Source organism: Physella acuta, unplaced genomic scaffold, assembly GCF_028476545.2.
Source record: "Physella acuta isolate Inbredline_101_S28 unplaced genomic scaffold, ASM2847654v3 ptg000502l, whole genome shotgun sequence".
NCBI classification, from domain to species: domain Eukaryota; kingdom Metazoa; phylum Mollusca; class Gastropoda; family Physidae; genus Physella; species Physella acuta.
This window is the reverse complement of record NW_026732021.1, coordinates 2,243-74,331: the sequence shown is the minus strand read 5'-3', so window position 1 is coordinate 74,331 and position 72,089 is coordinate 2,243. Positions and strand designations below refer to the sequence as shown.

The 72,089-nt window shown below is 41.2% G+C and overlaps 2 protein-coding genes across 4 annotated transcripts; both read left to right on the top strand.

Moving 5' to 3' along the window:
* The first annotated feature begins 19,596 nt into the window (after nucleotides 1-19,596).
* LOC131944664 (uncharacterized) lies at nucleotides 19,597-42,894 on the top strand. 3 transcript variants are annotated; one of them, XM_059305434.1, is made up of 6 exons: nucleotides 19,597-19,740; nucleotides 28,163-28,566; nucleotides 39,696-39,797; nucleotides 40,126-40,223; nucleotides 41,153-41,215; nucleotides 41,412-42,894. In XM_059305434.1, the coding sequence occupies exons 2-6, from the start codon at nucleotides 28,488-28,490 to the stop codon at nucleotides 41,550-41,552; spliced, it is 483 nt and encodes a 160-aa protein (XP_059161417.1). In that variant the 5' UTR covers nucleotides 19,597-19,740; nucleotides 28,163-28,487; the 3' UTR covers nucleotides 41,553-42,894. The 3 variants fall into 3 exon arrangements, with proteins under 3 accessions (XP_059161417.1, XP_059161419.1, XP_059161418.1); XM_059305436.1 differs by having other exon boundaries at nucleotides 19,598-19,740; nucleotides 39,696-39,785; XM_059305435.1 differs by lacking the exon at nucleotides 19,597-19,740 and adding an exon at nucleotides 27,965-28,046.
* A 2,414-nt stretch (nucleotides 42,895-45,308) lies between these two features.
* On the top strand, nucleotides 45,309-55,237 carry LOC131944685 (stress response protein NhaX). Its single transcript, XM_059305473.1, has 4 exons — nucleotides 45,309-45,474; nucleotides 52,591-52,677; nucleotides 53,004-53,101; nucleotides 54,362-55,237. The coding sequence occupies exons 1-4, from the start codon at nucleotides 45,417-45,419 to the stop codon at nucleotides 54,563-54,565; spliced, it is 447 nt and encodes a 148-aa protein (XP_059161456.1). The 5' UTR covers nucleotides 45,309-45,416; the 3' UTR covers nucleotides 54,566-55,237.
* Nucleotides 55,238-72,089: the final 16,852 nt, after the last annotated feature.

The following is a 72,089-nucleotide window of genomic DNA, read 5'->3' as shown; positions in this document are numbered from 1 at the left end:
CTTCGTGTATTTTTTATCAACATATAGCCCCCCCCCCCAGTGTTTTCGGGGGGGGGGGGCGGTAGACTTTCTTTTCAATATAAATTTCATTTCGTTCGGGGGGAGGGGGCGGTAGATGCCTGGAAGAAACTCTGCCCCCCCCCCACACACACACAAATAAATATAAATAAGCAAGTAAATAAATTTAAAAAAATAAAATAAATAAAATAAGAACCGCCTTCACAACCTTCCTTGTCTCTCATCCATCTGCGTCACTAGCACCAAAGCGTCTCATCAAGATTTCTTGCCCCTGACACCAATGTGTTAGGGTATCATCTAGATTTCTCTCCCCTTATCCTCGTACTGAGATAACCAGTAAACATTTGTGTAAACCAAGACCCTGGCCGCTAAATCTGTTGGATCAGCTGATTCAAGCGCGTACTTTGTTTGTTTCTTCAGTGTCCCTGGCTAGTGGTTGTATGAGGTCCCTTCAGGCTAGTGGTTGTATGTGGTCCTTACAGTGTCCCTGGCTAGTGGTTGTATGTGGTCCTTACAGTGTCCCTGGCTAGTGGTTGTATGTGGTCCTTACAGTGTCCCTGGCTAGTGGTTGTATGTGGTCCTTACAGTGTCCCTGGCTAGTGGTTGTATGTGGTCCCTTCAGGCTAGTGGTTGTATGTGGTCCTTACAGTGTCCCTGGCTAGTGGTTGTATGTGGTCCCTTCAGGCTAGTGGTTGTATGTGGTCCCTTCAGGCTAGTGGTTGTATGTGGTCCTTACAGTGTCCCCGGCTAGTGGTTGTATGTGGTCCCTTCAGGCTAGTGGTTGTATGTGGTCCTTACAGTGTCCCTGGCTAGTGGTTGTATGTGGTCCCTTCAGGCTAGTGGTTGTATGTGGTCCTTACAGTGTCCCCGGCTAGTGGTTGTATGTGGTCCCTTCAGGCTAGTGGTTGTATGTGGTCCTTACAGTGTCCCTGGCTAGGAGTTGCATGGTCCCTTCTGCGTCATGGCTAGGAATTGAATAAGTAACGTATATTTTACAATATTTTAATACTTAGACTTAACTCTTCTTTATTTGACATCAGACGTCAATGCTCATAACTTCCCCTATACTATCATGGTCTTTACTTCAGTAGAAGTTTATACCAGATGAAAAAATAAATACTAAACACACCAAAGATACCGAAAATTGGTAAAACAATCGTACGGTTTGTCTATATTGCATACTTTTCAAAGCTTATCTTCAATGCTTGTTCGCTTGTGTCAGCCCCCCCCCCCCCCCCCCACCCTCGCATTTATGTTCACCCCCAGAAAAGCAAGGTGCTAAATTTCAAAGGTATTTCATTCGTTTTGAAATTTTTTTTTTTTTTTTGCTTTTGAGCAATCTGTTAAATCTTCGGCTTCTTATAAAGCCAGTGGTTTAAAAAAAAAAGGTGATTTTAAAATAAATCGATTTCCGGGGGAGAGCGTTGTTGCCCCAGGGACGATGAACTTCAGTCACAGGGACAGGAAACTCAGATCTTTGGGGCGGAATCTTAAACATTTGAGGGCGGGAAACTCAAATCTTTGGGGCGGAATCTTAAACATTTGAGGGCTGGATACTCATATTGATAGGCGTTAAACTATGAATAATGTTTAAGACGATGAACTTAAACTTTTTGGGTGTCGACGTACACAGTAAGGAACTTCACACTTTATTCTTTCATGGGTCATACTACACATTTAAAGAAGTTATTCTAGAAACAAATTACAATCGTCGCAGTTAAACCACAATTGTGTGCTTTAAATCACAATTATGCGTGCGTCTAATTAGAATCAAGGGACGTCACAAATTGTCGGGCGTCTGACTACAATATTAGGGGCTTATAACTACAGTCGCCCAATGACCGTAAAATAAAATCTGGGCGACCGTAAATTCTGCTTTACAAACCGTAAACCTCCATTACGATACATGGAATAAGTGTCCACCGGCTGGGTATTAAAAAATCGGAACTTACAACTCTCGGAACCAGCGTAATACTCGATCTATGCTCTGATGTGTATTCATACATTAACTGGGAATGCTGGGTAGATTTCTGAGAAAACCTGGCATTTCCTGTTTGACAGTCTAGAAAAAGGGGGATATAACTCTCTTTTTTTTCTTCTTGTTTTGAAACTGGCATGTTAATGTCCATGACGTGAACGACGATTTGATCTGGGCACTGTAGAACTGGCTGAAATTATTCATGAGGCCGTGGGGAGGGGACGGGGAGGGGGGCGGGCGGAGGTTGTAATTTGGTGGCATTTGGAGGTTTTGAGACGAGCTGGAAGAGGAGATGAGGATTTATAAAACTGAAAAAAAAAAGCTGTAGGCCAATCCATAACTGCTTTATTATTAATATAAGCAGTGAATGATAACAACGACACAATGTAACACCGTCTATTTATACCCCTTGCGAATGTGAAGCTGATTCTCATTATTTTAATAGATTGGGTTGTCTAGATATCGCTTACAGTTTTATTTTATTTTAGCATAGCTTACCTTTGAAAAAGTAAAGCTATAAAATAGGCTAACAATTTTTATTGCCGTGCGTAGGCTTAGAAATTGATTAGGTGTACTGGGAAATGTCTTCTATTCTTATATCTATACAGAAGTGTTGTGTTCTATTGTTATAGCTAACCAGAAGTGTTGTGTTCTATTCTTATATCTAGACAGAAGTGTTGTGTTCTATTCTTATATCTAGACGAAAGTGTTGTGTTCTATTCTTATATCTAGACAGAAGTGTTGATTTATATTCTTATAGCTGCACTTAAGTGTTGAGTTCTATTCTTATAGCTAACCAAAAGGGTTGAGTTCTATTTTTATAGCTAACCAAAAGGGTTGAGTTCTATTCTCATAGCTAACCTGAAGGGTTGAGTTCTATTCTTATAGCTAGACAGAAGTGTTGAGTTCTATTCTTAATGGCTAGACGGAAGTGTTTGAGTTCTATTCTTATAGAAGTGTTGATTACATCAAAGGCGACATTTTTTTTCCAGCTTTTAAAAATGTTTGTTTCCCCCTTAAGTATAAGGTTGTTGAGTAGCAGGAGCATACGTCAGGTTCTAGAAGTTTCGTGTACTCTCCATGTTTACATCAGGCTTCTGGGCACTAAATAAAGAGTAAAAATAACTCTTCGAACCCAGCGGTCAGTAGTGTAGTTAAAGAACAGTTCATCTTTGACCTCGGCATATCGTGGGATAGTGTGGTCAGCACCTAACCCAGCAGCCTTTATTTCTCTATCATGAGTGACGTAACCATCAGAGCTGGAGGGCTCAGAGATTCGATCACGAGACTTTCGGGTTAGTAGTCATGTGCTCTACTGCCCCACCATGTCGTACCACCTAGGCATATCTATCTCAAGCCTAAAGGTTGTATAACATAGAAACATCCGCGCTTCATAAAATATCTTGAATCTTGACTTTAAGCTTTTGTTTTTGGTGTAAGACTACACCGTATAGATCTAGTTAATGTAAGTAAATTTACAGTTGGTTAAATCGGTAGCAGGCACAAGATATTGAATGTAAGTCGTCTTGTAGTTATTGAACGCAGGTTAGGTCCCGATGTTATTGAACGCAGGCTAGGTCCCGATGATATTGAATACAGGTTAGGTCCTGATGATATTGAATGCCAGCTAGGTCTTGTAGTTATTGAACGCAGGCTAGGTCCCGATGACAATGAATGCAGGTTAGGTCCCGATGTTATTGAACGCAGGCAAGGTCCCGATGATATTGAATACAGGTTAGGTCCCGATATTATTGAATGCAGGTTAGGTCCGGATGTTATTGAATGAAGGTTAGGTCCGGATGTTATTGAATGCAGGTTAGGTCCCGATGTTATTGAATACAAACCTCAGCATTGTCAGACCGATTGATTGTTTTGGCCTGAACATCGCACGGATGTCTAGACAGGTGTCTAGACTCAAGACACATTTCACACAACTTCCGCCCAGCAAGTGATACATCATCTTAATGAGAATATCTGCTCGCTCAAATCTACAAGGGGAATACACCAAAAAACTGCATCAACATGGTAACAGAGATACCAACAGCTCTAGTAAAACAGATCCGTCTTTATCTCAGTCATGTTCCTTGTGGTAGTGACGTTTAGAAGACTTGACCTAACTGAAGGTCAAGGCAAATCGCTCGTGTCGTTTGCTAATTGAATAATTAATGATGTCAACACTGGTGATGCCTGAAGGTCGGGTGGTGGGAGGCCACAAGCTGTCAGTAGAGAGATGAAACGTCACCCCGGGGCGGGGGGGGGAGGTTGAAGACTTCTGGAATTGTTCGATTTTGCACCGTAAATGTCTAGGGTCACTGATATAACGGACTAGTCATTGAGTTATGTAATTTAATGTCATTTAGTCATAGAGTTATGTACTGTAATTGTCATTTAAGCCATTGAGTTATCTATATATATAATTCTCTTCATGGAGACCATAGAAAACACCAAGCTGTAAGCGCGCCTAGCAGCCCTCTCTTTTCCTCTATAGGCATATCCCTACCACCCCCACCCCACATGGTCTGGTAAGCTGTGGTTCACGCTAAATGTTTACAATCGTAGAGCCGGGTTTAGTGACGGCTATTAGGGGCAGATAATTTAGTTTCAAACGATTTTAAACTTAGGTAACTAAGAAGAGGCTGCTTTCACTGGAGGGGGGGGGGGGGGGTGTAGGGTAGAGTAGGGGTTGGGGGGAAAGGAGGGTGGGGGTAGTATCGTCCTTAACGACCTACTGATAGTTTTTTAAAGCAAATATTTTCAGTGGCAGCATTGGTAATGTCGAATTCACAAATTATGAATAACTGAAAAGTAAAAAATAAAACAATTAAATAGCGGCGTATGATACGCCGCGGGTCGGCTCGTGTAATATAACTGTCATCTGGTCATTGAGTTATGTAATGTAACTGTTATCTAGTCATTAAGTTATTAAATGTTTACTGTCATTTAGTCATTGAGTTGTGTAATATAACTGTCATTTAGTCATATTGTTATGAAATGTAACTGTCACTGCAGCTCAATCAAACAAACCGCCAGTATCTGTCCATTGCCATGGGCTCATGCAGCCGTTCTCTACCAGGTCAATTAGTTAATTGCAGATCAATTAGTTAATTACAGATCAATTAGTCGATTGGTGGGAAGCCAGCACCAGAGCAAAGATTAACACGCTACAATAGCTTTTTGATGGGGTAGGTCAACAATTGATTCATCGGTCAAATGAGTGCATCAGTCACCTGAGTACATCACTCACCTGAGTACATCAGTCATCTGAGTACATCAGTCACCTGAGTACATCAGTCATCTGAGTACACACCTTAGTACATCAGTCATCTGAGTACACACCTTAGTACATCAGTCACCTGAGTACATCAGTCACCTGAGTACACACCTGAGTACATCAGTCACCTGAGTACACACCTGAGTACATCAGTCACCTGAGTACATCAGTCACCTGAGTACATCAGTCACCTGAGTACATCAGTCACCTGAGTACATCAGTCACCTGAGTACATTAGTCACCCGAGTACATCAGTCACCTGAGTACATCAGTCACCTGTGTACATCAGTCACCAGAGTACATCAGTCATCTGAGTACACACCTGAGTACATCAGTCACCTGAGTACATCAGTCACCTGAGTACATCAGTCACCTGAGTACATCAGTCACCTGTGTACATCAGTCACCAGAGTACATCAGTCATCTGAGTACACACCTTAGTACATCAGTCACCTGAGTACATCAGTCACCTGAGTACACACCTGAGTACATCAGTCACCTGAGTACACACCTGAGTACATCAGTCACCTGCGTACATCAGTCACCTGTGTACATCAGTCACAAGAGTACATCAGTCATCTGAGTACATCAGTCACCTGTGTACATCAGTCACCAGAGTACATCAGTCATCTGAGTACACACCTGAGTACATCAGTCACCTGAGTACACACCTTAGTACATCAGTCACCTGAGTACACACCTGAGTAGATCAGTCACCTGAGTACACACCTGAGTACATCAGTCATCTGAGTACATCAGTCACCTGAGTACACACCTGAGTACATCAGTCACCCGAGTACATCAGTCACCTGAGTACATCAGTCACCTGTGTACATCAGTCACCAGAGTACATCAGTCATCTGAGTACACACCTGAGTACATCAGTCACCTGAGTACATCAGTCACCTTAGTACATCAGTCACCTGAGTACATCAGTCACCTGAGTACATAGTCACCTGAGTACATCAGTCACCAGAGTACATCAGTCATCTGAGTACACACCTTAGTACATCAGTCACCTGAGTACACACCTGAGTACATCAGTCACCTGAGTACACACCTGAGTACATCAGTCACCTGAGTACACACCTGAGTAGATCAGTCACCTGAGTACATCAGTCACCTGAGTACACACCTGAGTACACACCTGAGTACATCAGTCATCTAAGTACATCAGTCACATGAGTACATCAGTCACCTGAGTACATCAGTCACCTGAGTACATCAGTCACCTGAGTACATCAGTCACCTCAGTTCATCAGTCACCTGAGTACACACATGAGTACATCAGTCACCTGAGTACACACCTGAGTACATCAGTCACCTGAGTACATCAGTCACCTGAGTACATCAGTCACCTGAGTACATCAGTCACCTGAGTACATCAGTCACCTGAGTACATCAGTCACCTGAGTACATCAGTCACCTGAGTACATCAGTCACCTGAGTACATAGTCACCTGAGTACACACCTGAATACATAAGTCACCTGAGTACATCAGTCACCTGAGTACACACCTGAATACATAAGTCACCTGAGTACATCAGTCACCTGAGTACATAAGTCACCTGAGTACACCAGTCACCTGAGTACACACCTGAATACATAAGTCACCTGAGTACATCAGTCACCTGACTACACACCTGAATACATAAGTCACCTGAGTACATCAGTCACCTGAGTACACACCTGAGTACATCAGTCACCTGAGTACATCAGTCACCTGAGTACATCAGTCACCTGAGTACACACCTGAGTACATCAGTCACCTGAGTACATCAGTCACCTGAGTACATCAGTCACCTGAGTACATCAGTCACCTGAGTACACACCTGAGTACACACCTGAGTACACACCTGAGTACATCAGTCATCTAAGTACATCAGTCACATGAGTACATCAGTCACCTGAGTACATCAGTCACCTGAGTACATCAGTCACCTGAGTACACACCCGAGTACATCAGTCACCTGAGTACATCAGTCACCTGAGTTCATCAGTCACCTGAGTTTATCAGTCACCTAAGTACATCAGTTACCTGAGTACACACCTGAGTACATCAGTCACCTGAGTACACCATCAGTCACCTGAGTACACAATCTGTCACCTGAGTACATCAGTCACCTGAGTACATCAATCACCTGAGTACACCATTCAGTACACCAATCTTAAAAATTCAATTTAGGGAAAGTTGATTCAAACACTATCACAAAACTTAAATTTACCAACAAAAACGTTGTAAGTGAAGAGATGTAGAAATATAAAGTTAAAGTATATATATATATATATATATATATATATATATATATATATATATATATATATATATATATATATATATATATATATATATAATATATATATATATATATATATATATATATATATGAAGTAGCTTTTTAAAATGCTTAAAAAAATTGACTGGTTTTAAAATTGATTTCATGATTTCATTAAATGGTTTATGAATCGATGAATGTAAGAAAGTTGAAACAAGATTAAAGTATATACAAAGAGTTTTAAGAGTAATTAGCATTAAACAATCTTCGGAAACCTATAAGTAGTAAAGCTAGGTATGTCAATAATAACTAAAGTAAATGGCCTGTTGTATCATTTGGCCTGGTGATGTAGCATTGTACCTGGCCACTACGTCACTCTGAAGCTCTATCTGTCTGACTGACGATTTAGGACTAACTTTAGTGGGTCAAGATGGTGGACTCCAGACGTGAGGGAAATGGAAACAAACGATTTAGATGAAGATGGAGGGCAATTAAACTCGTGGCATTTTTTCCTCTTTAGCTCTATCTCTGTCGTGTAGAGTTCCTCTTACAGTGAACTAGGGGTGTACATTTGTAAACTACACATGAATCTTGGGTCAGGGGTTATGAAGTGATTCTAGTCCTAGTGAGTTATGATGTGATGATCGAATATGGCAAGGCTTTTAGCGGCGAATTGGCTGCTTGTAATGACATTGTGTTTTCGTTGTAAGGGGAGGGTTGGGGGATAAAAGGAACTGACCATCTGGTTTCGTTTTTCATATTTATTCGTATCTCGAGACAAGTCTTTTCTGTTTATTCGAATATCGAGAAACATCTTTCCAATCTTTTTATTATTATTTGTAATGGTATGATACTTAACTTCTAAAAGTCACACATATTTTAATTAGACTTGAGATTATTTGAGTACCTCACAGATACCTAAATTTAGCTTCAGTTGTTTTAAATAAACAAATGTTGATATTTGAATAAAAAAGGGGTGTGATGAGTGTGTGGATGTTATATTTAGAGTCCATGCCCCTCCTGCCCCCTTTCCGCATTGTCAGGATAGTTGTGTGGGTGCTATAATTAGGAATCCATCACTGCCCCCCCCCCCCCCACTGTTGTATTGATCACTTCTAGATCACGTCTACTATAGGACCCGGGGCTCACCTCGCTGTCACGATCGCTGCAACTCAGATACACTGTGAGTGTTTGTGTGAGAATGTGTGTGTATGTGTGCCTGTCTATCGGGAAAAATGCCAGTTAATTTGATGAAGAAAAAAGGCACAATGAAAATTTCAATCTAGAGTTGGGGACCCTTTTGAAAATTTCCCGGGCCACACCTGTATGTGTTTTTTGTGACAGTGTTTATATTGTTTATGAGAGGTTTACACAGATTTCTGGTTTTCTTTGTCGTGTTTGTTATTGGATGCTAGTTATGTTTGAAATGTTTTAAATTAAATGGGTGCTTGTCTTTGTATTGGAGTCTCACATTTTACAATCGATCAACTGGTAGTTTAATCTCCCGTGCTTTTTACTTTTTGCTGTTTTATTTACATGTGGTAATAGACGTATGTATTTTTTTTTCATTTTTCTGAAATTCAGGAGTGGTCTCCCCTATAAAGTTTTATATAGCGGGCAAACTAGTAGCCAGGAGTGATCTCCCCTATAAAGTTTTATATAGCGGGCAAACTAGTAGCCAGGAGTGATCTCTCCTATAAAGTTTTATATAGCGGGCAAGCTAGTAGCCAGGAGTGATCTCCCCTATAAAGTTTTATATAGCGGGCAAAACCAGCAGTGATCTCCCCTATAAAGTTTTATATAGCGGGCAAGCTAGTAGCCAGGAGTGATCTCCCCTACAAAACTAATACAGCCAACAAAAGAAAATCTGTTGCGTGCTAGCTAGTTTAGCTGCTATCGTGGTGTGATATATTATTCAGAAATATTTAAAGAAGGCAATCGTTGGGAGAATCAAGTCTGTCGCCGACTATTCAAAACGAATTACCAGAGAAGTGGAGAAGTGTCAGGTCTAAGACGACGCAGACAGCCACAACAAAAAGTCATTTTCTCCGCTACCGAGCAACTCTCCTGATATTTCCTTGGAGAGTTTTAAAACATCTAGGATTTACACTGAGGTACAATCGATGTAGGGGGGTAGCTCTTTGCTAGATTTCACTTCTGTTCCCAAAAAAAAAAACACGGAAATTATGGGATATGTTGCCTATTTTGTTTTATTGATCTGAGCTTCATTGGGTTTTTTTTTATCCCGATTGCAGTAAAAAAAACAAAGCCCAGTCAAGACACTGCTTTGACAATACTTTTGGAAAAATTAAATTAATTAATTAATAATTAATTAAAGATGTAAAAGCTTTCTGCAAAGGTTTGAACATAATACAAATGGTGAGAGAGATTCGCGAGCTAAGCAAGAAAAAAAGAATAGAGTTTTAGAGCTATTTTAGTCCTTGTGTAGAGATGAAAGCACAGGCCCCGCGGCCAATTCCACGTTAATGGCCGCCACTCAATATACAGCCGCCATTATGCTGAGAGAAACCGGAATTATAGGTCACCCAGGGCGCGACATTGTTTGGGGTTCAATATCTCGATGTCAAGGCCGTTTCCATGGGACCGCAGACGAGAGGCTGTCAAATAAAAATAAGTTTTCAATTTATTAGTTGATTATTTCGGCGGAAACGGGCTATTTATAAAACCGATGGGAAAAACCATTCAATATCAGATTTGATGTGAGTTTAGTGAAGCACAAGGACGAGGAAAGCTGATTTTAATTAGAAGAAAAAAAAAAGGTTCAAACACAAGTTTGATTATTTAAAGGCAGATACATTTATAAAAAAAAATTCTATTTCTAAATCTTTTGGTTATCGAAAATGATGAAATGCGAGTCGGGTGGTGTGTGAGTAGATGTGGGGAGGGGGGGGGGGCTTAAATAATTACAGCTCACAGATCTAGCAACACATTAATTATGCACCAGCTTAAGCTCCCATCACCACTTGTTATATAACATCTAATATCATTAAATCTTACTATAAAACTAACGCCTAGTCCTTTATCTGCTATTTTTAGAGTCCACTCATCAATAATGCACGAGCAGCACATTATTCATTCCTCACCCTCATCCGTCTACCCCTCCCCCTCCACTCCACTCCCGTCACCCCACCCCTCACTTAATCCAACCCTACACCTCCCCTCCTTTAACCCTATTGACCTGGAGGGTCAAGCTAGTCATTTCTTGACATCCACAGCTCACTCACGCTTCAGCTGCTGTTTGTACACGTGCATGACCTCACGTGCATGAATTCACGCGCCTGATCTCTCGGTGACAAACCTTTATATATGTATATATATATAAATATATGTGTATATATATATATATATATATATATATATATATATATATATATATATATATATATATATATATATATATATATATATATATATATATATATACACACTCGTACAGAACACAATTAAACACAGAAACACCCGAAGCGAACTATCAACTTTTGCCCCCCCCCCCTCCGCTCACACACACACACATTTGTATAGTAATTCGCATTGATAAAAAAAAAGCGCTCACTCCCCTTAGAAAGTTGGCGGGCGCTTTTTATTATTCAGTGTCATTACCAGCTTGTATGTTGATGTCACAGAATTGATGAAGAAAACAGTTAAATAAGCCCATAAAACAATGTAACAGTCTATTTCTAACTTCAATTGTGTATAATTTTGTAATTCATCTCAAAATAAGCTTTTTAGTTGTTTTTTTTTTCTACCCCGTTTGGCGCCCCCTTTGGGTCGGCGCCCGAGACGGCCGCCCGACCAACCCTCCCCTAGCTACGCCTCTGATTATACCCCACTCTTCCGTGTTGTTGTACTTAGCCTACAACAAGTGTGCTCATCTTCGGCGATAATCGAATTCAGGCAAAACGTAATCGAATATTAAAATAAAAACTATTTTAGCTACTATTGACGCAGATTCCAAACAAATATCCAAATATATCCCCCCCCCCCCCAAGATTTCACACAGACTTTGAAAGCTACACTCGCGACAGATTTTGACCCCAACTGACCCCTACCAAAGGTCGACTTGATATCGCATTAGTTCAGGCAAGGAAGCTCTCCCTACGTCTGTCTGCCTTGATTAATTACTGCATTTAATGGGTGACCTTTGACCTTGCCAGATTTCCTTATTCGTCTGCATAGCCAACACATTTTCTTGTTTATAATTCCATGGGCGCTGTTGGGATTATTGTTGTATGGTTGGCAGGGGCGGAACTACAGTGCCGCCAGACCCCGCAATGCGGGGGGGCCCAGACCAATTGGGGGCCCAAAAATCCTGGTTAAATTATTTTAAATTTTTTTTTTTTAAAATTAGGTGGAGGTCGAGTTATCTTTCTTCTACAGTTACAAACAAACACGATAGTCGGCAAACGTCTTTGAGAAAAATGCACAGACTATAGCTCGAGAGACCGCCATGCAGACATATAGACAACTTCAAAGACGAAGCATCTGAAATTTGACTGTGCCGGTACGCTTTGAAATCGGGCTGGGGAAATGTTGCGGCGAGGCGACTATCCTGGTCTTCTAGACGATCGGAAAAAGTCGGCACTATTGATGTAGATGTTTATCGGCGCTTTCTTGTCCCCTTCCCTTCCCAACTCTCCCCCCCCCCTCCCCCCTACCCCTCACTTCTACCCCTCACCACACCCTTACTCTTACAATAAGATGTAATGCATAGATTAACGAACCGTCTATGAACTGTAAACTGACCACTTCTGCACATTTTGTTAAAGACACTAGTCAGTAGTTGTTCATTTACCTGATGAACAAGGGCGGAACTACAGTCCCGCCAGACCCCGCAATGCGGGGGGGGGGGGGGGGGGGGCAAGCCGTTTAGGGGCCCACGGCTGACCAAAATTAATTTTTTTTTAAAATTTTGAATTTAATTTTTTTTAAGATTTGGGTTTGTAAAAGAAAAACACTGTAACTGCGGTACGATTATCTTTATTTTACAGTCACTATACTACGCTCTTCCGCAAAAGATAAAATCCATATATATATATATATATATATATATATATATATATATATATATATATATATTTATATTTATATATATATATATATATATATATTTATATATATATATATATATTTATATATATATATATATAAATATATATATATATATATATATATATATATATATATATATATATATATATATATATATATATATATATATATATATATATATATATATATATATATATATATATATATATATTTAGGGGCCCAAAAAAAATTCTGCGGGGGGGGGGGGGGCTTTTTTTCTAGTTCCGCCACTGATACACATGACATGTTGTGATTAGATTTAATTGAATTTTTTTTTTAAAAAACCCGATCAGGCCAGAAATGAGTATCCTATGTTCGTATTGTGTTTATATAAATATATATATATATATATATATATATATATATATATATATATATATATATATATATATATATATATATATATATATATATATATATATATATATATATATATATATATATATGGGGGGCCCAAAAAATTTTTTTGCGGGGTGGCCCATTTTTTCTAGTTCCGCCACTGATGGTTGGCCGAGTGGGTCAGAAAATGTATTTTTAAACTAAAGGATCTCTGATTAACTTACCATCCTATTCACACCAGGTAAGGTGAAATTTTTTTTTACATGTTTTTCTGATTTAAATAATTAAAAGCTAATTACTCTCATGACTAATTATCATAACGAGATTTATTGAGCAGGTAATCTGTCACATGATTACACGCTACATTAAGCAGCCGGTCATTACCTACACACTTAACATGGCAGCCATGTTTTCTCGAGGTCACGTGACTAAAATCTGTTGGTTAGTCTAAAAATAGCACGCATCTCAGATTGGCTTTTTCGTAACAATTTGTGGCTACAAATCTACACAAAGCCCTACAGTATATTGTCATTGCCACGCAGTATAACATCACTACCACACAGTATAATATAACTCCCACACAGTATAATGTCACTCCCACACACTATAACATCACTCCCACACAGTATAATGTCACTCCCACACAGTATAACATCACTCCCACACAGTATAATATAACTCCCACACAGTATAATGTCACTCCCACACAGTATAACATCACTCCCACACAGTATAAAATCACTACCACACAGTATAACATCACTCCCACACAGTATAACATCACTCTCACACAGTATAACATCACTCCCACACGGTATAACATTAATACCATACAATATAACATCACTCCCACGCAGTATAACATCACTCCCACACATTATAACATCACTCCCACACGGTAAAACATCACTCTCACACGGTATAACATCACTCCCACACATTATAACATTACTCCCACACAATATAATGTCACTCCTACACAGTATAACATCACTCCCACACAGTATAACATCACTCTCACACAGTATAACAACACTCCCACACAGTATAACATCACTCTCACACAGTATAACATCACTCCCACACATTATAACATTACTCCCACACAGTATAACATCACTCCCACACAGTATAACATCACTCCCACACAGTATAACATCACTCCCACACAATGTAACACCACTCCCACACATTATAACATTACTCCCACACAGTATAATATCACTCCCACACAGAATCATGTCACCACATGTTGTGATGCATCAAATTTAACTAAAGATGTTGTCACTCCCCTAGCGACCCTACAAAAAATGATTTATATCTATGCTCCAGCTGACTCTATATAATGATCGGTGTTTAACATCTAACTAATTACTTAACCAGATTTAATTACATTTCCGCATTGTTAATTCGGACTTGTGGGATGGCGTGGCCTAGCAGTAGAGCGTTAGACTGCTAGCCTGAAAGTTCGAATCCGGGTTCAAGTCAGTAGAACTTCCCTGAGTCCACCAGCTCTGATGGGTACCTAACACATGTTAGTGATAGTAAAGGCGGCGGGGCATAGTTCTAACCACATTATCTATTCCCATGCCGAGGTCAAGAAACATATGAACTCTACTACATCTGCCCAATGGATCGCTAGGTCTAAAGATGAATCTTTACTTACTTTTAATTATGACTTGACCTAAAATGTCAGCAGTCTTATTCTCTTTAGTTAATCAAACACAGGCGACGATCAAACAATAGACATCATGTAGGACTTTACTACAGAATGGCGTAACTTTCTGTAGCAGGCGATGTTCAAACAATAAACACGTCATGTAGGACTTTACAGAATAGTTGAACTTTTTGCTAAACACAAGAACTAGGTTTTATCAATCCCTTGTCAAAAGTTAAGACAATGACGAAACACAAGATGTAGGTTTTATCAATCCCTTGTCAAAGATTACAGTGTTAAGACAACGCAAAGACACAAGATGTAGGTTTCATCAATCCCTTGTCAAAGGTTACTATGTGAAGACAATGACAAGACACAAGATGTAGGTTTCATCAATCCCTTGTCAAAGGTTACTATGTGAAGACAATGCCAAGACACAAGATGTAGGTTTTATCAATCCCTTGTCAAAAGTTAAGACAAAGTCGAAACACAAGAAGTAGGTTTTATCAATCCCGTGTCAAAGGTTACAGTGTTAAGATTATTTCCTACTGGTTAAAACAAGTTGTGTTTCTCTAAGGGTTTCTAAGACTGTTCTTAATTGCATCTATTTTCTTAATTAATACCATCGAATGTGGACTGGTTTCTATTGTGACTTGTAGAAGATGTTGCAGATAGTAAGACGTAGGCTATACCAAATATTAATATTTAAGTTAAATAAATATGAAATGCCGCACAACTTCATGATATACAAGCAGTCATTAATGTGAGATATTGTCTAAACTACAATATAGAAAAACAAATCTGTTATGGTGAGTGTATTTAGGCAAATACTTTTTAATAATACAACTAGAATATATAAATAATCCATAGTCACGTAGCTTTTTAATATTAATTTAGTGTGTGTTTTGGTGAGAAAAAAATTAGTTCAAAATCATTATTTTTAAACCTATTCGCTCAACTATTTTTAAAAGAAAGTCTAGCATGAGGGGAAATAACCAGCTAAAACATATCTTTAAAAAACTATTTTCTTACTTCCCTTAGTATTGTTATTGGAAGGAACCTATCTAAAGTGTAGGCTTATTTAAAGTTAACATTAATGTACACAAAACAAACCAACACGTTTTTTTGTAAATAATTTTTAAACGGTTAGTTAGCTCAACATAACCGTTTTAGTTGTGTTAATATTTTAAAAAGCCCCCTGCTCTTTAACATTGGCTATGTGATCTATTTTTTTCCATTAACAATTTGGTTGAATGCGTGGTAGTGATGTCTTCGTTAGGTAAACAATTTGGTTGAATGCGTGGTAGTGTTGTCTTTGTTAGGTAAACAATTTGGTTGAATGCGTGGTAGTGTTATGTCTTCGTTAGGGACACAAAAATCTCAGGTGATCACGTGACACATTTAGCATGTATTATGTGTCGACCAGTGCGTGTAGACTCTTCGGTTTTATGTAAACTAGGTCACTCTATTTCAAGGCGTTTACCTACGTGTGTGAGTGGGGCTACGATATGGGGACTGTTTGTAGGACCAGGACATGGGGACTGTTTGTATGACTAGGACATAGGGTTGTAGGACTAGGACACTGGGACTGTTTGTAGGACTAGGACATAGGGACTGTAGGACTAGGACATTGGGACTGTTAGTAGGACTGGGACATAGGGACTGTAGGACTAGGACATAGGGACTGTAGGACTAGGACATTGGGACTGTTTGTAAAACTAGGACATAGGGACTGTAGGACTAGGACATGGGGACTGTAGGACTATGACATAGGGACTGTTTGTATGACTAGGACATAGGGACTGTAGGACTAGGACATAGGGACTGTTAGTAGGACTAGGGCATGGGGACTGTAGGACTATGACATAGGGACTGTTTGTATGACTAGGACATAGGGACTGTTTGTATGACTAGGACATAGGGACTGTTTGTATGACTAGGACATAGGGACTGTAGGACTAGGACATAAGGACTGTTAGTAGGACTAGGGCATGGGGACTGTAGGACTATGACATAGGGACTGTTTGTATGACTAGGACATAGGGACTGTTAGTTGGACTAGGACATGGGGACTGTAGGACTATGACATAGGGACTGTTTGTATGACTAGGACATAGGGACTGTTAGTTGGACTAGGACATGGGGACTGTAGGACTAGGACGTGGGGACTACTAGTTGGACTAGGACATGAGGACTGTGAGTAGGACAGTGGGTCATATGCAGGACAGCACTGTAGACCAATTTTCCCTGTTAATATAAGCTTTGGTTGTGATTTGATTTCGTTGTTCCCTCCCCCCCCCCCCCCCCCCACTTCAACAGCTGATTGCCCATCTCAGGCCGGCTGACAGTTAGTTCATGTCAATCATTTAGTTTGGTTGTCAGTTGATTCGTGTCAATCATTTAGTTTGGTTGTCAGTTGATTCGTGTCAATCATTTAGTTTGGTTGTCAGTTGATTCGTGTCAATCATTTAGTTTGGTTGTCAGTTGATTCGTATCAATCATTTAGTTTGGTTGTCAGTTGATTCATGTCAATCATTTAGTTTGGTTGTCAGTTGATTCGTGTCAATCATTTAGTTTGGTTGTCAGTTGATTCGTGTCAATCATTTAGTTTGGTTGTCAGTTGATTCGTGTCAATCATTTAGTTTGGTTGTGAGTTGATTCGTGTCAATCATTTAGTTTGGTTGTCAGTTGATTCGTGTCAATCATTTAGTTTGGTTGTCAGTTGATTCGTGTCAATCATTTAGTTTGGTTGTCAGTTGATTCGTGTCAATCATTTAGTTTGGTTGTCAGTTGATTCGTGTCAATCATTTAGTTTGGTTGTCAGTTGATTCGTGTCAATCATTTAGTTTGGTTGTCAGTTGATTCGTGTCAATCATTTAGTTTGGTTGTCAGTTGATTCATGTCAATCATTTAGTTTGGTTCATGTGAAGAACGCTGACTGTTATATAAACAACATCCACGGCCTGGAGATCATGTATACCACAATTATGCAGACCACTATGGTTCTGATCAGCGACAACCACAATAATCACACAGACATCACACCACATACAACAATCACACAGACATCACACCACACACAATAATCACACAGACATCACACCACACACATCAATCACACAACCACATACACCCCACTCAAACACACAGACATCACATTCACGCACAAATAATCGATCACAAATTTGATATCAGTACCTCAATTCTCCGACATCTCCGTGGCTTTCTGTTAGTTTGTTTCCATCATAAAAAGCGCGCTACGCTTTCTCACGATGCAATGCCTTACAGCACACAGAAACGATTTACAGGTAAATTATTTATCATAGAATCCCACCATTACATTTTTTTTTGTTTTGTTATTTTTAGCTCTTCGATATTTTAAAATTCATCGCTTTACTTTTTCCCCAAAAGTTACGTAAAAATAAGCTGTGATTAAAATTAATTAAAGAAATTAATTAAAGAAATTAATTAAACAATTTAATGAGATGATATGGCCTAAGGGCATCCAAAGGTAAACTGTGTACTGTGGGTGTGTGGGGGTGTGTGGAGGTGTGTGGGGGTGTTAAAACCAAGTGTGTATTTTTTTTTACCACTAGAGAACAAAATTAACGACAACACAAGTTGTCCTGCTCTGGTATTACTAGTAAAAGATTTGACATTTCTCTCGGTTGTTTTTTTTTTTTCAATTTTTTTTTTAATTAGGTCTATTTCATTGGCAGCTGACAATATTTTCCTATTACATTTTTTTTAATTAACTCCTGCCCTAACGTAAAACTGAAAGCTATATTGTTATGATAAAAATGTGTCGGTCTTTAGGCTAGGCCTACAGCATGAGGAAAGATTGCTTCGGCTCATAACATCACAACGCAAAGATCACGGTGGAGGTAAATACAGGTGTATAATCAGCGGCACCAGGTGATACAGCTGCACGTGACACTGTCAGGTAAATCACGTGCACGTGCCACTAACCTGCACACAGCTACACACGTCCCTAGAGCTCACCTGACACGCTCGGTGGAACATTTTCACCTGACTGTATCACACCTACACCTGACTTACTGAACATTTTCACCTGACTGTATCCAACCTACGCCTGACTTTACTGAACATTTTCACCTGACTGTATCCCACCTACACTTGACTTTACTGAACATTTTCACCTGACTGTATCCCACCTACGCCTGACTTTACTGAACATTTTCACCTGACTGTATCACACCTACACTTGACTTACTGAACATTTTCACCTGACTGTATCTCACCTACGCCTGACTTTACTGAACATTTTCACCTGTCTGTATCACACCTACACTTGACTTACTGAACATTTTCACCTGATTGTATTCAACCTACGCCTGAATTTACTGAACATTTTCACCTGACTGTATCCAACCTACGCCTGAATTTACTGAACATTTTCACCTGACTGTATCACACCTGCGCTTGACTTTACTGAACATTTTCACCTGACTGTATCCAACTTACACCTGAATTTACTGAACATTTTCACCTGACTGTATCACACCTACACTTGACTTACTGAACATTTTCACCTGACTGTATCCAACCTACGCCTGAATTTACTGAACATTTTACTTAAATATACATTTTCATCCGTTAATATGTATCAATGTCTACCTTTGGCATTAAAATAAAACATTTTTTCGATCTTGCTACATCTGACCCAAGTAGACCTTTACTTTTTCACCTAACCTTGGTATAGATCTACATTTCGGCCAGGAAATTGATATACATTTTCACCTGACTTCAGTATATACTTTCACCTGACTCTGTTATAGGCCTCTACTTTTATCTACCTGTAGTGTACATTTTCACCTTACTAAAATACACTTTCACCTGTGCTACGGTTTCACCTGGAATCTGGCAACAGGTGTGGGGAGGGCCGGATGTGGAGTCTGGTACCTACACACACAAAAAAAACGGCGATAAAAAATATCAATATAGGTCAGTGAGCCCCGTGTCGTACCAGTGTGTAGCGCGGTTGGGGCCTGACTGGTCGCATTAAATGGTACCGTTCTCTGTGGTCTGAGGATTACTGGCTAAGTAGCTGACACGTTTCTCTCCCCGTTTGGTAAGTTATTTACAATGGTTATTTTTAGGGAAACGGAAGTCAGAATGGCATTTTTATTTTGATAATCCACAACTAAGTGAACTAAGTTTGACAGCCTTGAGTTGAGTTTAAAGATATTTAGCCTTGACCTTTTTAGCATATATAGGCGGAACAAATAACTACCATACAGTTGGAATACACAATACAACCGTGAAATGCGAGGCTAGGCCTATATGTTATTGATTATGGTGAATTTTACGAGCAACAATTATTTGTGCTATTTTTAGAATGTACTACTTGAGTGAGCGTAAACAGCAACCACGTGACATTGTTTACATTTTTTTAAAACTGGGAAATTGCGTGCTATGACCTCGTAGTTTCTCGCCCGAATGAAAACAATTTCTGTTTTCACTCCTCTGTGTGATAATCGTAATCTGTGTCACGTGATTTTGTCGTTGAAATTGTCAGATGCTAATGTGATGTGTGTTTGTAATGTGTATGTGATTTTATGGTGTGTTTTTGTGATGTGGTATGTGATAGTGTGAGTGAGTCGATGTGGAGTGTGTGATCGTTTGGTGTGTGTAGAATGATGTGGTGTGTTGTGGTGTGTGTGAGATAATGTGGTGTGTGATGGTAGGGCCAGTCTGCGAGCTCTTGACCATCTCACACAGCACTATGATTCTACTCCATCTGCCGCCATACGGCCTTGTGGATTAGACACATCCTCGATCTGACACGTTAGGTCAGCACACTGGTCAGCACACGTCTACACACAGCTTTAGTGCACAACACACAACCAACACGTCTTTACACGCTGCCCTAGTCCCCAACTCATTTCAACTATCTGAACACACCACACACAAGCCTCATGCACAGCTCTGCTAATCAATAAGGAAACTATTTGTGGATATGCTCTAGTTAACACACGTTCGTTTTGCCTTTCGTTGGGAACTGGTTGGTAAACTGCTGACAAAATCCTGGGGCAATTAACCGTGTGAACCACTTCAACACAGTAAACCCTTGTGTCACACATATGAGACAACACACCAGTACAGTAAACCCTTGTGTCACACATGACAACACATCAGTACAGTAAACCCTTGTGTCACACATGACAACACACCAGTACAGTAAACCCTTGTGTCACACATGTGAGACAACACACCAGTACAGTAAACCCTTGTGTCACACATGTTAGACAACACATCAGTACAGTAAACCCTTGTGTCACACATGACAACACACCAGTACAGTAAACCCTTGTGTCACACATGACAACACCAGTACAGTAAACCCTTGTGTCACACATGTGAGACAACACACCAGTACAGTAAACCCTTGTGACACACATGACAACACACCAGTACAGTAAACCCTTGTGTCACACATGTGAGACAACACACCAGTACAGTAAACCCTTGTGTCACACATGTTAGACAACACACCAGTACAGTAAACCCTTGTGTCACACATGACAACACACCAGTACAGTAAACCCTTGTGTCACACATGTGAGACAACACACCAGTACAGTAAACCCTTGTGTCACACATGACAACACACCAGTACAGTAAACCCTTGTGTCACACATGACAACACACCAGTACAGTAAACCCTTGTGTCACACATGACAACACACCAGTACAGTAAACCTTTGTGTCACACATGTGAGACAACACACCAGTACAGTAAACCCTTGTGTCACATTTGACAACACACCAGTACAGTAAACCCTTGTGTCACACATGACAACACACCAGTACAGTAAACCCTTGTGTCACACATGACAACACACCAGTACAGTAAACCCTTGTGTCACACATGTGAGACAACACACCAGTACAGTAAACCCTTGTGTCACACATATGAGACAACACACCAGTACAGTAAACCCTTGTGTCACACATGACAACACACCAGTACAGTAAACCCTTGTGTCACACATGACAACACACCAGTACAGTAAACCCTTGTGTCACACATGACAACACACCAGTACAGTAAACCCTTGTGTCACACATGACAACACACCAGTACAGTAAACCCTTGTGTCACATTTGACAACACACCAGTACAGTAAACCCTTGTGTCACACATGACAACACACCAGTACAGTAAACCCTTGTGTCACACATGACAACACACCAGTACAGTAAACCTTTGTGTCACACATATGAGACAACACACCAGTACAGTAAACCCTTGTGTCACGCATGACAACACACCAGTACAGTAAACCCTTGTGTCACACATGTGAGACAACACACCAGTACAGTAAACCCTTGTGTCACACATGACAACACACCAGTACAGTAAACCCTTGTGTCACACATGACAACACACCAGTACAGTAAACCCTTGTGTCACACATGACAACACACCAGTACAGTAAACCCATGTGTCACACATGACAACACACCAGTACAGTAAACCCTTGTGTCACACATGTGAGACAACACACCAGTACAGTAAACCCTTGTGTCACACATGACAACACACCAGTACAGTAAACCCTTGTGTCACACATGTGAGACAACACACCAGTACAGTAAACCCTTGTGTCACACATGTGAGACAACACACCAGTACAGTAAACCCTTGTGTCACATATGACAACACACCAGTACAGTAAACCCTTGTGTCACACATGTGAGACAACACACCAGTACAGTAAACCCTTGTGTCACACATGACAACACACCAGTACAGTAAACTCTTGTGTCACACATGACAACACACCAGTACAGTAAACCCTTGTGTCACACATGACAACACACCAGTACAGTAAACCCTTGTGTCACACATGTGAGACAACACACCAGTACAGTAAACCCTTGTGTCACACATGACAACACCAGTACAGTAAACCCTTGTGTCACACATGACAACACACCAGTACAGTAAACCCTTGTGTCACACATGACAACACACCAGTACAGTAAACCTTTGTGTCACACATGACAACACACCAGTACAGTAAACCCTTGTGACACACATGACAACACACCAGTACAGTAAACCCTTGTGTCACACATGACAACACACCAGTATAGTAAACCCTTGTGACACACATGACAACACACCAGTACAGTAAACCCTTGTGTCACACATATGAGACAACACACCAGTACAGTAAACCCTTGTGTCACACATGACAACACACCAGTACAGTAAACCCTTGTGTCACACATGTGAGACAACACACCAGTACAGTAAACCCTTGTGTCACACATGTGAGACAACACACCAGTACAGTAAACCCTTGTGTCACATATGACAACACACCAGTACAGTAAACCCTTGTGTCACAAATGACAACACACCAGTACAGTAAACCCTTGTGTCACACATGTGAGACACACCTATTACAGTGACAGATGTAATACTCCACTTAGCTTTACTCTAGCCGTTAGGATTATACAAAACGTGAAACGTAAAAATCTGCATAAAAAACGCAAAAACAGGAAACATTAATCTGGATTGTAATTTAAATTTCAAGATAAGTGGTAAACGCTAGTTTTACATATTAGTACGTGAAGTCGCTTATTGTTGTGTGTTGATTAGGAAAGGTTACTATTATCTATGTCCAATAACTAGACTATCAAACGTCACCGCCCACACTAAAATATGTCAAAATGTGACATCTGCAATATTCTGAAGACCCGTTAATTCACGGGACAAAATTTTACAATAAAATTCCTTGATAACTCCAGCCCGTTCAAATACATATTGTAGACCCTACTCAAAACTAGACAACTTGAATAAGCAATGGCGGTTGGGCATAGTGCTGACCACACTATCCCATCATATACCGAGGTCACACAAACAGGTGAACTCTAGTTTACTTGTTCCATGGACCGTCAGTTTCGAAAAGAGAACTTTCCTTTATTAATCTCCCCCCCCCCTCCCCCCCACTATTTTTAACTGATGAAAACATTGTTTTGACAGTACATTTAACGATTTTTTTAAATCGCTTTGTTGAGCTACTGTGTGCAAATACCAGATGTTTACGGTAAACCGTGAACATACAAACTTCCTGTATGTTTTTCACTGGTTTCACGACCAGAATTCTAATAGCCGTCACTAGAGTTACACACCAATTACTTGGTGAAAAAAAACATCAGCTTACGCATGTATTTGTTGGCCAAAGATTCTGTACGTAATTATCGATGGATGGTGCTCAGCTGAGGATTGAGGGAGAATTTGCGGTGCTGATAATAGAGGGAGAAATTGTGTTTAAGGGTTGTCCAGAAATGACGTCACACCCTAGTGCAAGCGGGTTTAGGGCTTTTGTGACATCAGTCAAAAAGGGTCAAAATAAGGGTTGGCACTACTGACATATGAGGGTTGGCACTACTGACATACGAGGGTTGGCACTACTGACATACGAGGGTTGGCACTACTGACATATGAGGGTTGGCACTACTGACATACGAGGGTTGGCACTACTGACATATGAGGGTTGGCACTACTGACATATGAGGGTTGGCACTACTGACATATGAGGGTTGGCACTACTGACATACGAGGGTTGGCACTACTGACATATGAGGGTTGGCACTACTGACATATGAGGGTTGGCACTACTGACATATGAGGGTTGGCAGTACTGAAACATGAGGGTTGGCACTACTGACATATGAGGGTTGGCACTACTGACATATGAGGGTTGGCACTACTGACACATGAGGGTTGGCACTACTGACATATGAGGGTTGGCACTACTGACATATGAGGGTTGGCACTACTGACATATGAGGGTTGGCACTACTGACATACGAGGGTTGGCACTACTGACATATGAGGGTTGGCACTACTGGCATATGAGGGTTGGCACTACTGACATATGAGGGTTGGCACTACTGACATATGAGGGTTGGCACTACTGACATATGAGGGTTGGCAGTACTGAAACATGAGGGTTGGCACTACTGACATATGAGGGTTGGCACTACTGACATATGAGGGTTGGCACTACTGACATATGAGGGTTGGCACTACTGACATACGAGGGTTGGCACTACTGACATATGAGGGTTGGCACTACTGGCATATGAGGGTTGGCACTACTGACATATGAGGGTTGGCACTACTGACATATGAGGGTTGGCACTACTGACACATGAGGGTTGGCACTACTGACACATGAGGGTTGGCACTACTGACACATGAGGGTTGGCACTACTGACACATGAGGGTTGGCACTACTGACATATGAGGGTTGGCACTACTGACATATGAGGGTTGGCACTACTGACATATGAGGGTTGGCAGTACTGACATATGAGGGTTGGCACTACTGACATATGAGGGTTGGCAGTACTGAAACATGAGGGTTGGCACTACTGACATATGAGGGTTGGCACTACTGACATATGAGGGTTGGCACTACTGACATATGAGGTAAAGACTACTAATACTTCATTCCGCTTACCACTGACATATGTAAGACTATCACTAAAACAACAAACGCTGACAGCAAACTGACCAGAGTTTCTTCCGGAACCCCCCCCCCCCCCGAACGTATATAGAAAATATACTTTTATCAGTGTCCGCCCCCACCCCCCGGAAAATTTAGTCCCCCCACGCCACCGGAGAAAAAATTCTGAAAGAAACACGGTGACACCGCCCACCATGAACAATACACTGCCGGACGTTTGACCACTCAGGTTAATTTTATAAACAGCCGTGCCAGTCGGATGCCAGACAGGTAATTAAATCTCGCAGGCATCGAGATCCAGGTCGGCGTTACGTGGTGTAATCGATTACTGCTAAGACAGGTGTTTGACGTTAGATAATAGAATATAATCGACTACTGCCATGACAGGGATATTCGACGTTAGATAATTGGATGTAATCGATTACAACTATGACAGGTGTATTTGACGTTAGATAATAGAATGTAATCGACTACTCTGGCACGAATATTTGTGTCGTGTTAGATGATAGAATGTAATCGACAACAACAATGACAGGAAGAACATTTGCCAGGTATCGATTCTGTCTGCGAAACATCCTGTCTTGTTTATATTGTGGTTGTGATAGAAAAGTGCTTCCCCTGGGGGTAGGGGTTGGAGGAGGGGGGGGGGGAGTGCAAATACGTCCTCTTTGGGGTTTGAGGGTGGGGGGAGGGGTAGAAGGGAGCTATGGAGAGATTATTATTTCATAACATTGGCCTATTTCCTGACAATGGAAACATCTCGTAGCAGAAGCCACACACATACACACATACACACACACACACACACGATGCAGACAGAAACCCCTGGCAGCCACCGATAAGTGAAAACAGACAATTCTAAGACAGCCACACTGGCCAACAGACAACCCTAAAAGACAGCCACACTGGCCAACAGACAACCCTAAAAGACAGCCACACTGGCCAACAGACAACCCTAAAAGACAGCCACACTGGCCAACAGACAACCCTAAAAGACAGCCACACTTGCCAACCGACAACTCTAAAAGACAGCCACACTGGCCAACAGACAACTCTAAAAGACAGCCACACTGGCCAACAGACAACCCTAAAAGACAGCCACACTGGCCAACAGACAACCCTAAAAGACAGCCACACTGGCCAACAGACAATCCTAAAAGACAGCCACACTGGCCAACAGACAACCCTAAAAGACAGCCACACTGGCCAACAGACAACCCTAAAAGACAGCCACACTGGCCAACAGACAACCCTAAAAGACAGCCACACTGGCCAACAGACAACCCTAAAAGACAGCCACACTGGCCAACAGACAACCCTAAAAGACAGCCACACTGGCCAACAGACAACCCTAAAAGACAGCCACACTGGCCAACAGACAACCCTAAAAGACAGCCACACTGGCCAACAGACAACCCTAAAACAAGACAGCCACACTGGCAACAGACAACCCTAAAAGACAGCCACACTGGCCAACAGACAACCCTAAACCAAGACAGCCACACTGGCAACAGACAACCCTGACAGACACTTCTGGCCAACAGACCAGTCCGGCCACACTGGCCAACTGACCAGCCCGGACTGACCTGGTTTGATCGTATCACAACAAATGTCGCGAGTACATGAGCTGAAATCACACAGGGACTGAACTCGTGTTCACTGAATCTCCCCATATCACTCACAACACGGCTGAGCTCTGCTCAAGTCAGTAGTTGTTTTCTCTGTCATTGGTGATACAACGTGTCTATAACGTGTAGGACTCAAAGCGTGCTACAGACAGGTGTTCAATTAGCCTACTAGATAAACACCTGTCACCACATTTTGTGCCACTATATATGTAGATGTATTATACTAAGGGGAAAACGAATGAGAACATGGGTAGGGGAATTCAGTGTGATGATTTTTACCTAGTATGCACAGAGATGATGTACAGAAAGTGACCCCCTGGACAGAATGACCCTCTTCTACGTTATGTCCGCCCGGGACATAATGACCCAGAGGCGTAGCTACCCCTCCCGGCGCCCGGGGATACTTTCAATTTTGCGCCCCCCCCCCCTATATTTTTCTTATATTTGTAATTTAAAAAAAAAACCCAGCTAAAATGAGCTTATTTTGGCACCCCTAGGGTCGACGCCCGGGGACATATGTACCCCCCCGTCGCTACGCCTCTGTAATGACCCCTGGATAACGACCCCAGGACAGGAAGTCTACCTATGCTTGATGACCCCTGGAAGGAATGAACCTATTGCATAATCGCCCCCCCCCTCCCCCTCATTGTAAAATGAACCATGCAAGTAGAACGTCCCATCCTTTTCTGATGGGTACCTGACTCTAGTAGGGGATAGTAAAGGCGGCTTCAGATCAACTCTACCTCCTCTGTCCATACACCGTCTGGTCTGAAAAGTCGCTACATCTGACCCCATGTTCTCTCTGAGCTGCGCGGTTGCGCGGCCGCGCAGTAGTTCTGAACCCGCGCAGTCATTTTGTAAAATACAAATACCCTTGTATAAACCTTTTAGAACATCGCGCACACACAAATACACGTTGCACACTAGCTTTTCCCCCTTAGAGGAGCTGTTGCATCTGACCCCCTGAAGACGTGCTAACGCTCGGACTGTCCAGTTGACTAGTCAGGCCCCAGCTACCTGTCTTAGTACTTAAATCTCCTTGACCTTGACTTACTCACGTACTGCTCCCACCGCTATCAGCCAGTCACGTGACTACAGCACCCTGACACGTCAGCCCATGGCCTAACACGTACCGGACACGTCAAGTGCCACTAGACAGGCTGGACTCTGACCACTGCTGTGTTACCGTCCACAATCTGCTGTCCCCGTTTATCACAGTCGGCTTTAATCAAACGGGCACTGTTTACTCTTTAACCCAGGTTATGATGTTTTGCGTAATTTTAATTTCATGTTATCTTAGTGACCCCCTCCCCCTACCCCCCTCATTTTTTTTTTCATCGCCCTAATCATTTCATATTTCTATTGAACATTTCAGGCCGTGGCCAGGATTTCTCTGACGTTAGCGAAAATTATTTTTCTGTCCTGGCCTGTTTTGCAACCTGGCACATCCACTAGCGAAGGAGGGGGCGCGGGCTCCTGTCGGCCCGCCACTCCCGCCCCACGCACAGCTGACTGGCCCCAGTGCTATCGAATTGAGCGAGTGTGAGAGCGACGAGGGAAATCGGTTACCTGCCTCTTGTCTCGCCAACGGAAGTAGCAAAACTAACAACAACCGAATCGAAGCAGACGACCGCTTGGAGAGTAACTCACACACTATACCAGGCGTGGAGCACGTATTTTTCGAGAAGGAGTTAGAAAAAATGGAGCACCAGAGCCCGCAGACTCACATAGTGGTACTAGCCGTTGATAACAGTGTGCCCAGTGATCTTGCTTTCCAGTGTGAGTACACGTTTATTTGTTTAATGGCGGACTTTCTAAATTCTCCTTTCTAAAATAAATTTAAATTGATTTAATAATAAATTTTCGGAAAATGTTTGTCAGTTTGTCAGCTTGCTTAGTATGTAATAATATGTAATGTGGTAATATTAGTTTGTTAGTCAGTGTGTATGAACATAGATCTACAATAATTTAGATAACTAGTTGTATACAGTATACACTAAGACTAGATTTATACTAAACTTGTGTAGTGTACTCTTGATATTGTAGGCCCTATTCACTATTCCGATTCTAAATGCTACATCTAGATCTAGAATCCATATTTTTATCGATAAACTTTAAAAAAAAAAGCATGTAAAACACCCACACAGTTCTTAGTATGATTAGTCACATCATCGCCCAATTTAACTACAATATTATTTACACACGCAAATACACTGACACGGTCTGAGTGTTACGTGAGTGGCCTTGAACTTTGAACTTCCGGTAAACAGCGTGTGTTATTAAATTATTCAGTGTGAAAGTTTGCAGCCCCCGCCTTTTGCTTTTTTTCTCTATCGATTGCATGAGTTCTGTCACAACTTGCTCCCGACACGGTGTCTGATGCTGGAGGAGGGGGGGGGGGGGGTAAAGGGGTGGGAGGAATGTTGCACGCGATCGCTAGAAACCCGAACTGGGGAGCAGTCAGCCACAATAACACATCGATAGCTGGGTGTGTTCGTGTCGTTCTGCCTACACGTCTGTAGCCCACTACACGGGGTAGCTTCTTTACACTTCCTTAGCGTCCGCGTTAAACTGGTTACTTCTGTTTCACGACTTTTTAAAAAGTGTAGACGCCTTTCTAAGTGTTGTCTTGTGTGAAATCCGCTAATCAATATCACCAAGTGAGGTCACTCACCCGCGCTGACGGCTATACAAGTGTCAGGGTTTAACTGACGGGTTGGCGATCTGTGACTGACTGGGGTTGGCAGTCTGTGACTGACTGGTTATCAGGATTTACTTGGTCTCTTAAAGTGGTTTAGCAAGTTTACCTACCTGCCATTGAATACGTTGTACCATCAACTGTTTGCAACTTCCGAAAAGATTTCTGCGCCAAAGTTAGCTATGTCACCACGGTGATTTTATACAGGTCAATATTTGCCTCATTTGTCATGAATGTCATGGTCATAAGGGGCCGCGTCAACAAATGGTCCGCGTAGTTCTGATGAAGCGAGGGTATTGAACGTCTGGCCCGAGGGTATTAAACGTTAGCCCCGAGGGTATTGAACGTTAGCCCCGAGGGTATTGAACGTCAGCCCCGAGGGTATTGAACGTCAGCCCCGAGGGTATTGAACGTCAGGCCCGAGGGTATTGAACGTCTGCCCCGAGGGTACTTATTGAACGTCAGGCCCGAGGGTATTGAACGTCAGCCCCGAGGGTACTTATTGAACGTCAGCCCGAGGGTACTTATTGAACGTCAGGCCCGAGGGTATTGAACGTCTGCCCCGAGGGTATTGAACGTCAGGCCCGAGGGTATTGAACGTCTGCCCCGAGGGTATTGAACGTCTGCCCCGAGGGTATTGAACGTTAGCCCCGAGGGTATTGCATTCCATGTCAGGCCGTTACCATAGACGTGGAACTGCTCACCCGCACAACACAGCAATAGACCCGTGCTGATAGGTGAAACGCATTACCTGTGTATACCAGTGTAACATCGGGTAACGGGGAGAGGTGTCAATACAAATATAATGGACAATTGTAATCGTGTTAAAGCTCCTTGGGTATAAAAGGGAGGGGGGGGGAGATACCAGTTCCATTAAAAAAACATTGAATGGTACTTGCCAGGCTAACATTCTTGCATGAATTTCATAAGCTCCTTATCAAAGTACGTTTTAAGGTTTTCGTTAGGCTGAAAGCCGTTTTAGTTTTAGAACATGGTAAACCACTGTATAGTGATATTACTCTCTAGATAATGTTATAATAACTCCCAGTGAATAAGGATTCAAACTACGCATAGGAAAGTAATGTAGACATATTCGCGTAAAGAATCTGGATCTTGCTTAAAACAAACAGTGCTTTGTTGTCATTATCTACCTTTGCTTCTGAGGTTGTTAACATGTGTACAGCTCGATGTTTGTGGGATAACGGGACATTTATGTGAAGTGTTATGTGTGGGGGAGGTGTGGGCAGTGTTGTGTGGTGGGAGGTGTGGGCAGTGTTGTGTGGTGGGAGGTGTGGGCAGTGTGGTGTGGTGGGAGGTGTGTGTGTGAAATGTTGGATGTTCTGTAGCTTGCGTGGATCAGTTGTAGAACATCCAGAGCCTGCTGAGACCGGAGATGTTCCATAGAACAGATGAAAGATATACACGTCAGCTTATTGTCAGCTTACACGGGATGATGGAGGGCTCAGAGCTAGACTCACGCTGGTCGTCTATCTAGACTTTCTGCTGCGGTCATTTGTGGTCTAAGTTTATATGTTCTGCTGTGGTCATTTGTGGTAGTGTAAGTTTATACGTTCTGCTGCGGTCATTTGTGGTCTAAGTTTATATGTTCTGCTGTGGTCATTTGTGGTAGTGTAAGTTTATACGTTCTGCTGCGGTCATTTGTGGTAGTGTAGGTTTATACGTTCTGCTGCGGTCATTTGTTTGTGGTAGTGTAGGTTTATACGTTCTGCTGCGGTCATTTGTGGTAGTGTAAGTTTATACGTTCTGCTGCGGTCATTTGTTTGTGGTAGTGTAGGTTTATAATGTCTGCTGCGGTCATTTGTGTTAGTGTAAGTTTATACGTTCTGCTGCGGTCATTTGTTTGTGGTAGTGTAGGTTTATAATGACTGCTGCGGTCATTTGTGGTAGTGTAGGTTAATACGTTCTGCTGCGGTCATTTGTTTGTGGTAGTGTAGGTTTATACGCTCTGCTGCGGTCATTTGTGGTAGTGTAGGTTAATACGTTCTGCTGCGGTCATTTGTTTGTGGTAGTGTAGGTTTATACGTTCTGCTGTGGTCATTTGTGTGTGTAGGTTTATACGTTCTGCTGCGGTCATTTGTGGTAGTGTAGGTTTATACTTTCTGCTGCGGTCATTTGTGGTTGTGTAGGTTTATACGTTCTGCTGCGGTCATTTGTGGTAGTGTAGGTTTATACGTTCTGCTGTGGTCATTTGTGTGTGTAGGTTTATACGTTCTGCTGCGGTCATTTGTGGTAGTGTAGGTTTATACGTTCTGCTGCGGTCATTTGTGGTAGTGTAGGTTTATACGTTCTGCTGTGGTCATTTGTGTGTGTAGGTTTATACGTTCTGCTGCGGTCATTTGTGGTAGTGTAGGTTTATACTTTCTGCTGCGGTCATTTGTGGTAGTGTAGGTTTATACGTTCTGCTGCGGTCATTTGTGGTAGTGTAGGTTTATACGTTCTGCTGTGGTCATTTGTGTGTTTAGGTTTATGCGTTCTGCTGTGGTCATTTGTTTGTGGTAGTGTAGGTTTATACGTTCTGCTGTGGTCATTTGTGTGTATAGGTTTATACGTTCTGCTGCGGTCATTTGTGGTAGTGTAGGTTTATACGTTCTGCTGTGGTCATTTGTGTGTGTAGGTTTATGCGTTCTGCTGTGGTCATTTGTTTGTGGTAGTGTAGGTTTATACGTTCTGCTGTGGTCATTTGTGTGTGTAGGTTTATACGTTCTGCTGTGGTCATTTGTGTGTGTAGGTTTATACGTTCTGCTGCGGTCATTTGTGGTAGTATAGGTTTATACTTTCTGCTGCGGTCATTTGTGGTAATGTAGGTTTATACGTTCTGCTGCGGTCATTTGTGGTAGTGTAGGTTTATGCTTTTGCTGCGGTCATTTGTTGTAGTGCAAGTCTATACTTGTGCTGTCATTTGTGATAAAGTTGATACTTTCTGCTGCGGTTATATATGTGGTAGTTCAGCTTTGGTTTCTTACACTCGATACTGTCATCTGGTCTGAATGTTTTGTAACATGGCCACGGCTCAGCTAGGCTTCTGATATTATCGAGGGCGTGTAAAAAAAATGAAACCTTGCTAGTAACGTTAAGAAGCACGGGTACAAGGGGAGGGGAGGCGCTGAGTTTTGATTGACACATCTAGACCAGACGAGGGAAGTTGACATTTTTTTTCTCTGAACATTTTTGTTGTTGCCATGCTGGAAAACTAAACGGTGTGAACGGTTGCCATGGAAACCGTGTAAAATGGGCAGGTAATGACAGGCCAGAGTGCCGGTTGTTGAGAAATGTCGCTGATATTAGGATCGTTATAATGGGTGGGGGGGGGGGGGGGTGCAGAGGTTTTTGTATTGATTAAAATGTGCCGTGTATAGCTCGAGGTGTAAGCTTAGATCACATTTAGATTAACGGCTCAAGATTTAGGTGAACGTCTGCCAATGCCCCTAGGTCTCGTCTGCCGATATTTACATTGAAACTTTACATTAACACCGGCAAATAACCTAGAAATAAAAAATGTGGCCATTCTGTGTTACCAATTGGGGGAAAAAGTCTCGCTATAAAAAGTACTTATTCAAGAACTAAAATTCTACAGACCAGACGAAGTAGAGTCGATGTGTTTCTTGACCTCGGCATATGGTGTGGTCAGCACTTCACACAGCCGCCTTTCGCTTCCCTAACATGTAACATCACAGGTAGAGCTGGGTGGACTCAGCGACATCCTTACAGTCTCGAGTCTGTACCGAGATCCGAACTCTAGCCCTTCTGACTAGTGGTAAGACTACGAGGATGTCGGTAAATGGATGTGGTTGATGGGTACCCATCCCCGCCCCTACCGACACACCCACAGCAGTGGAATGTACCATGGACAACAGACATTTATGTACTGAAGTGCACTAGATGATGTATATAACACTAGATGTGTATAACAATTGAGTGCACTATATGTGTATAACAATTTAGTGTACTATATGTGTATAACAATTAAGTGCACTAGTTGTGTATAAGAATTTAGTGCAAGTCAGTGGTGTTAAACACCCTACACCCACGCATCAATAAATGGTGAAATATTCCGCAGAAATGAAAATAAATGTGTCCGTTCTAAAAACATTTTCTTACTACTGCAGCACGATATACATGCCATTGCAAATGGTGCGGTTATCAATGGTTTCATTCATCCAACAAAACTCATTTGGAGGTAGTTGGGTGGGGTGGGTGTGGGGGTGATCCCAACATCGATTTTATACAGCTGGACTGTGTTTATCTGATCCTGGGGAGTAGGGGAGTTTCTGTACTACACAGGGACTTATTGTTTGTGACACATGTTTGTGAAAGGCGAAAATCGTCGAAGAGTTATCTCCACATGATGTATAGGACTCTTTATTGTTGGGGGAGAATCGAACCCGCTGTTGCAAAGGTCGGCAAACTTTATTTTTAGTAACAGCTATTCTGCTGATATAGAATATTTGTTGTTTGATGAAATAAGCGCTGTTAAATGTTAGCATATAGCCAATTAGAAACCGTGGTGCTATTTTTAAAAAAAAACCCATTTTTACGAGATCTTCAGCTGTCTGTGTACTTGTAAGTTCGGCTGATGTGGTTAGACAAGATTCCACGAGTACTGAAAGTATCGGCAGCTTGCCGTGTGCTTGTTTACAATAGTTTTCTCTCTTGTGCGACTCGTTCACAAGTAGATAGCTTCGGTGTTGTAGGTGTGCCCTTCCTGCGGGAACTGGTGTGGTGTGTATTTGGTGTGCAGACTTTGATGTCGTGTAAATATGTAATTTTAGGGGAAGCGTCGTGCAGGCTTAAGTGTTGGTAGTGTTAGTGTGTACGAGATGAGTTCAGTGTATTAGGTGTGAAGTTTATGACTGCTGGTGATGTGCCCATATGTGTATTGGCAGCGTGCGTGTGTAGCATGTGTGTGCTGTGATACTAGAGTTGAGATGGGATATGAAAATGTAAACAGAAGTTTGTCGTCATTGTTGTCCATGTTCACCGCTGTAACGTCATAGTAATGGACAAATGTTGTCATAGAGTGGCGCATGGACTGTTCGTAAAGTGGCCAATAGCTACGTATACTACATATTGTATTGCTGACCACTTGACCAGTCCATATTGATATTGTATTGTTGACCAGTTGACCAGTCCATATTGATATTGTATTGTTGACCACTTGACCAGGACCAGTCCATATTGGTATTGTATTGTTGACCACTTGACCAGGACCAGTCCATATTGGTATTGTATTGTTGACCACTTGACCAGGACCAGTCCATATTGGTATTGTATTGTTGACCACTTGACCAGGACCAGTCCATATTGGTATTGTATTGCTGACCACTTGACCAGTCCATATTGATATTATATTGATGACTACTTGACCAGGACCAGTCCATATTGATATTGTATTGCTGACATATTGATATTGTATTGCTGACATATTGATATTGTATTGCTGACATATTGATATTGTATTGCTGACATATTGATATTGTATTGCTGACATATTGATATTGTATTGCTGACATATTGATATTGTATTGCTGACATATTGATATTGTATTGCTGACATATTGATATTGTATTGCTGACATATTGATATTGTATTGCTGACCACTTGACCAGCTCATATTGATATTGTATTGTTGACCACTTGACCAGTCCATATTGATATTGTATTGCTGACCACTTGACCAGTCCATTGGTATTGTATTGATAACTTGACCAGGCCCAGTTCTTGTTGATATTGTATTGTTGAATACTTGACAAAAGGTTGAAACTATTATTGCGCCTGTGGCTAACATTTTTTCAGACGCATAAGATCAATCAATAACAAAGGCTGAAGTAAACACGTGCTGTAGTAATTAAACCATAATCAATATGGCCAAAGAGCGGGTAACTGAAGTTTGAACAGAGTTACGGTCCCTAGATAATGGTTTACTTAACCTGAAGGACAGCATCCACCAGACCTTGTCTCATTAGTGATACATTGTCGTTTATAGCGAGGAACTGACTTGTTCAGGGACATAGCAAATTGACGTTTAGGTGAAGCCTGGTATTTTACTGTAGTGTGAACGGCTTGTTCGTAGTGTTGGCCCACTCTAGGCAGTGTAGGCCCACTGTAGGCAGTGTAGGCCCACTGTAGGTAGTGTAGGCCCACTGTAGGTACTGTAGGCCCACTGTAGGTAGTGTAGGCCCACTGTAGGTAGTGTAGGCCCACTGTAGGTAGTGTAGGCCCACTGTAGGTAGTGTAGGCCCACTGTAGGTAGTGTAGGCCCACTGTAGGTAGTGTAGGCCCACTGTAGGTAGTGTAGGCCCACTGTAGGTACTGTAGGCCCACTGTAGGTAGTGTAGGCCCACTGTAGGTACTGTAGGCCCACTGTAGGTACTGTAGGCCCACTGTAGGTAGTGTAGGCCCACTGTAGGTTGTGTAGGCCCACTGTTCACCAGATAGTTGGCTAATGCAAGGATCAACCCCCGCCCCCCCCCCCCCTATGGACCCCTAAAAATCCTACCTACGCAACTGAAGCTTATAATGATATAATCCACTTAGTAAGCCGCAGTATAAGCTAGATGAATCTTTTTTATAAGGCATTATTTTAAAACTATTGTCAAGTATTGTTGCTACTGAAATATTTTAAAATTACTTGAAATGAAATACGAATTAGGTTTTTTTTTTCGGCTGAAACATACCTTGTGTAAAACTGCTTGCTGCTATTTATATCTAGATCTATTTCTTGTATTTACTTATGTCTGCCTAAGATTATGAATTTCGATTTGAAGAGGAAATGTGTTGAAAGTTTGACATGTTTACATTAACCGAACAAGATAAGACGTAATATCTTCCATGTGAGCCAAGATGGCAAGCGGGTAGACGTGGGCACACTGGTCCAAGTCTAAATAAAGTTTACACACAAAATTTCAATTGAAAGAAAATTAGGATTATTATTTCTAATCTAATTTTATTTTTATCTTTAAATATTTCGGTTACTATTTCTTATCTAATTTTTCAATTAAATTTAACCTAAATAAATATCCGCAAGTTGATTAAAACATAGTTTTAAAATCTCAAACATTGATTTTTAGAAAATTCAAATGCACTACCCTTTAAAAGTCTGATCACGTCTTTAAAAGCTCTTTAAAAAAATTCGCAAGACCGTTAGATCCTGAGAAACCATCGATAAAAATGATAGCAATCAAAATGTAATGTAAACATCTGTGGTTAACTCCCCTCCCCACTAGCTGGATCTACTAGAGCCGCCCTGATGGAATTTTTTTTTTCAGTGTAACGATCCTCAGCTACCCGATGAGGTATTGACCCTATCCCACTGACACATTATCTTGACCATGACCCGTTGCTCGACCCCATCCAACGGGCCCATTACCTTGACCCTACCCAACTGACCCGTTATCTTGACCCCATCCAACGGGCCCATTACCTTGACCCTACCCAACTGACCCGTTATCTTGACCCCATCCAACGGGCCCATTACCTTGACCCTACCCAACTGACCCGTTATCTTGACCCCATCCAACGGGCCCATTACCTTGACCCTACCCAACTGACCCGTTATCTTGACCCCATCCAACGGGCCCATTACCTTGACCCTACCCAACTGACCCGTTATCTTGACCCCATCCAACGGGCCCATTACCTTGACCCTACCCAACTGACCCGTTATCTTGACCCCATCCAACGGGCCCATTACCTTGACCCTACCCAACTGACCCGTTATCTTGACCCCATCCAACGGGCCCATTACCTTGACCCTACCCAACTGACCCGTTATCTTGACCCCATCCAACGGACCCATTACCTTGACCCTACCCAACTGACCCGTTATCTTGACCCCATCCAACGGGCCCATTACCTTGACCCTACCCAACTGACCCGTTATCTTGACCCCATCCAACGGGCCCATTACCTTGACCCTACCCAACTGACCCGTTATCTTGACCCCATCCAACGGGCCCATTACCTTGACCCTACCCAACTGACCCGTTATCTTGACCCCATCCAACGGGCCCATTACCTTGACCCTACCCAACTGACCCGTTATCTTGACCCCATCCAACGGGCCCATTACCTTGACCCTAAGCCACTCGCCCACTGTATCCTGACCGGAGCTACTGCCCTTTATTCCCATCCCACCCAAGGCAGGTAACTCCTGCCACGAAGACCCCTCGAGTATTGATACGGCGTCCTGGTTGGTGTGTCACTGTGACCTATGTGGTCCTAGACGATGCCGGGTTGTCAGTTTGTTCAGACAACGCGATCTCGCGAGGTTTGCTTGGCCCGGGATAAAGAGTGAGATACGTGACGTAGCTTGCGTGATCGCGGATATTTTCAGAACTCATTAAAAACGTTAACTGCTGGAACAGTCACATTTGCTAATTTTAATGGATGTGCCGCTTTGTTACTAGATCTAAATACAAGAGCAAACCTTTTTAAAAACAATTTGCGGCAGGAAGATACAAGAGCTTGTTCTTTGCCAAATGTTAAAAATAACTTGTTATTAGTTGCATCTTCTGCTTATTACAGCTGGGTTTTGTATCATGGGTTTATCCCCTGACGTTTTTCTCCCGGGTGGGGGGGGGGGGGGGGGGTCGGACGGGTCGGACGCTAGTTGAGTATATTTTTTTTTAGCCCGAGGAGGTAAACGTGCTCCGGGGGAGGGGAAGCACTCCTACCCCCCTTCCCCCACCCCGATGAATTGCCTGAAAGAAACTGGCACTAGATCGTAGAGCGACCAGTGTTATGGGCATGATCTGTTTCAGACATTTAGGCCCGTCTATTTGCGACTCGTTGATTCATCATATCAAAATACAACAGGACGATTTACACTCTTGATCTGTGGGGTTGACTTGTTTTTATCAGTTCAAATTAATTAGATTCTGCTGACATTCACAGCTGCGCTTATTGCTAACTTTCACAGCTATGCTTACAGTGGATTGTGACATTCACAGCTATAGCTCCACCAGATATAAAGCACAGCCGACAGCTATAGATGTAACTGATATAGTAACTGACACCTTTTTGTAGATCTTCTGTGTATGTAGCTGGCTATGTGGTTGAGTGTTTGTATGTGTGTGTAGCTGTGTGTGTAGCTGTGTGTGTAGCTGTGTGTGTGTAGCTGTGTGTGTGTAGCTGTGTGTGTGTAGCTGTGTGTGTGTAGCTGTGTGTGTGTAGCTGTGTGTGTAGCTGTGTGTGTGTAGCTGTGTGTGTGTAGCTGTGTGTGTGTAGCTGTGTGTGTGTAGCTGTGTGTGTGTAGCTGTGTGTGTGTAGCTGTGTGTGTGTAGCTGTGTGTGTAGCTGTGTGTGTAGCTGTGTGTGTAGCTGTGTGTGTGTGTGTAGCTGTGTGTGTGTGTAGCTGTGTGTGTGTGTGTAGCTGTGTGTGTGTGTGTGTAGCTGTGTGTGTGTGTGTAGCTGTGTGTGTAGCTGTGTGTGTAGCTGTGTGTGTGTGTGTAGCTGTGTGTGTGTGTGTAGCTGTGTGTGTGTAGCTGTGTGTGTGTGTGTAGCTGTGTGTGTGTGTGTAGCTGTGTGTGTAGCTGTGTGTGTGTAGCTGTGTGTGTGTAGCTGTGTGTGTGTAGCTGTGTGTGTAGCTGTGTGTGTGTAGCTGTGTGTGTGTAGCTGTGTGTGTGTGTGTAGCTGTGTGTGTGTAGCTGTGTGTGTGTAGCTGTGTGTGTGTAGGTGTGTGTGTAGCTGTGTGTGTGTAGCTGTGTGTGTGTAGCTGTGTGTGTGTAGCTGTGTGTGTGTAGCTGTGTGTGTGTAGCTGTGTGTGTGTAGCTGTGTGTGTGTAGCTGTGTGTGTAGCTGTGTGTGTGTAGCTGTGTGTGTGTAGCTGTGTGTGTGTAGCTGTGTGTGTGTAGCTGACGATGCTTGAATATTTGCAACTTTAGCTGTCCATTACCTTTTATGCAAGCAGATCTACATACATCTAAATGCATGCGTGGCTTTCAGGAGAAAATCCTACATTTACATTTCTATCTTTAAACTAGTTATAAGAAGCGAACAAGATATTAAGCAAAAGGTTAACTTTGCATATCATGTTTTTCAAGAGTGTTTTTATTTTTAAAATTTAGAGGATAATTTTTTTTCTTTTTAACAAATTCTAACAGTGCTGCAGTAGGGATATCAGGGCATTATGTTGGCAGAAGTGAATTTTGTGTTAAAAGTCTGTGATTCTAGTTTGTGAATTCTATCCCCAGTCTATGTGGACAACGTGAGCAGACCTGGCTACCAACTCCACCTGGTTCACCACTCCAACTACTGGGGAAATTTTGAGCCTATGGATGGTGGTAAGTCCTCAGGTGATACGGTGTGCTTTGTATGTCTTGCATGTGGCTTTTATACATATTTATGCTTGCTTGTAACTGAATAATTATTTTCTTCAAATTGTGAGTTTTTTTGCCTAAATACTTACATTTATAAGAGATTTTCATGCTTAAAATTTAAGTTAAATTTATACAATCTTGAGTTCAATTTTGCTTCGATTAAAAAATCTGTACTGTAGCTCTATAGTAAAACTTTAATGTTATCTTTAGACCAGCTAAAATTTATATCAATATTGTGTTCCTATAGTAAAACTTAAGATCATTAATTGGAAGTCTATAATCAGACAAAAATCTGTTTTTCCAGGTCCCAGCCCTAAACATTGCCAGGAACTGATGGCTAAAGAAGAAAGTAAAGTCAAAGAAATAGAACAGAAATACAGAAAATTGATGACAGATAACAATGTAAGATTTAATCTGCTACCCTTGATGCCATCTTTTTGTTTGTCTAAACTAAATCATTTGGGTTCAGGTAATTGTAGTTTACCTGAGAGATCAGTCTTTACTGTGAAACCTGTAAACTTTAAAGTAACTGTCAACCACTTATTGCACATAACTAAAGGTGATATTACATTCGGTGGGAGAGGCTTCATTTGTAGATTTTAAACCAAGGGAAGTAAAATGGAAATAGTTTTATCAGGGGATATAACTCGTGAAATTGAAAGCTGTATTTTAATGCTTGGCTCATTTTGATACACATTTTAAATTAGTAATTTCTAAAGTGAAGTAATGAAACAAAAATGACTATAATTGTGTTTGTTGTTATCAATTCTTTATTTTTTTTTCATTTGCAAAATTTGTTCTATTTTTATTTCATAAATGTAGCTATTTGTTTTTTCTTTTTGCATTGAAGCTTTCAGTATGCTTGATTCATGTTCTGTCCTGTCTTTGTCTATGAAAAATGAAAATTAAAAAAATAAATGTTTAAAAATGTCTGTTTACATCATCAGTCATGGGTTGAAACTTGCCAGTAAAATATCAATTACTTACTGATTTATTTCAAATTTGAAATGTAATCCAAGTCTTATGATATAAACTTTGACTTGTTTAATTAGGTATTTAATACACTAAGAAGAAAATAAAATGATTTTTTAATGTTTAGTAATGCACCACTATTTAAATAACAAAAAGAAAAGCATGGGCATATATAATTATGGTTATTAAAATTGTTAGGAATCCACTTTTTATTTTTATTTAAGTAGTGGTGCATTATTGTTCTGAAAGAAAATCTTATTTTTTTCTTTTTAGTGCATATTCATTGTAAGATTGCTCATTTTAAAAAGATAATGTCATATATTAGTTTATTTCTATATTAAAATCTAACTTCTTTACAGATTGATGGTGATTTTATTATTTTAAGAGGAAAGGATGCATGGCATGATATAATTCAATACCAGGTGAGCAGTTACTTACAAGATACACAAGGCTTTAGATTGGCTGTTTAATTTTGATGTAGATTACAACTAACAGCTCTTTGATAATCGTATTCTTAACGATAAAACTGTCAAATTTTGCTCTCCAGATCATCATATTAAGAGGTTGTGGTAAAGCTTAGTTATAAAACTTAACATAAAATTACAATTTTCTTTTCAGGAAAAAGTCAATGGCATAATGATTGTGATGGGCACAAGAGGGCAGAACACCTTGAGGCGGACATTTATGGGCAGTGTCAGCGACAGCGTTGTCCACCACGCGTCATGTCCTGTCTTGGTCTGCTGCCATCCCAAGAACTAAAAACAAAAAATTTCACACAACTTTGACACCTATTTGCATTTCTTTGTTTTTTGCTTTTGTTCAACAGTGAAAAACATTAGTGTTATTTAATTTTTTATATGTACTTCTCATGTCTAATATGATTTGTCATTGCAGCACAATTTGTTTGTGTACATCCATTGTGAAGCTTAGTTTTGTCTATCTTTGTGGTTGCTGTAGTGTAAGATACTTTGTTTTGGAAACTGGATGTAGATATTTAGCTTTGTTCCTAACTGCTCAATGGTGAAACTCAACTTGCAAACAACTCATGACAAGTGATTTCATTTTTTCAGCATGTTATTTGTTTCATTTTTTTCAGATTTTTCATTTTTGTCAACTTATAAGATATTTAAATGGTCACTTCTGTTATTTATTATGAAATTCTGTGCTCTCATAAAAAACAAAGTGAAAGTGTCATTTTGTTTTCTAATTGTTAAATGATGTAGAAATTTAATTACTTACAATTTTTACTTCATCTAAAGTAAACTGAAATGTTGGCGTAGTGAAGATGGAATATTGGGAATGATGGTACTGTTCTGGGTGTGAGAAAACTTGTATTTTCCCGGTATTAAAGTTTTGTCAACTGGAAACTGATATGAGACAATCCTGATCTAGATGAGATTGGTGATTGTTCTAGTTACAGAGTCAATGTGTGTAGCTACTGGGCACCTAAACACGTGCTGGCTGCCTGCACAATCATTGTGTGCTCACTAGAAACTTACTCATGTTTTCCACTAAAGGTCTGGAAGAAAGAGCTTTGTGTTGATAAATGACCACTTCCTTCAAATGTATTTACTAAACATCACATGAAAATATTGTTACATATCCCAATTTTTTTTTTTAAGTAAAGATATATTTCAGTTTTATGAGTTTGTAGTTGAATATTTTTAACCATTTTAGACACCAGTTCCATTATGGTTACACATTCCTTATGTTTAAGATGATCCAAAATTGTTAGTCAGCATACTGGTATGTGATTAGTTTGTGGATTAGAACAAACTTTGTACGTGGCAGAGCATGTTTAAATAATGCCTGTTAAATTCCACTACAAATGTAGCTTTTTCAGTCATGTCTTTTAGATTGTTAGCTTAAGTTAGCAGTATGGAAACTGATCATAGATTTGATAAGCAACAGGCTGAAACCACTCAACCCATTTGGAAGTATTGGCAGTGCCAGGCAAACCACACCTGCCAGGAAATCCAAAGTGGTTGAGTTCACTGAATGAATGTGCAATCTTTTTAAATTAAATTGAATCATTTCATTCTCGGACTTCTGTCAACTCCGTTAATATTTTGATAAACAATAAACTTATTTTTTAATTTCAGCTCATTCATTGTTTTCAAAACATAATTTTATAACTCTTGTGACTTGTAAGTAGAGTACTCAAAAATGTATGACTTACTCTGAAACAATGCTAAAATGAAGACAGTTTCAACTTGCAGATTGTAATATTTTAAATGACATTTTAATTTCAAAACTTTGCAGCTAATTTCTCTCATTTTACCGATACAGTTGTTTTCCTGAAGGTTTTAACATGTTTAGAAATCAGAACCTTCTAGGAATAAAGAACAATAAAATAACCATAATAAATAAATAAAAGAATCCTACCATTAGTGGGCCTAATACAAATGTACATTCTACGTGTGCAGGGCCGGCGCTACCTATAAGGCGAACTAGGCGGTCGCCTAGGGCGCTGTCCGTAGGGGGGGGGGGCGCCAAAATGGGTTGGAAAAAGAAATTGAAAGTTTGAGTGGGGAGTGCAAATCGAAAGTTTGAGGGGGGGGTCCAAATCGAAAATTCGGGCGCCGGGAAGGTTCGCTACGCCTCTGATAATACGGGGGCACGAAAAAAATTGTGGGGAGGGGGGCGCTTTTAATAAGTTTTGCCTAGGGCGCTAAATAACCTGGCGCCGGCACTGTACGTGTGGTGGAAGTTTGTGAAGAAACTAACCCAGGATGGAGAACAGACTGAAATGTAGACCTACTTCTGGGTGGGACGACCAAAAATATATTCATGAGCCTCTATATAAATACAACTTGTGCATATGTTACTCACGCTTCACCGTCACTCAACATCTATATATATAATTCTCTTCTTCGAGCCGTTAGAAAACAAGCTGCAAACGCTCTCCCTACCTCCCCACCCCTACATGGTTTTAGTGAGCTGTGTTCACTCTAAATGTTTACAAGCAGAGCCAACGATTTTAAACGTAGGGGGGGGGGGGGGGGGAGGAGGGGGGGAGGGAAGGAAGGGGGGGGGGGGTTATGGTCCTTAACGAGCTACTTATAGTGTTTTAAAGAAATATTTTCAGTGTCAGCGTTGGTACTGTCGAATTCACAAATTATGAATTATTGAAAATTAGAAACAACTAAATAGCGGCGTATTGTTATGCCGCGGGCCGGCTCGTTATATTTTATAGCACATGTTGAAGTCTCTGTTGCCGGCCATCGTGATCCTCCGCCATCATCTGATCAGTTCTTGAAGTTAAAACACCACTACAACTGTCCTTATAACACGCCTTCAGTAAAACTCTCACCCCGAGACTCAAGTCTAGGTGCTTAGTGTTGACAGATGCGTGAAGGAAGTTGATGACGTCACTACGTCAGAAAGTGTAAGCAGGACACTGGTGAACCTATGGGACTTAACAATTAGAGTAGCCGACAATTTAAAATGATGCACTTCACGTGTATATTAAATGTAGTTTATATAGATGTCAATAGAATAAAAATTGTAAAATCTAAGTCGATGACTGAAAATTGTGGGTCCAACTGAAAGACCTTATAATTTTGTGAGTAGCCTAATAATAACAGGGCTTTTTTTTTAAATTCTTAGCCTTTATAGCATACGTGCTCATACGTATTAGGAAAGTTGCGGCATTCAGAGTTTCTTTCAGGCATCTCTAGGGGGGGGGGTAATCGAATAACGTCCACCCACCCTCCCCCGAACGAAATACAATTTTTATAGAAAATATATGCTTTTACCAGTGTCCCTTCCCCGTCCCGAAAATTTTAAGTGCCTTCTTGGGGAAAAAAGTCTGGAAGAAACACTAGCGGTGTTTCGACGTTTGTTAACTGGAGAAATTTAGAAATATGACGACCTAAATTTAATAGTAAAAATAGTCACTAAGACAAAAATAAAAAATGACTTAGCAGCCATTTTCTCGATGAAAGACTTCATTAAAATGCTAGACTCAGACGGACACTTGTAATATTTAGTCCTATCATTTAGGCCTACATCTGACAGGCTAACCGCGGCCATTTAATACAAATTTAACTTGTTTACAACAGCTCTGAGGATTAGCTAGGAAATGGAGGTACCAACAAAATCTACAGAATGAAAGATTAATTAAAAAGTAAAAACATGTTAAATGAATAAAAAGTAAAAACTAAATATTAAATAATCATAGGTAGATCTATATGATCAATTTAGCTTCAGATGCCCAGTAAAGTCTCATAGTACCGCCTCCTCTTCATCTTTTTTTTTCGAACTCGTAAGCACTAACTTTTTAAGTATTAAAAAAAAATAACCTTTGGGCTTTAATAATATGTGTAAAAAAAATCAATCGACAATGAACAATATTAAAAAGGTACAAAAAATCCTTTTAAAAAAGTTCGGTAAAAAAGGGGCGCAAAGCAACCAAAATTTGAGGTCACCCATTTACGCAGTATTGATTTGTTTTTTGTTTGCGCGAGTTTTCTTTGGTTAGGTCAAAGTTCAAGCTATTTTTACATTACAAGGCGGGTTGTCAGCTTGTCCATTTATTGGCTGTCGCTGCGAGGCGGATGTACGAAATAGTGAAGTGAATTCCATTTGTTTACCTTTTGAACTTGCTAAAAGAAGCCGGCAATGGCAATAGTAGTTATCCCGCTTGACTCAAGCAAACACAGCGAATACTGTCTTGATTGTAAGTAGACTACATATTTAATATTTGTTTTTAGTGTTTCACGACTTCTTTTATTATTAGCTCATAAATATTGAATGATTAGCTACTTACAATCTAGATCTAGAAATCTAGAGATCTAGATTTTTATTTTTTACTTTTTAGCATACCACTTTCCACAGATTAATTTGTTGCCCATGAAAATTTATAATATTAATATCTAATAAATATAAAATATAAACTAGATCTATACTTTACTATGCTGTTACTAACTACTAGAAGATCTAGATTATTCTAGATCTATTAGTAGGCTATTAGGAATTTATAATAATATATTAAAAAATTGTTTAATTTAATAAAAACATTTTAGGCCTAGGCCTAATGTAAATGCGAAATAATTAAAAAAAAAACACATCACTTTTAAAATATTTGTATCCGATTCACTCACATCTAGATCTAGATATAGATCTAGATCTATCTAGATCTAAGAGCTTTAGGTTTTTGACAGTAGCGTAGCGAGGGGGGGGGCGGGGGGGGACATATGTCCCCGGGCGCCGACGTTAGGGGGGGCGCCAAATTGAAAGTTTGAGGGGGGGGTGCAAATGAAAAGTTCGAGGGGGGGGGGGGTGCAAATCGAAAGTTTGAGGGGGGGGGGGTGCAAATGAAAAGTTCGAGGAGTGGGGGTGCAAATCGAAAGTTTGAGGGGGGTGCAAATAAAAAGTTCGAAGGGGGGGGTGCAAAATCGAAAATTTGCTCCCAAGGGGGCGCCAAATTGAAAGTATGTCCCCGGGCGCATTGAAGGGTCGCTACGCCTCTGGTTTTTGACAACTACCCTATGCGACCATAGCCAGCATGGTATCATTTTAGTATGTAGGCCTACTGGAGCGGAAACCCTGAAACATCAGTTTAACTTCTTGTACTAGCCTAATTAACGCTAGGCTTAGTTGAAATCGGTTGACTTGAACTTTAACCTAGCTTAGCAGGCTTAGAGTCATTAGCATGTAGCATACAGCAGCATCTACACATTTTAGAGACTTGACGTGTTCAAAATGACCTACCCATCATTTGTTTAATCTGGTTTTTACAGTTAGATCTACGTAAAATTCTTAGATTCTATCTAGATTTTTAGATCGATCTAGATTCTATCAAACGCAATTTGAATAAAAACATTTCTTGGAGAGATGTTGGGCTGGTAGAGATAATTTAGAGCTGACAAAGACCAAACATCTAGCAAGCACACAAGCACAAAGTTCAGCCTCATTTAACCTGTATTGTTAAAAAAAAACAAAAAAACATTTTCCCTCGGTCTTTCTTGGTTTGTTTTTATTTGTTGGTGGGTGGGTGACGTGAGAGGCCAACACACGTTACTGGGGCGTGTACCAACTGTGGAGAGCCCGGTGTACACACCTTGCTGGGGTGTGTACCAACTGTGGAGAGCCCGGTGTACACCTTGTTGGGGTGTGTACCAACTGTGGAGAGCCCGGTGTACACCTTGTTGGGGCGTGTACCAACTGTGGAGAGCCCGGTGTACACCTTGCTGGGGTGTGTACCAACTGTGGAGAGCCAGGTTACACCTTGCTGGGGTGTGTACCAACTGTAGAGAGCCAGGTTACACCTTGCTGGGGTGTGTACCAACTGTGGAGAGCCCGGTGTACACCTTGTTGGGGCGTGTACCAATGTGGAGAGCCCGGTTTATACAGTCTGGGCCGTCACGCTCTGTGGCCACTCAGTACTTTCGGTTCATTGACAACACTCGGTACACTGACACATGCTAATGACACAATCCTGATCCTGACTTGCTGTTGATTCTCATGACACGAGCTAATGACACACCCTAATCCTGACCCTAAGCACTCTCTTCCTGACACTAAATAATGATACACCCTGATCCTGACCTTATCCACTCTCTTCCTCTCAGCACGTGTTGCTCGTAGGTCAAGCTGACCTACACAATTGTTAGACTTTCTAAACTTTTGTTGCTGTGGTCACGTAAAGAGACACTCAGATTTTACCTGTGTTTAGTATCACCCAAGAAAAAGGCGTCCGAAATGAGGTCAAACTTATGGATTGGCCTGTCACAAACTTGTGGATTGGCGTGTCACAAACGTGTGGATTAGCGTGTCAGATTGTGGATTGGCGTGTCACAAACTTGTGGATTGGCGTGTCACAAACTTGTGGATTAGCGTGTCAGATTGTGGATTGGCGTGTCACAAACTTGTGGATTGGCGTGTCACAAACTTGTGGATTGGCGTGTCACAAACGTGTGGATTAGCGTGTCAGATTGTGGATTGGCGTGTCACAAACTTGTGGATTGGCGTGTCACAAACTTGTGGATTGGCGTGTCACAAACGTGTGGATTAGCGTGTCAGATTGTGGATTGGCGTGTCACAAACTTGTGGATTGGCGTGTCACAAACTTGTGGATTAGCGTGTCAGATTGTGGATTGGCGTGTCACAAACTTGTGGATTGGCGTGTCACAAACTTGTGGATTGGCGTGTCACAAACGTGTGGATTAGCGTGTCAGATTGTGGATTGGCGTGTCACAAACTTGTGGATTGGCGTGTCACAAACTTGTGGATTGGCGTGTCACAAACGTGTGGATTAGCGTGTCAGATTGTGGATTGGCGTGTCACAAACTTGTGGATTGGCGTGTCACAAACTTGTGGATTGGCGTGTCACAAACTTGTGGATTGGCGTGTCACAAACTTGTGCATTGGCGTGTCACAAACGTGTGGATTGGCGTGTCACAAACGTGTGGATTGGCGTGTCACAAACTTGTGGATTGGCGTGTCACAAACTTGTGGATTGTCGTGTCACAAACTTGTGGATTGGCGTGTCACAAACTTGTGGATTGGCGTGTCACAAACTTGTGGATTGTCGTGTCACAAACTTGTGGATTGGCGTGTCACAAACTTGTGGATTGGCGTGTCAGATTGTGGATTGGCGTGTCACAAACTTGTAGATTGGCGTGTCAGATTGTGGATTGGCGTGTCACAAACGTGTGGATTGGCGTGTCAGATTGTGGATTGGCGTGTCACAAACGTGTGGATAGGCGTGTCACAAACGTGTGGATAGGCGTGTCACAAACTTGTGGATTGGCGTGTCACTTGCCCAAGGCACAAACTTACCCTCAAAATTTCTTCACCAGTAGGGACGATGTGATATGTCAAGCATATTCTAACTTGACGTTATAAAGGAAAATTTCTATAAATATTTTGCCAAACAATTTCCAACATATTGAGGTATCGTTTCCAGCACTTCTGCTAATTTTGGTATCGATACCTCACATTGAGAATTCGATCTCATCTGATCAAGTCTGAGCTGTTCTTAAGAAATCGATTTCTGGGCAATTCGCTCATGTCACGTGGCTTGTTGGATCCCTAGCACCTTCCGCCTGTCTTGCATTAAATTTTAATCAAGTTGACAGTGACCTTGACCCTCCCCCATCCCTAATGCCACGTATATATTGATCAGCCCCCTAAACCAGACGACCTACATCCTGGCTTGCACAAACTCGAAGAATGCTTTAACTGGGTTATATTTTAACACCACTAACACCCCATTAACACCTCACCTAACGTGGTTATATTTTAACACCCCACCAACGGCGTTATATTTTAACATCCCCACCAAACGGCGTTATATTTTAACATCCCCACCAACGGCGTTATATTTTAACATCCCCACCAACGGCGTTATATTTTAACATCCCCACCAACGGCGTTATATTTTAACACCTCACCTAACTGGGTTATATTTTAACACCACACCAAACGACGTTATATTTTAACACCTCACCTAACTGGGTTATATTTTAACACCACGCCAAACGACGTTATATTTTAATACCTTACCACCGTAATGAGTTGTTTATTGCCTACCAAATCATCTCTAGTATTCTGTTGACAAGATTATGGAATGTAGGGGAGATAATTTTACAATCAACACGGTTAGGCCAAAGGAAAGTACTTTAACGTACGACGGTAATCTAACCATATCTTTTAAACATATCTCTAACGACAGGTCTCCTCTTTTATATTTTTGTTTCGCTAAAAAATTGAAAATGAAGCAAGAGTTGCTTGGATCATATTGGGAAATAATGGGCGCGCTAATGGCTTTGTACTGGAGTGTGAAAGCATATACGTTATTTTTAGAAACTTCGCTGGGCTGGTGAATACCTGAGAAAATAGGAAACTGTTAAAAAGTATGGGTCATTGACCTGTAGGATCATTAGGACGCTGTAGAGGCCATGTGCCCCCCCCCCCGGGTCTTTGAATCTGTTCCCTGGGACCTGTGTCCTGTAGGACATTAGATACTGGTCCTACAAACCACGTTTCCTATAGGACAAATGAATCTAGTCCCCGAGACCTGCGTCCTGCAGGACATGAGAAAAACGTGTTGAGCGAAACAACCCACGTGCCCGCACGTCAACACGCTCTCACGAGATCTGCGCGTAAAACAACGTGTGAAACACATTTTCAGACCTGTTTACTGTATGTCAAGGTCGTTGACCTTTGGGCTTATATATATCATGCTGACAGCAAGATGGCCAACTGATTGTTTTGTTGTTGTTCGTGTTGAAAACCTCAGGCTATTTTTATACTCACGCCTACTCCGTTGTAATTGTATGTAAATACTACCTTGAAACGGCTCGTCACGTGGTTCCCCATATGTCAGCGGTGCTCAAACTGTCGGCTCGCGGGCCGTTGACTTGCCGGCTGTTACGGTTTTTTACCTCTGACAAGGTCTCGTACCACTGGGCATAGCACCACAATTAAGCCAAGTATGGCTACATCAAAACTTATGACCATAATCAAGCTAGCACCACAAAACTTTGGACCATAATAAAGCTAGCACCACAAAACTTAGGACCATAATAAAACTAGCACCACAAAACTTTGGACCATAATAAAACTAGCACCACAAAACTTTGGACCATAATAAAGCTAGCACCACACAACTTAGGACCATAATAAAACTAGCACCACAAAACTTTGGACCATAATAAAGCTAGCACCACAAAACTTTGGACCATAATAATGCTAGCACCACAAAACTTTGGACCATAATAAAACTAGCACCACAAAACTTAGGACTATAATAAAGCTAGCACCACAAAACTTTGGACCATAATAAAGCTAGCACCACAAAACTTTGGACCATAATAATGCCAGCACCACAAAACTTAGGACCATTATTTAAGCCTAACACTACACAGCCTAGCACCACAAAACCACTTATTGTGAGATTAGAAAACTAATATCAAAGTAGAACACAGACAGGTACACTCGGGTTGGGGGGGGGGGGGAATAATTTATGGTCAGACAATTTAGAGGCCTAAGAAAAAAAATCGGTCAGACGTAGTTGCTGAATATTATTTTTCTGACCTGCCATTTGTATACCAGTTTATTTAGAACTGTTCTCAATATGTCTAAGTCTATGTGCACTAATGCAAATAGGTTATATACACACACGCAGGCAGACAGGCACGTACACACATACACATATATATCAAAAGCCCTGTTTGTGTCTGACACAAAAGGTCTCTGTGTTGGATGATAGACCCAGGACCCAGCGGTAATTGTCTTAGACCCTCAGTACAACCATTACGTCACCGGCCTAGCTAGAGTTTGTTTTGTTATACACAGACCTGCTAGTCTGTTGCTGGAGTGGTTCTCTTATAGGACGCGACCCATTATCTGCTAACCTTTTGCTGCGCTTGGCTTATCGCCCCTGTCTAGATCTGGTCGAGGGGTGGAAGGCGGGGGGGGGGGGGGTATTGGAAAAATAGGGTTTCACCTGAAGGAAGAATGACGTCATCGTGTCTTGTCACGTGTCCGAGAAGATATTTATTGTGTGGTAGTCTCAGCAGTCAGACATTTCTTTTTGTTTACTTTTCTGTCCCGCTATTTTCTCGGCTAAACTTTGCCCTCCATGATAAAACTGTTGGAGAGATGACTTACACTAGTTGAATTGTAGGTGGCGCCATCTGCAACATACTCACGTTTCTTCTGCTGATTCTCACTTAGACTTAGAGCCATTACGTTCATTCCCTATAGGTCACTTTCAGTAGTCATAAAGTCAAGTCATTTAAAAGTCATTAAAACCTGCCATAAAATTAAGTCACTAAGGGCCATAAATTGAAATATTTCCTTATAGTAAAAAAATAAATCCTGAGTTGTTCGTGTGGGGAGTGGGAGAGTCATGGGTTATTCTCAACAGTTTGTCTGTTTATGTAGAGTCACTAGAGACTAATAAGGCAGGCACACAACAGACTAATTAAGCAGGCACACAACAGACTAATTAAGCAGGCACACAACAGACTAATTAAGCTGTCACACGCCCCCCCCCCTTATGTAGGTAACGAGTCACTCCACCTGCTATTTACGTCCGAGTGAATCGGTCACGGTCCAGCTGATCCGTTAGACCGTCACTTCCTGGGTCAAGCGTGACCTGTTAGTGTCACGTTCACTATCAGAGTATGACGTGACCTTGACGTGACCAGTCACGTCCAGTCTAACAGTTGGACACGTTTACACAACTTTCTACTTGACATTGACAGATGAAGATGGTGGGGGTGGTGAGGTGGTGGCTGTTATTTAAACAATTCATCGAGGGCAATCACTAGGACACAATATAGCTTTGATTTAATTACTCCCAGCACCTTTGATGTCAGACGTTTCAACGTTGACTAATGTGTATCTCATGGATCATTATGTGTATGTAAGGGAGGGGATTAGTTGTGATTAACTTCCTTATGCATTATTGACCTCCGGTACTAGCGAGAAAAATGAAAATCATATACAGGTGTCATTCAGCGATTGATTTGTTTTAATCTACTATCTACACATTGATCATTATACACCACACACACCACACACATTACACCACACACATTACACCACACACATTACACCACACACATTACACCACACACATTACACACCACACACATTACACACAATATTGTCAATATTGAGCCTGTCATGGCATCCTTTATTTGTACGATGTTTATACAATGCTTGTACCATGCTTGTACCATATTTGTACCATGTGTGATTGTTGAATTCCATTCTACATACTGTATGTGTACCATGTTTATACCCTGCTTGTACCATGCTTGTTTTACATGTATTCCAGTCTACATCAAGCACCTGCACAAGGATGGCAACAAGGTCTACACCTGTTATGTGGCGGATTACTTTGGTGATGTTGGCATCATGGAAGGTAACAATTGGGGGGGGGGGGTGGACATTAAGTGGAGTCTGATGTAGAACTGGACATTGTGTAATGTGTAATAGGATTGGACATTGTGACTTTGTAATGTGTAATGAAATGTGTATGACATGGTAATGTGTAATGAAATGTGTATGACATGGTAATGTGTAATGAAATGTGTATGACATGGTAATGTGTAATGAAATGTGTATGACATGGTAATGTGTAATGAAATGTGTATGACATGGTAATGTGTAATGAAACGTGTATGACATGGTAATGTGTAATGCAATGTGTATGACATGGTAATGTGTAATGCAATGTGTATCTGACAGGGCCAAGCCCAGGCAGGATCCATGAGCTGGAGGAGAAAGACAAAGAGAAGGCTGCTGCTATAGAGGCTGAAGTCACAGAGATTTTTAGTGCCAACAAAGTAGGTTTCATGTTGAAGTAGTGGGGACATAGGGTAGCCTAAACCACACACATGGACACAAGGTAGCCTGGCACCAACATATTAGGACACTGGTAGCCTAGCGACACACAGTATATTACCAGATTTCCATACAGAACAACATTAGGATTGTTTTGTTCATTGCAAGTTGTAGTCATGTCACATTGATACATCACAGTTGTCATGTCACATTGATACATCACAGTTGTCATGTTGATATAAACTATCCAGGGGAGACCAAAAATAAAATGTAGAGTGCTTTTGAAAAATCTTCTGACATGTACATATACATTTAAAAAAATCAGTAATAAATACAGAAAGAACGAAATTAAATAAAAAAAAATACAATGTATGGAGGAAAAGTCTGTAAAAAATAACACAGAACCTCTTTGTACTAATTTTTTGGTAACTTTTGAAACAATTATCCTTTGAAGATGACAGTCCTCTCTTGATAAAAAGATAAAAAATCTAGGTCAGGTACACTTGTTAATCAGCTGTACCCATGGTGTCCCCTCAATTCTCTAGTTATAAAACACCTGAGGTAATGGGGAACAGGGCATTTCCCCCCTGTCAATTACCCCTGGACATCCCCCCGACATTACCCCCCCCCCCCCCCCGGAGTAATTACCCCCCTGTCAATTACCTTCCCCCCAGTAGGACATAACCCCCCCCCCGGACAGGGTTAGAGTTAGGGTTAAGGTTAGGGTTAGAGTTAGGGTTGTGTCTAGCGTTGGTTTTGGTTTTTTGTGAAGTTTTAGGCTAAGGTGGATGCTTAGGTTTTGGTCTTTTTCTTAATGTTTGGGTTAAAGTGGTATATAGGTATAGAATTCTAGTTAGAGTTAGGATTCTAACTTGAGGGGGGGGGGGGTAATTGACAGGGGGGTAATTGCTCCGGGGGGGGGGGTAAATATGGGGGGGGGGGGAATGTCGGAGGGGGGGTAATGTCCTGTAGCCGAGGTAATGCACCCATGCTGTCCCCTCAATTCTCTAGTGATAAAACACTGTAGGCTACAGTAACAAATAAATTAGTTTCTAGAGCTGGCACCACAGCTAATTTTACTAACAAAAGACATTTCTTCCTCTTAGATTAGCCTAGTTTATGTCAATTTACAGAACACATTCATTTCAGACAACTAGACAGACAGGCAGACATTCTGGCTGGAGAAAAAGCTGTTAATTTAACTAATAATTAACTTTATAATAAAGCTATATCAGCTGACCAGTTGTTTCTCTTGTGCGCAGATTGATGGCAGCTTTGTGCGTCTGCATGCCAAAGAGGCGTGGCACAAGATCCTGGAGTACAGCAAGTCTGTCAGCGCCAACATGATCGTCATGGGCTCCCGCGGCCTCGGCAAGATCCGCCGCACCATCCTGGGCAGCGTCAGTGAAAGTGTTGTCCATCACTCCGACATCCCAGTCCTCGTCTGTAAGCATCCGCATCACTGAGGGGGTATCATCCGCATCACTGAGGGGGTATCATCCGCATCACTGATGGGGTATCATCCGCTCAACTCTCCATCATCCATACCAATGAGGGGTTCACCATCCACACTAATTACAGTGTAATCACCCATGTCAGAAATCATCCATATGTCTGTGTATCCAGGCTTTTGTCATGTATGTCCCATCTGTTGGTAAAGTTGTTTTTCTAAATGACTATATTAGAATTGGAAAGCAGTTTTTTCTAAACAAAAATTGTAATGGAATCCTAAGTGGTATGAAACTGTTTACGTTTTATACATTTTTATAATTTTAAAGAGTGATGTCATTTGTGTTCATGACTATAGTAATTGTATAAGAATGTTATCACGGGAATGTTTTTCTCATAACTCAGGTTGTTTTAACAAGTTTTTTGTCTTGTGTGACGTGTTTTATGTGTGCTGTTTATGTGTAAAATATTTGTTAAGTTTTTAAACATTTTATTGAGATGTCTTTAAAAGACCAATCTTTTATATGTGTGGACTGCAGCTAGTGCTATCATGTGTTATATTACAATGTTTATAAATGTCAGGAAGATTAATGTATGTTTTTTTTTTTACATTTAATTTCCTATCTACTTAATTCCATTAATCAAATAATTGTTATTGATTGAGATTTAATCAAATAAAGCATCAAATAGAAATGTTTTGTCATGTGATTTCTATATTGGCTTCCCTTTATCTGTTGTCAGTACTTTAAGTACCAGGATATAATTATACTTGATGTGCTAAATCAAATCCAATAACACTGGAAGCATCGAACCATTCTTGCTGACTTGCATATGTACTGCTTTTTAGTGGCAGCTGGTGGAAGGGAGGCTATCCAGGTTTTACCTGTTTCTTTTAAGGTTTGTTCCCTTTAATAATACGAGTCAAAACCAACCAGAAAAAAATTCTTTGTGGTAAGGCTAAGACATTCTTAGCCAAAGGTCTTAATGTGACATTGTGTTTTAACGTGAAAGTTGTGTTTAACGTGAAAGTTGTATTTACTGTGACAGTTGTATTTACAGTGACAGTTGTGTTTAACGTGACAGTTGTGTTTAATGTGACAGTTGTGTTTAATGTGACAGTTGTATTTAATGTGACAGTTGTGTTTAACGTGACAGTTGAGTTTAACGTGACAGTTTGTTTATTGTTACCGTTGTTTCATACGATTGTGTATTGTGTATGGCGAGTTCTAGAGTTTCCACGGCTGATCTGTGCAGTGTTAGGTTTTGTTCATTTTAAAATGTTCCTAATCTGAAATGTTAGGTTCTATTCCTGTCTGAAATTTCAAGTGCCGACATTTTTATCGTACATTAAATATGCGCATCTTGGCAAGATATGTTGCTTCTATGCGAGTAGATTCAGGGGTAGGGAGATGGGTTATGGGAAGGTAGGGGCTGATAGAAATAAAATCCTGTAGTACAACTTGTTGAAGATTTCAAACATCAAAGCGAGCAGATCTTGAACAGGATCAGCTTTATGCCCAGCTGCTTTTACTTTTCCTGATTTCATCCAGCTGCCTTTACTTTTCTTGATTTCTGTGATGTACATCAGACTTGTTCAGGCCGGGAGTGAGGTGTGTGTGTGTGTGGGGGGGGGGGGGGGGGGGCTCTTCCTACTGGCTCGAGCACAGAATCCTTGTTCAACCACGTCAGTCCACTTAATTGGACTAAGTAAACTTTTCCCTTCTCCTCAATCCCAAATAATTATTTAAACGTTTTTACCACTGTAGCTGTAGGCTCTACCCTAATTTAAACTCCCCCCCCACCCACCCTTTTGAGCTAGAGGTGGGGTGTCAGGGGGGGGGGTGATTAGTGACTCCCTAGACAAGCCCTAATGACCTAGGGGATGGTCGAAACGTTTCCCCCCCCCCCCCCCCCCCCACCCTACCCCACCCCCAAATTAGCACATTACAATGCCCGCGAAGACACGAATTAGCCTTGCAGATGGGTTCAATGTCCCATGAAATGACCACTGATACGGCAGTTACGTGGAGCCTGTCATCTCAGCTCACCACAGCTTAGCTCAGAGACCTTATCTCGTGGAAACCACTACCTGATGCGCGCGCACACTTCCGTTCCAGCAGCCATTTTGGTTGTGTTTTCTATTTACATAACTTACCCTCCCTGCACGAAAGACCAACTCAAACAGGGGTACTGACGCTGAGCATCTGGTGGCGCAAAACTTTGAGCAAATAAATTATGTCATGTTGCAAATATGTGACCATGTACATTAGCTGGTACAATCACGATATAGCGTCGGTTATTATTCCGGAACTGTACAGCAGTAAAAAACAGTAAAACCATGGCGTGGTCTGTCGAGCCGTTCCGGAAACCACCGGAAATACTGTAAACCATCATTTATTTGCCGCCATATTATTTTTAACACACAATGTTTAAAAGTTTGCAAGGATTGATTTTAGTTGCATTTTAAATACTGTTCTGCTAATTATTTTGTATTTCTAATTATTTTAAGTGTATGTGCTAATTATTGTTGCTACTAAACATTATTCTAGTTATTCTTACTACTTTTAACTTTAGTTAATCTAATCGTCTTATTTACTAACAGAACTAGAGCTGGTTGTCGGAAATCTGCAGGTTTTTTCTGTTTCTTAAAAAAAAACATTAATTACTACACTCGACTTTATTAATAATATTTAGATGTACTAATTGTTGCTAATTTTTGTCAGTTAAACATTAAATTAAGTGAAAACATTAATTTAATGCACTTGACTTTATTTTTCTTTCAACGGTCAAATAAACTATGGTTTACAGTAACGAATGTTACCGAAACTCAACGACCATTACCCAATAATTTCCGACGCTATATCGTGATTTTACCCATTAGCTAATGTCGCAAACATTTGACCATATAAAATATCTAATGTCGCAAACATTTGACCATATAAAATATCTAATGTCGCAAAAATTTGACCATTAAAATATCTAATGTCGCCGAACTTTGATAAACTAAATTATTGCTGCAAACCAGAGTTTCTTCAACCCCCCCCCCCCCCCCCCGAACGAAATGTAATTCATCTAGAAAAAATATATTTTTACCAGTGTCCCGTCCCCCCCCCCCCCCCCCAGAGAAAAAAAGTCTGGAAGAAACACTGCTGCAAACCTACACACCAACACAATCAAACACACTCACTTAAGACAAGGGGCAATCAGTTGAATAGGTTAAAATCTTTATTGTCCAATAGAATTTTCTTTAACGACAAAGCCGACCACAAAACGCCATCTTCACTGATTTAGCAAATGACGTATTGGAAAACATCAACACACTTAAACATGACAATGTGAAACAGAGGGTGGAAGAGGGAGGGGGGGTCATTGAAAGCAGCTACAGGTATGTGACGTCATAGAGCTGTAGACATGCTGGCATTGTCAGGATTCGAACACTGATCGCTGGGGAGAGGAAATCTCTCAAATGGGGAATAATCCTTGAGACTTCTGGGAAAAAAATATTAAGATTTTTTTTTTCTGATATTTAAAAAAATATATATATATTTTATGAGATTTTAAGAGATTTTTTTTTGGGAAAAAAAATTGGACAACGGCGTTTTGTGAATGGGAGAGGGGGAAAGGTGGATAATTGCAACATTTGATGGGAGAGGGGAGAGGATGGATAACTGCAACATTTGATGTCATAGGTCTAATGTGGTGTGAAAGGCTGTCCGACACTGTCTTGTGACTGGGCTGTCAAGCTGCTTTAGCTGTCATTATTTGATATAAGTACGATAAATATACATGTAACAAATATACACACTATATAGCAAGAGAAGAAAAAAAAGGGCAAAAAAAGGTATTGTCTTGAAAACATTTCAGTTTGTTTTTCCTCATTCTTGGAACAAAAACAATAAATAACGGCCATAATCAGTGTTTCTTCCAGACTTTTTTCTCCGGGGGGGCACTTGAAATCTTCGGGGGGGCGGTAAACTTTCTTCGGGGGGGCGGACACTGTTAAAAGTATATATTTTCTATATAAATTATATAAATTTCATTTCGTTCGGGGGGGCGGTAAAAATTTTTCGGGGGGGCTTAGCCCCCCCGAAGAGATGCCTGGAAGAAACTCTGGCCATAATCGGTGGAAAGTCACTGGCTTCAAGTCACGACGGAAACCGTCATGGGTCCGTCATGGGTGCTGTTATTAGAACGGTTTGGCGTAGGTGAAGTAGAACAAGCTGATTGCTATTGTGGGGATCATTTATGCCGTGTTGGCTAGCAGAAAATGGGGTCTGCGGATGATGGGAGTTTGAGAATCACTCGGAAGTTTAGGTTGGGGGTTGGGTCGTGATGTCATCAACAGCAAACGTGAGGTCAAGGCCGTCAACAGTGTACATAGACACAATTGTGTACATTGACACAATTGTGTACATTGACACAATTGTGTACATTGACACAATTGTGTACATTGACACAACTTTAAGACGTAATGAAGCAATAAGCGCGCTGTTCTAGCGTACACACATGGAACAGAAATATTCAGTCAAATTGTATGGCTGACAGGGGACATTTAGCTAAGGTATGGCTGACAGAGGACATTTAGCTAAGATATGGCTGACAGGGGACATTTAGCTAAGATATGGCTGACAGAGGACATTTAGCTAAGATATGGCTGACAGGGGACATTTAGCTAAGATATGGCTGACAGGGGACATTTAGCCAAGATTTGGCTGGCAACGACGACTGGCTTTGACTCGGACATATCTACCAGCTAAATATAGATCACATTTTAAAAAAATAGGTCAAGGTCATTCTCAACTCCCATGAGCTCAATGCACACACGACCCCTAGCGTCAATTTAAAAAAATAAATCAGAGAGTAAAAGAACAGAGGGCGAAGAGATTGGTTCGGTCACGTGGTCAGGGTTAGTGTCTCCGGCACGTGATGACCGGGACGGGGGAATTGTGCACGACATAATCACTGACGCTGCCCAGGAAGGCCCGCTTCAGCTTGCTCAGGCCGCGGGTGCCCGTCACGATCATGGTGGCGCCCTCTTCGTTGGCGGCCTTCACGATAGCCTCCCCTGGCTTGCCCTTGCCTTTTCGGATTTTGCCTTCGATCTGGAAACAAAAAACATCGATAGATAAATTAAAGCAACAATATTTTTTTTAAATGTACAAAAATTTAAATTTGAATAACTAAGAAGTAAAGCGTGGGTTGCTTCTTAAATTAGACTGTCAGATGATTTGAACTCGAGACTTTCGGGTTAGCGGCCTAGCTCTATACCACTAGGACAAGCAACAATATTACGGCAAATTAATGCTACATCTGAAACAGCTTATTACCGATTAGTAGATTGGCTCACTCTTATTTCTGAATACGATACTTCACCCGTTATTTTTACTAAAATAATAACCTAAGCATATGCCATAGGGCAGTTCTAGCAGAATGTTAAAAAATATACAGTGTATATAAATTGTGTAACTATCTATATAAATATTTACGTCTCCAACTAATTGATGTCTATTACCTTGGTATATTTTCATTTTGTTAGACTTAGTAAAAAATTATAAAATCTCTTCTAAATTGCTCTTCCATATTTAGATATTAGGTAGTTTTATAAAAAAAAATTATATCCGTTTTCATCACGAGATTGATCTCCCTTAATTTACTCCTATTATTTGTCTCCCCTTGAAGAATGGGATTGATCCCTGTGAATTACCCCGTTTATTTCCATCAAGTGGCCAAACTTTTCCTCGATTCTTTTCATCCTGTCGGACATTTCTTTGATTATCTTGGCTGTTCTGGCAGGACCTGCGACAAACAAGTCGATAAATATTGATCAGATCGATTAGGCAGACAATACAATACGGTGATCGAACGATTGACACGAGTAATCGAATGCTTCAATACAGTTAAACTTGTGTTTTATTTTTATTTTTTTCTGATCAGGGTTGACAAAATTTACTCAATGTTGTATGCGCATGCGCATAAAGTTGCAAAAGTCAGATGTCAACTTGTAATGCGGGGTCAACACGTGGTACAAGGTCATACAAATGGTGGTCGGGTTCAGAGGTCACATTGGTTAATGTTCAAATAGAGTACGATGACTTGGTTAGACGGATAAAGGGTTAAGACAGAGGCGTAGCGACCCTTCCCGGCGCCCGGTGACAAACTTTCGATTTGCACCCCCCCCCCCCTAAAACTTTCGATTTACACCCCCTCCCTTTCAAACTTTCAATTTGTTTTTCCAACACATTTTGGCGTTCCCCTAGGGTCGCCCCGCCCCCCCCCCCCCCCCCGCCCCCTCGCTACGCCTCTGGGTTAAGACAGGAATGTGCACGAGGCAATGAACATTCAAAAGAGCAGACGGCGATCACATAATGCTGCAAGAGAAAAAATATAAACAAACAAAAATAAACATGATTACATAACCACAACAACAAAATATAATATACTAAATACATTTTTTCTCTATCAGCAACTTTTGAGTTTTATAAAACCCGAGGATTACAGGTTTCAGGTGGGTGGCTTAGATTTATGCGAACAGAGTTCAGCTTGCATTAAACATCAAAACAAACCGGATTAAACCAGTTTAATGGCTTGCTTGAAAACGTGAATTTTAAAAAAAAGATCTGTTTCGAAGTTGCTTTTAGTATATTTGTTTTATATTTAATTTTAGTTTTTTTTCTTTTATTATTTTATTTATTTTTGGGAAGAAAATGTTCTGTTGTATGTGCAAAGAATCATTTGGTGACTGAGACAAGGACGAATTCTGCCGAACATGACTGAGGTACAATGTCACTTCAATTCAAGGAATAGTTGGTTAAAATGGAGTGTTTCGTTAAGTTTATCATCAACCTTCAAGGTGGTTGAGTTGGGGGGGGGGGGGGGGGGGTTAACACCAATACCACAAATGGTGTGTTTTAAAGTGGAAACCGTTATATAAACTATTACAGTTCACTACACCATTAGACCACCACACCATTACACCATTACACCACCACACCATTACACCACTACTCCACTTCACTATTACACCACTTCACCACTATACCATTACATCATAACACCACTATAGCACTACACCATAACACCACTACACCATAACACCACTACACCACTACACCATAACATCACTTCACCACTATACTATTACATCATAACACCACTATAGCACTACACCATAACACCACTACACCACTACACCACTACACCACTACACCACTACACCATAAAATCACTTCACCACTATACCATTACACCATAACACCAATTCACCACTACAACATTACACCATACTACCACTACACCACTAAGCATGTCATGACACCATCCACCAGAGGCCGAGACTGACGCTAGAAAAAAAATTCACAACATGAACTGCCTATCTCTGCCAGCGATGTATTCCTCTTATTTAGTCTGTAAATATTTACTTGGCTTTTTAAAATGAGAAGTCAGAACTTTTCAATAAAAATAATCATTTGATTTAAGGGCAGGTTATACTAACAAGACGAGGGTTTAAATTTGACAAGAAACAGAAATAACCATACCGAGAAATATATGACGATTTGTTATCCAGTGAAAACACAAATGGAACAAAACACACACAAACACACGCACACACACACACACACACACACACACACACACACACAAACACACACGTGTAAACAAGGGACAGGGTATAAATCGTGGGTCCTCATGGAAGCGGCAAAAATTGTGAGTTGTCAAGGAGACGGTATAAATAGTGGGTCGCCATGGAAACGGTATAAATTGTGGGTTGCCATGGAAACTGTATAAATGGTGGGTCGCCAAGTCCTGGCAGAGATCTGACTGGAACAGTTTACGGAGTTTTTAAAAACAAAAACAAACAGTACGTGTTATTTCAGCCTGTTTTCTTTATCTGTGGATATCGAATGGAAACTGTTGAAGAAAAACATGGGTAAAACGATAACAGTTGATGTTAACAATCGCCCGACCGTTCGGTTCTTCACTTGTTTTATTGCATGAAGGTGTTAACGTAAGTGTGCATACACACGTCATTAGAGGAAGATACTCAATATTGATTGGATATTCATTAGTCACATGACTCCACAGTGACGTCAGTGCAAACCAATGGCAATGCTGGGTTTAGTAAGGGCATGAAAATGTGAATACAATTAACAATATCAGAGAAATGGAAAAAAAAGTAAAGGTTATTTTTTGTTTAATGGTCATTTAATACCCAAGGTCAGTTCCAGAGGTCAATGCGCATGCGCGGGCAAAGTTAAAGCAACTGACCATGACTGCCCGTGGACCATCGTCTGCTGGCCGAGTCTGAAAGTGGACGGGAGGTGGAGCAGATGAGAAAACTTTCAACTCGGGGGTGGGGATGGGGTGGATGGGGTGGGGGTGAGGGTTTGGGAATAGTTATTTCTTACCTATAGGTTGTAAATTTGGGAGAGGGGACAAAGGGGGTTTGTTACAGGAGTTAATAAAGGTAGTATATTTAGAGTTGTATGACATGCCTCACGGGGGGGGGGGGGGTCGGGGGTGGGAGGATTTGTGTGATGTATCAGTTGGTTAATATGTGTGGAATTATATAAACTGGTTATAACTTGTGGTTGGTCATATATATATAAAGTGATTAAGTGATTATATGGCGTGGTATTTGTAGTATACATGATGTGGTTAAAATGTTAGTGGTTACTGTCTCGGGTGGGTATCTACAGTTGTCTGGTTAGGGCAGATAATGGCTAACTTCTCTCTCAGATCTGACGGTCTATAGGACAGGTCTCTGATACAGGAGCCAAACATGATATCAGCGTACATTTATTATATAAGCCACTTTGAAAGTATGTATATATATATATATATATATATATATATATATATATATATATATATATATATATATATATATATATATATATATATATATATATATATATATAAGCCTTTTGATAGTAGGGTTTATTATTTATCACAATTCAAAGCTTTTAATATATTTTGATCACATTTGATTATAAACACGTGTGGTTATAATTAAATACAAGAGTTAATGAGGTGTTGTATTAATGAAGCTATTTAAAGAAAACTTAAAAACAAAAGGTAGGTGCCAGGAAGGTGAAATATACCGTCAGGGTTAGTTGTAGGTGGGTGGGGCGGTTGTGGAGGTAGACTTTTTATGGTGAACAAATTATTTAAAACAATATATTTTATATAACTGAACACTTAATACATATTTTTAAAAATTAATTGCTCTATTAAGTCCCACATTTACCTATATAATCAAATACTCTAAGGTGACCCATCGACAGACCCTATAATGTCCCACAGTGACCCTTCAAGTCACCAGAATCCCCACATCGAATCACCAACACGTCACTAGACGTCACACAACACGTCACACAACACGTCATCAGACGTCACACAACACGTCACCAGACGTCACACAACACGTCACACAACACGTCACACAACACGTCACCAGACGTCACACAACACGTCACACAACACGTCACCAGACGTCACACAACACGTCACACAACACGTCACAATACACGTTACAAAACGTCACACAACACGTCACCAGACGTCACACAACACGTCACACAACACGTCACTAGACGTCACACAACACGTCACACAACACGTCACCAGACGTCACACAACACGTCACAACACGTCAGCAGACGTCACACAACACGTCACAATACACGTTACAAAACGTCACACAACACGTCACCAGACGTCACACAGCACGTCACAATACACGTTACAAAACGTCACACAACACGTCACCAGACGTCACACAGCACGTCACTATACGTCACACAACACGTCACCAGACGTCACACAACACGTCACCAGACGTCACACCATACGTCACAACACGTCACACAAGACGTCACACAAGACGTCACACAAGACGTCACACAACACGTCACCAGAGTCACACAACACGTCACAATACACGTTACAAAACGTCACACTACACGTCACTAGACGTCACACAACACGTCACACAACACGTCACAACACGTCACCAGACGTCACACAACACGTCACAACACGTCAGCAGACGTCACACAACACGTCACAATACACGTTACAAAACGTCACACAACACGTCACCAGACGTCACACAACACGTCACCAGACGTCACACAACACGTCAGCAGACGTCACACAACACGTCACAATACACGTTATAAAACGTCACACAACACGTCACCAGACGTCACACAACACGTCACCAGACGTCACACAACACGTCACCAGACGTCACACAACACGTCACCAGACGTCACACAACACGTCACCAGACGTCACACCATACGTCACAACACGTCACACCATACGTCACAACACGTCACACAAGACGTCACACAAGACGTCACCAGACGTCACACGTCACTTACTAGCGTCCCTGATCTCCTGGTCATTCTGGTCCGTACAGTGCAGCAGGACGGTGAAGTACTCGGGCTTGTGGATGTAGTCCCTGTACCCTGGGGAGCAGAGGGGGGAGGGGGTGGGGGAATATATAGTGTATGAGTAGATATGGGGGTGGGGGAATATATAGTGAATGAGTAGAGATGGGGTGGGGGAATATATAGTGAATGAGTAGAGATGGGGGTGGGGGAATATATAGTGAATGAGTAGAGATGGGGGTGGGGGAATATATAGTGAATGAGTAGAGATGGGGGTGGGGGGAATATTTAGAGAAGTGAGTGAATGTGTAGAAAAAAGGGTTGATGCTAATGGGAAAGGGTGCATTGGTGTGTCTATGATTTGAACTATACCTTAGGAATATTATGTGAAGTTTACCTTAGGGTCTCGAATATGAAGTAAACCTTATAGTGGCTTATAGAGTCTACGATGTGAGATATACATTGGGGTCTGTTATGTGAAGCATAAATTAGGGTCTTTTATGTAATGTGTACCTTTCAAAGTCTATGATGTGAAGTTTACCTTACGAAGATAGTCTACAACTAAAAGTCTTTAATAAAACAATTTTATGCAGCACTATAGCTACGTTTCTTCTAAAACAAAAATGCCTCGTTTAACGCCTTCCAAACTAACATAACTATTCAATCATATGAAGTACAACGTTGTTTGTACGGCAATGATTTTTGACATAAACACAACATACAACATCACCGTATTGATCAACAGGAGAGCACAAAGGGCATTAACTCTTAATCACCCACTTCACAGAATTTTTCCCCATAACATTTGCTCGCCACCACCCAGTTGATGGCATATTGTCTTTGATGGCTGTGCTTCATAGCGGCGTTGTTAATATAGTGTTAGCCCTAGGCGATGGTGGTTTTAGTGTTAGCTCTAGGAAATGGTGGTTTTAATGTTAGCTCTAGGCAGTGGCGTAGGCGGGGGGGGGGGGGGGGGTTAGGTGGGGGGGTCATAACCCCCCATAGACCCCTCGGTATATTTATAAAAAGTATGAGGGGGGTGCAAATCGAAAGTTTGAGGGTGGGGGGGGATGCAAACAAATCGTAAGTTTGATGGGGGGGGGGGTGCAAATCGAAAGTTTGTTCCCGGGTTAAAATTGGAACCCCCCCCCCCCCCCCCCCCCTTGAGACGATCCTGGCTACGCCACTGGCTCTAGGCAATGGTGGTTTTAGTGTTAGCTCTAGGTAATGGTGGTTTTAATGTTAGCTCTAGGCAATGGTGGTTTTAGTGTTAGCTCTAGGTAATGGTGGTTTTAATGTTAGCTCTAGGTAATGGTGGTTTTAATGTTAGCTCTAGGCAATGGTGGTTTTAATGTTAGCTCTAGGCAATGGTGGTTTTAGTGTTAGCTCTAGGTAATGGTGGTTTTAATGTTAGCTCTAGGTAATGGTGGTTTTAGTGTTAGCTCTAGGTAATGGTGGTTTTAATGTTAGCTCTAGGCTCTAGGCAATGGTGATTTTAATGTTAGCTCTAGGTAATGGTGGTTTTAATGTTAGCTCTAGGTAATGGTGGTTTTAATGTTAGCTCTAGGCTCTAGGCAATGGTGGTTTTAATGTTAGCTCTAGGAAATGGTGGTTTTAATGTCAGCTCTAGGTAATGGTGGTTTTAATGTTAGCTCTAGGTAATGGTGGTTTTAATGTTAGCTCTAGGCAATGGTGGTTTTAGTGTTAGCTCTAGGAGGTGGTGGTTTAAATGTTAGCTCTAGGCTCTAGGCAATGGTGGTTTTAATGTTAGCTCTAGGTAATGGTGGTTTTAATGTTAGCTCTAGGAGGTGGTGGTTTAAATGTTAGCTCTAGGCTCTAGGCAATGGTGGTTTTAATGTTAGCTCTAGGTAATGGTGGTTTTAATGTTAGCTCTAGGTAATGGTGGTTTTAGTGTTAGCTCTAGGTAATGGTGGTTTTAATGTTAGCTCTAGGCAATGGTGGTTTTAGTGTTAGCTCTAGGTAATGGTGGATTTAATGTTAGCTCTAGGTAATGGTGGTTTTAATGTTAGCTCTAGGCAATGGTGGTTTTAGTGTTAGCTCTAGGTAATGGTGGTTTTAATGTTAGCTCTAGGTAATGGTGGTTTTAATGTTAGCTCTAGGTAATGGTGGTTTTAATGTTAGCTCTAGGTAATGGTGGTTTTAATGTTAGCTCTAGGCTCTAGGCAATGGTGGTTTTAATGTTAGCTCTAGGAAATGGTGGTTTTAATGTTAGCTCTAGGTAATGGTGGTTTTAATGTTAGCTCTAGGTAATGGTGGTTTTAATGTTAGCTCTAGGCAATGGTGGTTTTAGTGTTAGCTCTAGGTAATGGTGGTTTTAATGTTAGCTCTAGGTAATGGTGGTTTTAATGTTAGCTCTAGGTAATGGTGGTTTTAATGTTAGCTCTAGGTAATGGTGGTTTTAATGTTAGCTCTAGGCAATGGTGGTTTTAATGTTAGCTCTAGGCAATGGTGGTTTTAGTGTTAGCTCTAGGTAATGGTGGTTTTAATGTTAGCTCTAGGTAATGGTGGTTTTAATGTTAGCTCTAGGTAATGGTGGTTTTAATGTTAGCTCTAGGTAATGGTGGTTTTAATGTTAGCTCTAGGCTCTAGGCAATGGTGGTTTTAATGTTAGCTCTAGGCAATGGTGGTTTTAGTGTTAGCTCTAGGTAATGGTGGTTTTAATGTTAGCTCTAGGCTCTAGGCAATGGTGGTTTTAGTGTTAGCTCTAGGCAATGGTGGTTTTAGTGTTAGCTCTAGGTAATGGTGGTTTTAGTGTTAGCTCTAGGCAATGGTGGTTTTAATGTTAGCTCTGGGCAATGGTGGTTTTAATGTTAGCTCTAGGTAATGGTGGTTTTAATGTTAGCTCTAGGTAATGGTGGTTTTAATGTTAGCTCTAGGCTCTAGGCAATGGTGGTTTTAATGTTAGCTATAGGCTCTAGGCAATGGTGGTTTTAATGTTAGCTCTAGGCAATGGTGGTTTTAGTGTTAGCTCTAGGTAATGGTGGTTTTAATGTAAGCTCTAGGTAATGGTGGTTTTAATGTTAGCTCTAGGTAATGGTGGTTTTAATGTTAGCTCTAGGCTCTAGGCAATGGTGGTTTAATGTTAGCTCTAGGCTCTAGGCAATGGTGGTTTAATGTTAGCTCTAGGCTCTAGGCAATGGTGGTTTTAATGTTAGCTCTAGGAAATGGTGGTTTTAATGTTAGCCCTAGGCAATGGTGGTTTTAATGTTAGCTCTAGGCAATGGTGGTTTTAATGTTAGCTCTAGGAAATGGTGGTTTTAATGTTAGCCCTAGACAATGGTGGTTTTAATGTTAGCTCTAGGCTCTAGGCAATGGTGGTTTTAATGTTAGCTCTAGGCAATGGTGGTTTTAATGTTAGCTCTAGGAAATGGTGGTTTTAATGTTAGCCCTAGGCAATGGTGGTTTTAATGTTAGCTCTAGGAAATGGTGGTTTTAATGTTAGCCCTAGACAATGGTGGTTTTAATGTTAGCTCTAGGCAATGGTGGTTTAATGTTAGCTCTAGGCTCTAGTCAATGGTGGTTTTAATGTTAGCTCTAGGCTCTAGGCAATGGTGGTTTAATGTTAGCTCTAGGCTCTAGGCAATGGTGGTTTAATGTTAGCTCTAGGCTCTAGGCAATGGTGGTTTTAATGTTAGCTCTAGGCAATGGTGGCTTTAGTGTTAGCTCTAGGCTCTAGGCAATGATGGTTTTAATGTTAGCTCTAGGCGATGGTGGTTTTAATGTTAGCCCTAGACAATGGTGGTTTTAATGTTAGCTCTAGGTAATGGTGGTTTTATGTTAGCTCTAGGTAATGGTGGTTTTAATGTTAGCTCTAGGCAATGGTGGTATTTAATGTTAGCTCTAGGCTCTAGGCAATGGTGGTTTTAATGTTAGCTCTAGGCAATGGTGGTTTTAATGTTAGCTCTAGGCTCTAGGCAATGGTGGTTTTAATGTTAGCTCTAGACAATGGTGGTTTTAATGTTAGCTCTAGGTAATGGTGGTTTTAATGTTAGCTCTAGGTAATGGTGGTTTTAATGTTAGCTCTAGGCAATGGTGGTTTTAGTATTAGCATAGCTTCTAAGCTATAAAAATCTAACTACAGCCATAGAAGATTCCAGCCAGTGAAAGCTAGATGGCCTTGTTAAGTTGGTTGTCTCCCATGTCTGGTTCAAACAACTGCTATCAAAGAATGAATGGTGTGACGTCACGCGAGCCAGCTTATTGCTAGCGTGCAGATTCTCCACACAAAGCGCTCACATATAGGAAAAAATAATCCTGGATGGGATAATTAAATCCTTAATCAGATGGGGCCCTAAAGCAAGTCAACAAATCTTACAGCCGTACACGGTCAAGGTCACAATAAAGGTCCAAATTGTGTGACAACAGGACCGGTATATAGACCTGATATGCCTGATTTATAGACCAGCTATGATTGATTTATAGACCAGCTATGCCTGCTGTAGTGACCAACTATGCCCGATATATAGATCAACTATATAGACTTATAGACAAACTATATAGAGTAATATAGACCAACTATATAGACAAACTATATAGACCAACTATATAGACTAACTATGTTTGCAATATAGACCAGCTATGCCTGCTATATAAACTAGCTGTATCTATATAGCAACTTTATGTACGTGGCAAATGTCTGTCTAGCTGTTGTATGCGCCTACTCTATATACTAGCTATGTTGTATTGTCCTGCTATGTGAGTTTTATGACAACTTATAACAGCTTTATGTGGTTATTGTATGTACCTGTTCTATGCACATCTTAGGCTACCTTATGTACCAAATAGGCATGTTATATGAACCAGCTTTGTCTGATATTCTCACAGCTAGCGGCCCAGATGTACACCATGTCCTCACAATTTACATGTTAGCTATCCACAAAACTGATGTGCGAGCTATCCACACAACTTGCGTGCGATCTCTCCCCACATCTGACGTGACATCTATCCCAATTATTAACGTGTCATCTATTCACACAACTGACGTTCCAGCTATCCCCACAGCTGACGTGCCTGCTATCCCCACAACTAACGTGCCAGCTATCCCCACAACTGGTGTGCCAGCTATCCCCACAACTGACGTGCCAGCTATCCCCACAACTGACGTGCCAGCTATCCCCACAACTGGCGTGCCAGCTATCCCCACAACTGACGTGCCAGCTATCCCCACAATTGGCGTGCCAGCTATCCCCACAACTGACGTGCCAGCTATCCCCACAACTGACGTGCCAGCTATCCCCACAATTGGCGTGCCAGCTATCCCCACAACTGACGTGCCAGCTATCCCCACAACTGACGTGCCAGCTATCCCCACAACTGACGTGCCAGCTATCCCCACAACTGACGTGCCAGCTATCCCCACAACTGACTTGCTATCTATCCCCACAACTGACGTGCCAGCTATCCCCACAACTGGCGTGCCAGCTATCCCCACAACTGGCGTGCCAGCTATCCCCACAACAGACGTGTCATCTCGTGAGATAACGTTATAAAAACGGCCAGCACTCGACAGTTCTAAAATGTTCTGCAGCAAAAAATTTAGATGTTGATGGAATCAGCCAATTAAAAAGGCGGACACATGGGCTGTTAACAGAACCAGCCAATCAACGAAACCGTTACATCCCTGTCAAGAAGACCCTCATCAGCTGCTCGCGTGACAAGCAATGTATACACGTCACTCGGGTGCAGGTCACGTGGTACGGGTACACGGATACGTCTCCCCCCCCCCCCTTTCCCCTACTTTCATTACCTGTCCCGTATCGATTTTGTCAGCGTTGTAATCGTCCCGACGATACATCGTCATCAGGCAAGATGGCGACCGTTGTGGTAAAAAAAAAATGTCGTGTTCTAGAATGATGTCAGTCAATAAGCAAGAGATTGTGCACAGTGTTACATAACCTTTCCACAGTCCACAAAACGTTGTTACTATAGCAACAATTCCATGTGCCTTCCTACTAGAGGAACTATACGAAAAAAACGCTTTTTGTTCATCAGTCGTTTTCAGGAAATGCTTTACGAGATGACGACCTTCTTCTACCTTCCTAGTCCTTTTATTGGACATGGTTAGCCCCAACATAATCACGAATTTACTCGTCAACATGTAGTGCCATATATGGACCGTTGACTTCAGCCCGTTGTTCTATCTGGATTTGCTTCTATAGCCCTTGTCCGTCCTTGGCCACCTAGACGAAATCTCAGCAGTTTTTGAAGATTTCTCATCTAAATTAGCTTTTGTCTTATCTGACCGGGGGTTTGAACTCGAGACATTTGGGCATGCACTCATCCACCCGACCGCGTCGCTCCCCCAGATGACGACCTATCTCGGCACGTATCTATCGCCCGCCATGTTTTCAATCGGACAGGAAATCTTGCCGGCCAGGCATTTCGTGAACAACTCACAACCGCTACAACAGCTGATCAACTCAGTCTGCCATTGTATACAAAGACCCTCAGCATCATACATAATGTAATAAACCTTTTATTTTAAAAGTATTTTCCAGGCTAACGATTGTCTTAAAAATTAAACTTGGAGTCAAATCAAACTTAAGGGACACAACTGCAGTTTCGATGGTGTGAGATGCGAGACTTACTAAACAATGGGTTTAAAAAATGTCACCCTACTTTCTTACAGTTAAAATAAAATACTTAAAAAAACTTTTTAAAAAAACACGTTTTTCTTGTGGACTAAAAAGTAGAAAATAACTTTACATACATTTGATGACAAAAAACGTGGGTACGTTCACCATCAAATTTCCCGACCCATCTGCCCGACCCACGTTTTTTGTCATCAAATGTATGTAAAGTTATTTTCTACTTTTTAGTCCACAAGAAAAACGTGTTTTTTTAAAAAGTTTTTTTAAGTATTTTATTTTCTCCTTTTTAGTCCGTTGCTACACATGAAAAACGTGGTTTTTTAAAAAGTTTTTTATATAGTTTATTTTCTACTTTATCTAATGACTTGATTAAGTATGACTTGACTAAGTGCTTATAAATAAACGGACTAAAAATCTTGAGCGACCAGGATTCGAACCTGGGTTGTCGCGGCCACAACGCGAAGTACTAACCACTATACGATCACGGCCAGCGCGCTCACATCGATTGGGGCCGAAGTAACTGTGTCAATAGG

Coding starts and splice junctions, on each gene's coding strand:
- LOC131944664 (XM_059305434.1), top strand. CDS start 28,488: ATGGAGCACCAGAGCCCGCAGACTCACATAGTGGTACTAGCCGTTGAT. Junction 28,567..39,695: donor CAGTGATCTTGCTTTCCAGT/GTGAGTACACGT, acceptor TTCTATCCCCAG/TCTATGTGGACAACGTGAGC. Junction 40,224..41,152: donor AATTGATGACAGATAACAAT/GTAAGATTTAAT, acceptor ACTTCTTTACAG/ATTGATGGTGATTTTATTAT.
- LOC131944685 (XM_059305473.1), top strand. CDS start 45,417: ATGGCAATAGTAGTTATCCCGCTTGACTCAAGCAAACACAGCGAATAC. Junction 45,475..52,590: donor CAGCGAATACTGTCTTGATT/GTAAGTAGACTA, acceptor CATGTATTCCAG/TCTACATCAAGCACCTGCAC. Junction 53,102..54,361: donor AGATTTTTAGTGCCAACAAA/GTAGGTTTCATG, acceptor TCTTGTGCGCAG/ATTGATGGCAGCTTTGTGCG.